The sequence below is a fragment of the Micropterus salmoides genome, unplaced genomic scaffold, assembly GCF_014851395.1.
Source record: "Micropterus salmoides isolate LMB-PRFRI ecotype aquatic unplaced genomic scaffold, ASM1485139v1 Ms_hic_scaffold_1, whole genome shotgun sequence".
Classification (NCBI taxonomy): domain Eukaryota; kingdom Metazoa; phylum Chordata; class Actinopteri; order Centrarchiformes; family Centrarchidae; genus Micropterus; species Micropterus salmoides.
In genome coordinates this window covers 31,352,982-31,425,070 of record NW_024040040.1, presented here as the reverse complement: position 1 = coordinate 31,425,070, position 72,089 = coordinate 31,352,982, and positions in this window count along the sequence as shown.

Genomic DNA, 72,089 nt, shown 5'->3' with positions numbered 1-72,089 from the left:
GAATCCATCACAAAAATGGTAAAATGGAACTATTTTTCTTTCCCCTCTTATGACAAATTAGATTCCTTTTACTGTTGACTTGGCTGTAGTGAGTACACTGGTACGCTGACTTAACAAGACTTACCTCGACTTGTGGCAACAGTGGCCAATGTTAACAAACATTACATACTCTACCTTTAACTGTTGAAATGGCAGAACAGGGAGAGATTACACTTGGAGGAAGATTTGCTTCAACTACTGACATGGGTACACAGACTGCCTTAAGTTATGATGATAAATGTTTATGGCAAGCATGTCAGGTATGTTGCTAGACATTTACCGTTATTTGGAAAAACTAGTATAGTATAAGAGTGATTTTATGCCTCATTCTCCTGAGATGGAACACTGTAACCTTGAACCAGAGATGTTTTCATTTATGACCACACTCACAGTGGCCCAGCTATCATCACCCTAGTAAAAAAAAACATCAAATGGAATAAAACATTATATAAAACTGACAGACGTTAGTAGGGCTGTCCCCAACTAAGGATTTACATAGTCGAATCAGAATCATCAAGTCCTGCCTATAGTCGACTGATAGTCGAATCGTGTGTTTTTTTTGTGCGCCGCGATTGCGAGCGGGGGTTTACACACAGTAGCTCCGCTTTAATCTTGAGAAGCTCTTTTCATTCAACTTACACTGTAAATTTCCAGCTAAACTGAGGCGCTCTCTCTCTCCTGTCATTCACCGCTGCAGATTTTTACGTGCATTGTCGTGATTCCTCGCGGGTCTATTTCAAGTAGCCGGCTATTTAAAAACGATAAAATATTCTTTATGTGGTTCATCAACGGTGAAAAATTTTCTGAAAGTCGCGCGAGGTGCGGACAACTCGACACAACTCCAGTGAAGCTGGAGCTCCGTCTCTTCAGCAAGTGTTCCTCCACTGCCACTGCACACATACACGCTACGCTTACACATGCGCACTGACAACCCAGGGTTAGGGTTACAATTTTGAATTTATTCACGAACTTCAAAAACATTTATTGAAAGTTTTATTCTTTTTACATGTTTATTTACAGCATTAAACGTTGAGATCTATATTGTAATACGCTGTATATTAACTTATTGGGAGAAAACTGGTAGTATTATGTAAAATCAGATGCACCCCCATATAGCCAAAATGGCATGATCCTTGTTTCGCTGCGAAGCTTCGACTGTGAGATTGACAGTTGAATCAGGCTCCGCCCATCGAAGCATCGAATCTTCGACTATTCGGGGTCAGCCCTAGACGTTACTGTATTATATGTTAGCTAGTTCACACACGATAACATCTTTTGTAGATCTGTTCTTTTTCCATTGCTAGTTAGTAGCTCCCTTGTTACTTAAATGCTGTCCAAGGTGAAATGTTCCTCTTTGTAATAATATTTTGATTATGGTCAACTTAGTTCACGCTGCAGGCCTTAATGCTCAATTGCGATTTTCTTCCCAGATCCGATTATTTTGATTGACAGTTCACGTTATTGTTTAATTTCATTGCCCTCTCCAGGTTTCATCAAGGGGTCACATTTCTCATTAGCATTAGGACTATTAGCACTGGCTAATAGGGGTGTGTTTATTCCAGCATCCTTTGCACTATGCTTCATTGCACTGTGTACATATATCTGTATATCACATCCACCTCCGACATGTACATACTCCTGCATCCTTTGTCCATCCATTGTCAACTGCTTATCCTGTCACCCGGAGAGAACATGCAAACTCCACACAGAAAGGCCGGGGCAACCGGGGTTTGAACCCATGACCTTCTTGCTGGGAGGCGACAGTACTAACCACTGCACCACCACATATTGTGATTTTGTACTTTTTTATGAGTAAGCACATCGTGAGCAATGTACTATCCAGAGTCAAATTCCTCGTATGTGTACAGATTCCTGGCAATAAAAAAAGCTGATTCTGGTTCTCCTGAATTATGATTAGGGTTTACAGCTTTCTTTCCTTTTCACTATAGTCATTAGGCTTACTGTTTATGGCGCTGTACAAGGCATAAGCTCCACAACTCGTTCTCTCTCTCTCTCTCTACTGTTTCCACTCGAACAACTAGCATGCACTTAACTCAGAAGAGATCTCGCAATCTGGTGGATTAGGTCAGAATTAACTGGTCTAGAGCGACTGAGGTGACATTTAAAAAAACCCGACCTATATCAGACTGGGACCACATATGAAAGTGGCTCAAATCCGAACTGGAAAAGATCAAATTCCACGTGACCTGGGCTGTTCACACTGATCTGAGTAGGCTAACCCTACCTCCTAGCTGTAGTAGCCGGTCGACATGCATAAAGTCAGTGACTTAGGTTTAGGTACATTTCTGATGGTTATGGTAAGTGTAGGGGGCTTCGGGGGGCTGTCAACATTTTTGACACGAATGTAGCTAGCTAGCGCTTCCGGTCTGTACGAGATGCCCCAGAGTGTCTCATACAGACGCATCCAGGATCATCTCCCACAGACGCTGAAGGGTACATTTAGCGTCAAATAACTGCGCTTTGTCACTTTTTCTGAAAACGTTGGTATTGGACGCCCTGAAATGAGAACGGACTGGAATGGATGTTGCTGAACAAAGTGACTTGTTAAGGGTGAACTAAACATAGCAGTTTGGGTTGACTTTACCCTTGGACTTCAAATAAAAGTTATCAAGGCAAGCGTCAACCATTAAAATTAGAAAAAGAGGTAGCAAAATGTGCAGATGTCACAGACACCTTGCATCACCCAGCAACAGAGGCCCATTGACGTCTGGGTGACAGCCTGAAGCCTGTTTGTCTATGGAAGCAGCATTCACATTGTTTTCTCCAAATTGGCATTTCTATGAACACAATGGTGGAAAAAGTACCTTCATGATAATATTAACAATGGGCAAAGAAGATGAAAGAGTAGATTACCCAGAAATTACCCAGGGTGTGTCTGGAGATTATCAATGGCAATCAAATTTGTGTTTGCAGGTGTATTTTCACTTTTCATTTATTGTTGTCAACTTTACATTAGAGTTGAATAATCACTTCCTGAGATGCCATGAAAAATGTCTGACACATCACAAAAAGGGGTTAAGGGGATTTAACATCCACTACCTGCCTGGTGATAATGCAGTTTCCATTTTATAATTGATGTGTGCCACCTAAACATACACAAATCCCGCTGACCATTACAAACAAACCTTTTTTGGGTGTGACTGCGACTTGAGAACTGTATTTTTCAAGGGAGGTCAAGCTGTTTTAACGTCAGCAACAAACAAACACACCTTGCAAAGCCTCCCTTGCTACTTGTGCAGCCCTAGCCACATCAGCATTGTGCTGCTGAATGGCTGCTGTGGATAATAAACTGTTCAGGTTACTGAAGGAGAAAAGCTCTTAAGTCAAGAGAAAGGCCAACAAAGGGAGTTGCTGTCAAAAGGCTTTCGGCTGTGGAGCTGCTGCCGCTCTGCTCTGTGTTTTACATCAGTGACAGATTCACTGTTGGCACACACATACCTCCTACATAGGTGCTAACACGTTTATGTGTATACCCCTATGATAAAACTACATAAGAACACATTCACAGCCTCTTTATGTGTACAAGTAAACTAACACACAACCACAAAGATGCTCTGACACAAACACACAAAACACACACACACAAGAATATGTTAAGTGTGTGTGTGTGTGGGGGGGGCTTCAATCAGACAAGTATGCAGCTGACCATGGAATGGAATCAACTACTGCTGACAGACCTGCCCAACACCGGCACAGACAGACAGAGAATAAGATCAGAGGAATGGGAGAGACATAGAATATTATGGAGGAGAATGAAAAGGTAAAAAAGGGAGGAAGGAAGACTGAAAGAGATAAAGAGAGACAGAGTGAATGGGTACGGGGCGATCCAGGCTGAGACAGTGGAATTAGCAGATTGTGAGAAGCCAGAGAGGCCCCTGCAGGTTGTTCTGTGTGTTTTTGACAGCCATTATGGCCCATTAGGGCTGTGTGTGGCTCTAGTTTCTGGCTGAGATTAAAGTCTTAGCTGAGGGATACCTGAGAGACAGCTCTAATCTCTCCCTAGACAGAGAGCCATCACATCACAGAAAGGGCTGGCTGGGGTTGGGGTGGGGTGGCTGACTGTATGAAGGGGTGTGTTCTGTCAAGAGAAGTCTTTCTTTACATTTTATGTCAATATTTTAGGCTTCATCCACACTACTACGTTTTTGTTTTAAAACAAAAAAAGGAGTCCCTCTTCCCAAACTGCTATTTGAGTGTTTTGTATCCAGGCAATATTGTACATCTAAATCACGCAAATTACAGAATTCTAACATGGGTAATGTTAGGCTGTTTGTCATTCTAAAAGGTAGTATACACCAATGGTGGCTAGCTTTAGCTCCTGGATATGTAGAGCAGGATTAGCTTTTTTCTGTGGATAACACAAGCTAACTGGATAGCTATAACTGTGTGTGTTACACCCTAACACTAAACCTTACAGCTGATGTGCGCAGCAGTAGGGTTAACGTCCTTTGTGTTGCGAACAGTGTGAAATCACTCACAAAAATGCATTGACGTGGCACACGAAATTACCTTAAAAGTGGCGTGCTATTTATATGCCATCCCATCATGTCACGTTGCAGCAAACATTGTGTCTGGTGAAATTGGAGTAAAGGTCTATATGTTGAGGTAGTCTAGACGGCTTGTTAGTGGTCATTAGATGTGGCTGAGTGTTCAGCATATACAGATGGCAGTGGCAGCGCCTCTCTCTCTCTCTCAGACCAGGTTGAGTGAGTGAGTGAGTAAGTGAGTGAATGAGTGAGAGAGAAACAGAGAGATTGCAATAGCTGATAGCCTGGTGAATAAAATAAACATGTACGTAAAACCTTCATACACACGTAGTCTGCCACACAGACAGAAAAATACACATAATGCTTTCAGTTCACTCCTGGAAAGAAGGCAGTGGAATTTCCACACACACATACAGTCACATGCATGCTTAGATGCAAAAGCACATAAACACACATCAAAACAGTACATAAAACAAAGGTTCATCTGATCTAACTGACTTCATCTTCACCTTTCTCACACCTACACACACACATACAAAGAAGCCCAGGCGTGGACTGGGATAATAATTCAAGCTGTTTGATAAAAAAAAACATCCAAAATACTGTTTCAGAGTTTTCCAGATTATTTCCATACATACACATCTCTTGCTTCCCTAGATAGCATGATTAAGTTTTTTGAACAAAGAATGAACTGGGGAAAGGTAATTGTGATATGTGCCTCTACTTGCTCTCCTTGGAGTTGGTGGGCATGTTCTCTTGCTCCCCTGGATGGCTGTGGCACACCTGACCCTGGCTGCTTAGTCTCTTAATTGCATCCACGTTTCCCTCACTTGCGTCTTTTCCTTGCGTCTTAGTCCCGTGCTCCAGGGATGCATAGAGAGAAACCAAGCGAAGAGAGAAGGGACGAGGAAATATGTTTTTAGACACATGAGACGTCCTTTCCTCTGAGGCGTCACATGAAGCGGCGTCCGTTTCTGATGACAGCTGGATCAGCTGTCAGTCGGCTCTAACAGCTGTACACACTTTTGATGGAGTTTGTGTCTACACACATGTGCACTGTGTTGGTACTAATAAAGTCTCATTTATCAGTGCAGAGCAGCATGATTCTTTCTGTAGCTGTTACGGTTTAACACCTGCACATCAATAATTACAGGTTTCTGTGTCCTGCTCAGAGGCACATGATCATTTCTACTGGCACAACGCTTCTATTATCTGCATTTATATTTATTGATTCTGATGAATTTGTTATTAAATAACCCAGAATATGTTCATGGTGTCTTAGGATTTATTAGGCTAAATGTTTTAGGGAAATTGAAATGACGTAACTCATATCAAAGTCGACACTCAGTTTTAGGCTTTCAGTTAATTTCCTCTTCTGATATCCTTTAACTCTTCTGCATGCAGTTTATTTGCAAGTCACATCACTCGTCACCAATCGATCACTGCGTTTAGCGCAGCGGTTATCATTCATTTTCATCAGCTGATTTTACTCGGAGCCGCCGGCTGCTTTCATCAGACGCAGAAGGTGAGATCGGCTGGATGAGCGGCTTTATGTTCCTTTGCTTGCTTCATTAGAGACTTTAGTGCAGTTTAGTTACAAGCCCGACTCCTTAGGCTACGTGTTTAGGCCTACAGTGTTTTATTATTGTCCATTTGGACTAAACACAGGAATGATCAGCCTCTGTGACTGAATAGAAATGAGGATAAATTAATTTCTTGCTGACAGACTCTTCTAATCTCTCTGACTTTAATTGTCTCCATAATAAAAGTTGATAGGAGAAATAAAAGAAAAAGGAAATCTTTCTAATAGACCTAAATGATAAAGGTTGTGTGTGGGGCATTTGTTGTAAAGTGTAGTGAAAGTGAATCATAAAACAAACAAAATATAGCCTAACTCCTTGCAGTGATGCACATGAGTTTTATGTTATCTGTCATGATGCATCAGATCAGTCCGATCAGCTGCAACGTCCAATCAATATAACGGCAACCCAATTAGGGGGCGTGTCAGTCAGTAAAAGACTTCGGCGAAGGATGCACTGGTGTATCCTCGCTCACAACTCCTCAGAAATCGCTCCTTGGAGCGCAAATAAGAGCTTTGCGATGTCTGCAAGATGGCGAAGCACATGCCAGCCAACTTAACCGTATAGTGTCTAGTTCTGTTAGTCTTGTTACAATTTGCCTGCCTGCCCATTTAACTCAGATTTTCAGAAAACACCCTCAGTTCTGTGGACACCGGCCTGCTCTGCCTGCCAACATTCCCATTTGGATTCCCATGCTCACCCAGCTTTCCAGTGTGCCTCCTCTTGATGCGTTTTCCATGCCTGCCATTTCCCCACCAACTTCAAGTGGAACCCGGACTCAGCTAACTCCCTTTCCCCCATCAATTATGCCTGCCTGTTGCATTTTCCGTAGTTTTTAATAAATCTCTGTCTTTTACCTTCTGCACTAGTCTGCTTCTGGGTACTGTTCAAACCTCTCAGCCACACACTCCATGCACTGACTCATGTGTGATGACAGACATTGGCCATTTACACCTGGCATTGAAGTGTTTTGGGTGATTGGATTGTAATTGGATAGTGCTTGACCAGATGAAAGTACAGTGCATTCAACAACTACGTGGGCGTACATGAAGTTGTGCTGTTGAGTTAAATTCAACGTAAACCACTATAATAACAGAAAGGAGTACACATTATGAGGAAAGGTAGCGCAAGGAAATGATGCCAGACGGAACTTAAGGTTCACTTTCAGCTGAGCTTTGAAGAGAGAGAAAATCATTGGTTGTATAGTACATGGTGGGAAAACAAATTTATGATACAGTCTATAGCAGTCAAAGAGCATTTTTTGGACCTGCTCACATGAGAGGAAGATATGAGGTTCAGTTGTTTGAGCTGGACCACACGATGAGATCTTGATCAGATCTCAATGAATCGTGTAAATTAAATCAGGTTTAAATTCAGATACAATCTGGATACGAGACAAATTTAATGGTGTAAATGGCCTCACAGAGATCATACTATCAGGGTAAAAGCAGGCAGAGGGGCTAACAGACTATAGTTCTAAATGACTGTAGCTGTCCTGTGTTGTGTTCTCTTTGATTTACCCATTTAATTTAGCATTTATAAGACTGGCTTGATACTTCATGCCAATCAGCTTCTGGATCTGAAGAAGCCCTTCATCTGTATTAACCCTACAGTAAGACGGTAGCATGGTGTGGTGCAGAGCTGTAATTAGTCTGTCTGCCTGCACTCCCCCATGAGAAAGAGAGGCTAGACTGAGACCTCCCCTCTAACTCTGTCATTATGTCTGTGTGTCTGAGTAGACAATACTGACATTTTGTGTTAGTACATGTCATTTATACTAAAGAAATTACAGAAATACCCCTTTGCTTTTTTCTGGTAACCCCACTAAGCACCTCCACTCTACCACCCCACCGCCATGCAGACTGCCATACCCTATCTATCATCCACCATGGGTGTAGGGGTACCAGGGCTCATCACTGGCAGCTCCTTTGTCTTTTGCGACCAGGTGAAAGCTGACTCTCTCTGGCTACTGCACGGTAATCTTCCACAATCCCACTCCTGCAGTTTTCACCCTCCAGCTCTCCAACCTTTTGCTGACTCCCTCCTGATCCTCCTTTTTTCAATGGCTCACTGTGTTTGTCTTTCTGTCTATCTCTCTCCCTTTTTTAAAATAAATTACAAGGGGCCCGTACATATTTAGTAATTTTTAGGGCAAGGCCAGTTACATTGTATGAAGACAAAACAGTATATCATCAACAATTAGGAGTCAGTATATTAAAAAACAGTACTGAGTTTATTACTGTACACTGAATATTTGACTTTTCTACAAAATGATGATAATATATTTTTTAGAGGAGGTCATATTATACAGAGAAATATTAGCCTTTTCTAGCCGGACTTCAAGGATGAGACTTCATATCCGGAGAAAATCAACAATCTTGCTGAGTGGTGCTCAAAGAACAACCTACTGCCCAACATCAGCAAAACCAAAGAACTGATAGTTGATTTTAGGAAAAAGGAGGAAAGGACGCACCCCCATCTGCGTCTCTGAAGCTTAGCTGGAGCAAGTGAACAGTTTTAGGTTCTTTTGAGTCAGTATCACGAGAACTTGTTATGGTCATCTCACATCTCCAGGCTGGTGAAGAATGGCTGTATTTCTTAAGGAAACTCAAGAAGTAAACTAAATTCCCTAAACCTTTAAAGAGGAGTAATAGAAAGTATCCTAACTGGAAACATCACCAACTGGCATGGGGCAGGAGGGCTCTGCAGCAGGTGATTAAAACTTCTCAGAAGATCATTGGTACCCATCTCTTGAGCATCAGTGATATCAGTGAGGTGAGGTTCCTGCGTAGAGCCTCAGAGTGCCCACAATGCTGCCATCTGGCAAAAGATACAGAAGTATCTGCTGTCGCATTACCAGGCTTCAGAGTCAGCCAACCTTGGAGACGTCAGCCAACCGTAGAGATCAATAGCAGAGAGGTTTGAGGAAGGTTGGAATTTTCCTCTCTGCTGTGTATCACTGAATGCCAAGCATGTCATTCTCAAAGCCCCTGCTAATGCAGGATCCCAGTTCTTCAACTACATGGGAACATTCGCTTTAGAACTTTTGGCAGTTGTGGATGCCCAATATTTCTGGCAAACTCAGTTTTTGGTCAAGCGCAGAATCCATACTTTTTAGCTGGCCCTGCTACTGATCCACTTTTTCCTGTCTTGTTTTTTCTTCTCCTTGAGATATGTGGCCCTAAGGGCATATGTCCTCTGGACTAATAGTTATAATAGCTAGTTAATAGCTAGTCCTAACTTGGTTCATAGGAAAGTAAGAAATAAGAGACACATTTGCTAAACTTATAAGGTAGTTCACCTTCCTCGCTGACTTTCCTCCATGCGATCTCCTTTTTTGTTAGATCTCTGTATATGTACAACATTGTATCATACAACTCTGCCCACACAATAATTTTATGCTCCATTTCTTCTGTTACAACATCAGGATTTCAGAGACAATCTCAAATCTGATCGCCACACAGCTTCACAGCATTGAAGTTTTTTCAACTCGAGGCATTTAGTGTGCTCCAAGTGTCTAAAATGCGAGGTTCCCAGGTGCTTTAGCAGCACACAAAACTCTTACTGCCTGTAGAAAACAACTGGAAACTTTGATAGCTACTTAAGAAACCAAACAAAATGATGTATTCTATCTGTTTGTGTGAATCACTTTTTTATTGCCTGTGTGTGAAGGGGTCCTCATATAAAAACAATCCTCTTGCCGGGGTTTTCTGGTACCTCTGATGGCCAGTATGCCTAATCCTATGCGAAGACTATGGGTCAGATTTTCCGGCATGCGTACTCCCGACCCTCTTGCCGTCTGATTCTGTACCATACACACAGCAATAACACTGCAGCTAACAAGATGGAGTCCGTCAAAACCAGAAAAACCACTGGTTCCCAGCACAACACAGACTCCAACACAAACTTTGCATATATATATTATATTGTGATTCTTTGATTTGGTTGGCTCAAGTTAGGATGAGGTGATTTATTGTTGTTTTACCAATACTCAGGTATACAGCTTCTCCACCGTTTAGTTTTTATTACCTTAGAATGAGCCATTTCTGCTTCTACATACACTGCGGGTCCCCTTCGCTATGTTGCGCCGCCATTTCTCTACAGTAGAAAAAACAATGACAAATGGCTGTACAGAGCGCGTTTTGCCACGACATTGAATATGTACAAAGAAGAAGAAAGAGTAGTAGTAGTAATAGTAGTAATAGCAGTAGAAGTTATCTGGTTTATTAGAAGTAATAAAGAAGAGAAATTTGAACAAATGGCAGCCCTACATGTAGCACAAGAGCCGACAGAGCGTGTCAGCCACCATAGTTTCTCCTGGAATTGGCGTGTGGCTGGAAAGGCTGGAGATGCGCAGAAGCACGTGGCAGTGGAGGTCATCAGCCAACAGAGCAAACAAAATCAGTTAGCATGAGAATCCATGGTGGTAAACACAAGATAACGAGAAAAGCTTGTCAGCCTACAAATGTTACCACGGACGGCGATAAACAATCTGGTGCCGAAACACATACAAAGTTACCTCCAAACCATGACACATCTTCTACAACTAACACTACCTGTGGTGTACTGCAAGGTTCAAGTTTAGGTCCAATTCTATTTTCTACGTACAGATGACACACAGATACACATTCCTCTGAAACCTGGTGACCCAAACATTCTAGCGGCTGTTCTAAATTGTCTCAGCAATGTCAACTGTTGGAAATCACAAAATCCTAAAAACTCAATAACTCAAAATAAGAAATCATTTTGTTCAGTCTGTCAAACCCAATTGATAGTGGCCTTGGTCTTTTGTCTGTGTGAAGCCTGTTGCCAGAAATCTGGGAGTGGCCCAGAGAGGGCCCTTCTGGCTGTTGCAAAGTTGGGGCTTAAATCTAAAGTTGACCTTGCTCATGCTATCAGGCATTGGAACCACCTGCCTGAGGAGATAAGACTCGCAGAATCAGACTTCTTTTAAATCACTTATCAAAACTCATTTTATATAGACTTTTTTTTTACGCGATGTCTTTTAATTGATTTTATTTATTTATTTATTTGACATTTTGTGTTTTGCATTTTTGAATCTTTTGTCTTGTTTTAACTTCATCTTAGCTTTAACTTTGTCTTGCTTTTGATTGGCCTATCTGGGTTTCTGTTGTTATACTGCCTTCTGAGTATCCTGCTTTTGCGTTGCCTGTCACTTTGTAAACCCTGTTTTAAAGGTGCTATATAGACAAAGTTATTATTATTATTATTATATTATTTTTTGGTGTCTTGTAAGGCAAGGCCATTGTCAGCATAAGTCAAGGTGTGCAGTCTATTTTTGTGTACATTCCTATATTCTTTTCTTCATAAAATGAATGCTCACAATTTTTCTTTCTCTCTCTCGCTCTCTCTCACTCTCTGTCGTTCCCTCTCCCTCTCTCATCATCTAATCCCCTCTTATCTGGGGCCCCATGGGATCTGTGCAACATTACCAATGGAACAGGTATGAAAATTACCCACACTACCCAATTATGAAGCCCTTTCTTTTATTTCACACACACACACACACACACACACACACACACACACATACAGGGTAGGGCACGGTTGTTTAGAACTAATGCATATTGATCAAAATGAAATCCACTTTTGCTGTAGTTTGGGGGCATGAACTTTTTTTGGCTTCTGAAGGGGGGTGTGTTAGAACCATTGTTATAAATACACACAATACTGTAAAAAAAAAAAGCTGTACATATCCGTGTACAGCATGCATATGTGCTACATGTACACATGGGACAAAAAACACATTGCTTCACACTGTCGCTTACACATACATGCACAAACAGAGGCCTTGATGTATGCCTCCTACTCCTTCTATTAAAGGAAAACATTCCCCTGTTAACCAAGAGGCCAAGATTTTGTTTTTCCACCAAATGATCTTTAGCGATGGATGCCATTACTGCTTTAATTGGACTCCCACTTTGACTTGCTGTTTGATGGCTTATGTAAGAAGAGCCGTGGAGAACTCATGTTGACATGTTCAAGGAACACTTGAGGTGGTGAAACATCTACTTGGGAAAAACACAGGATGGAAAATTATAGCTTCATCTTCCAGTATTAGATAAACAAACTAAGAACAACACGACTGATAAATAATTGTACTCATTTTGAAATTATTATTATTTTGATTGTTTGATATTTTATTAATTGTTTTGTTTCTAAATTTCAGATTTGATACAGATTTTTTTTAATTAATTAATATTTTTTTTGTCTATTAATACACACACACACACACACACTCACACGTTTGCAGTTTTATCTATTTATTTTAATTTTTAATATATTATAATAACACACACGTTACTTTCATTTATTTATTTTATTTTTAATATATTTAAAAAAATTTAACACACACACGCTTACTGTTTTATTTATTTACTTTTCTTTTTATATATTTTTTTATTATTATTATTTTATTTTTTATTATCACACACAAACACAACTTTTACTGTTTTATTTGCTTATTTAATGAAATATATTAAATGAATTGTTCTTATGTAATTTATATGTAGCTTTGGCAATACTGCTGTTATACATTCATGCCAATAAAGCTGATTTGAATTGAATTAAATGATTTTAGGAACTTTAATAAGGAAAAAGGATACAATTACCTGCCTGTACTTGAATGAATGAATGAATGAATTATGATGAGTTTTGTGATTTAGACCAGATGAAGGTCTAATAGTGAGAAGAAAAAAACAAGATGGTGCCATGTGGGCCAAAATGGAAAGATGTTCTTCAGCCTGGATAAAAACCTGTCCTGCTGAAGCATCATTAAAGGAGTATTCCAGCATTTATCAGTTTGTTTAACTTGACTTGGGAGAGACAGATGAAAAAAGAATAAAATAGTTCCAGCCGAGGCTACATTATCCTTACCTTTTGTCTCAAGTATGGCTTAATATTTGAAATATGGCCGTCTGTCATTTTGACAGATTAATAGTTAGGGCCATTTACTGTAGGGTAAAGTAATTCACATGGAACACTGTCAATAACCACATGTAGACTACCTGTCCAGTTGCTGGCAAGTGTGCATATTGATTGCTATTGTCTAGGAGCCTTGTCTTTGATCTCACATGTATGACCTCGCTGCTTGCTAGAAAATTGTGTTTAAGAGCTGGGGGTGGGATGAAATTTGACTGAGGCAGTCATAATTCTCTATGCAGGAAAATCCCTGTCTTATTATCATGAAAACATTTTTATTAAAATGACGGACAATAATAGATTATGATGGAATTTTTACGCCCCTGTCTGTCAAAATGACGGACAACTACAAAGTCTTATGCAGCCTCTGAGACTGAGTAGTACATTTACTTTGACAAGCAAAATTGGTGGAGTGCCCCTTTAAGCAAAATGATAACAAACGCTGTAGTTTAGCATATAGAGGGTATCTTCAGTTTGTATGTGAAGGTTATTCGCTTCAAGCAATAATTACCAAGAGTCTACAGGCACAGACTAACTGTTGGAACAACCAACCGACTGAAATTACGTTGACATTCCTAGAGCCATGCATAATAGCGCCGCAGTTACATTAACATTAACTAAACAATACAAAAAAATTAACCAAACGGAACAAACTAACTAATTTAGGTGTCTGGTAAAGGTTTATAATTTAGTTTAGAGTTTGAGATTTCAAATGAGTGTCATGTAGAAATTTGTTTTCTGTTGGAGTCCGCGGTGAGGCCTTGTGTGTGTATTGTCCATAGACAATAGAACTGTATGGAGGCCTGTATGGAGCTGTACTGGCCACTGTGACCTGAAGCTGTGGCACGTCAGACTGTGAGCCAAGAAATTGCTGCCACTGTTGGCAGAAGCCCACAGTACATCTACTCTGCTCCAGTGCTGAGAGAGTGAACCAGACAGATTTCTCAGCATTATCATGGTTGTCAATTTAGAGGACTTTGCTCCCTTTTAATTAGCCAAAACAAATAAAGTGCAGATACCATTAGCTGTTTCCTTGTTGTGTTAATAAATCAGCAACATCTGCTCCTTCTCCGCTCCTTCGTTTGAAGTGCACAGAGCTTTAAAGCGGCGGCTAATAGACCCAGTCTGCACCACATTAATCTCTGGCATTAAAAAAACTAGCTCCATACATGTATACATTTATTTTTTGCTGTAACTTGGTTTACGGGGAAGGGAATCTATGTTATAAGAATTTCTTTTTTTAAATGTAATGTCTTTTATTTTTTGGGCTATTTTGCTTTATTTAGGCATGAAGGTCAGGCCACGATGAGGTCTCAGCCTTGATATGTGGTACACGTCCTATCCAGTGAGCTGCCGGGGTGTCCCATTAATTTTAAACCGACAATGGGGTTAGGGCTACCTAATGATCCTGAGGAATTTAGTGAGGATTTGCCAGTACGTTACTCCAGTAGACTGTATATATATATACTCCATGCATAACTAGATGTGAATTTGATGGTGCTGGCGTTGCACTGGGAGAGTTTTTTGTTATTGTGTATATGAGTGTTCCTTGATGGTGCGTATGTGAGTGTTCCTTGATGTCAGATTAAGTCAGTAGCTGGGAAGTAGATTACTTTCAGATGTTGTTGAGTACATCACTTTTTTGTGGTCTACTACCACTCAAAATTGTCAGACTTTAAGATGTCATCCTACTGCGTAATCTCTGTGCAGATAGTTTGAAAGTACCTCCTACTTTTATTATCAGTTGTTTGCTGTCCTAATCAGCAAATGCTGGAGGAGTTGGACATCAGCCACTTTTTATATTGTCCTATGAAGTAAACGTATTACAGCCAGACTATCTGTTAATTTACATTCAACAAATCCATGTGTTTTAACAGCATGGCTCCAAGGTTTGCAATATTGGCTTGCCAGATAGATAGACTGCAATGCAATTTGGTACATATATTGAAGATATGAATTCTCATGACTTTATTAAGTTTCATGGGGTTGACAGTGACAGTAAAATAGTTTTTTGTTTTGGTACAGATACTCAAGGTCCTCAGAGGATGATTCCTAATGATCCTATCCCAGATGCTGAACATCTACTTGATTGTTACAAAATTTAGACCCTGGTCCCTGCGGTAGAAATGCAGTGAGTTACTCCAAAGGTTCCTAGTTCCAGGGTATAGTTCTTGCGCTGGAAACGCGCATTAGTGTCTTAATTCTGAGTGTAAAATGGATACACTAGTGCCCTCAAATATTCCCACATGGCATGTACACTACTTTCTACAAACAATCTCACAATGCAATTTGTTGCATTTTATACATGCGAGCAAGGGCATCATTTTGTATTGAAAAGTGGTGGGGACATAGGGGCTCTTATTAGGGGTGTGAATAGACACTTTGCTCACGAGACATCACGATATGCTATATTAGGTTCATCAGAACAAGACGAAAAGATCCTTAAACAGTGTTTTAAAGTCTCAATGCCAAGATATATGAGCAGGGGGTCTGGGGGGAACTCCCCCAGGAAATGTTGATTTTTAACCCCTTAATTTCCTGCGTTCTGGTGAACGTTTCTGCACGAATTTATGGTGGAAATGGTTTTATTTATGTAAAAGGAAACACAAAATTCTGGTGGCAGGTGACTATATAAATATAACAGAATCTAATGCAGTGCAGCTCTCAGGCATTCTGTGTTGCTTTCAGATCTGGTTTTCCTGCAGATCAACTTTTCTTTTCATGAAATAGTCTTCCCTGTTCTTTTGTCATGTTCAAAGGGAGAGAACTGAAAACTTGACCAAAAAGAAACTGTGTCAAGAAGTTGTTAAAGTTACTGACTGGTGCATGCATGTTTTAGATCATTTTATAACCAGTAGCTTGTTTTCTTTAATTTACTAACTTACTTTTTTAGGACAATGCACATTTGTTTCTTCTATAATTTAATTAAATTTTCTTACTGTGCAAATAAACCTTTCTAAAGGCCTTTTCATTTGTTATTTAACTGCAAGCTATATTTCATAACATTTTTTTTAAACAAATTATGCTTTAAAAAGCATACCCAGAGTAAATTACACCTATGCATGCGAGCATTACTTTGTGACTCTACACTCAGTGATGATGCAAAATGCAGATGATTAGTAATATTTACTGCTCACTATACAGTAAACTACTGTGTGTCTATTATATAGGGAGTATAGGGGTGATTGTGGTAATGTCATGGCAATGTAATTGTCAGTGACCTTTTTGATATAAAGAAATCCGGCTCAAATCCCAAATCTTAAAAGCGTTTATATTTACTGTTCTAAAAATCCCTGAAGGACTTTCCAGCCTGTTCAGAATAACAACAGAAGAACTGGGTAGTTAACATGAGCAGCACAAAACTAGATGAGAAGGACATCACAGCACTCAAGCTATCAACACAGTGCCGAAGATCTCGCACAAAAAACTTACACAGTACATTTAACAAGAGCTGACACATGTCCTCCACCTAGAGAGACCCCGTAATTAATGGAACCTTATCAGCACTGGTGATGCTGTCTAATGGAGGTGGACTTGGATCAGAAGGCCCCATTTTATTCTTGATTAGATCAAACCTACATATCTGTCTCTTTAAACTCTTCTATTTTCTGCCTTATCTCACCCTCTTCACCACACATTAATCAAACTACACCCGTATCTTTAGCCATAAATGATAATGCCAGTTAACAACAGTGGCCTCTGTTTTCACTACACAGACATACCTAGAGTTTCCTATCCATACCTTCCTGTCAATGCAGCATTCCTTTCCCAGACTTTTGGCCTTGCCAGGTATTCCAGCCTGCACGTCCCACATTCCCAGCTGTATGTCTGCCCACTGTGAAGCCATAACACTGCTGTCTCCACAGCCAGTTAGTGGTGGGAATACTGCCTGTGTGTGTGTCTGGGTGAAATTCTGTGTGTGTGTGTGTGTGTGTGTGTGTGTGTGTGTGCGCATTCGTATCCAAACTCTTGCGTGTGTGTTGATGACTTCATCCTCACCCCAGTCCCAGGCGTCAGGGCATATTTTTAACAACGTGCGCATGTGAGTGTAAGACTTGTGAATGAGAATTGCTGTTATGGAGCCCAATGCTGTTTCACATTACAGAGAAGCTGGGGTTAATTTCCTGTTGATGGACACGGCTGGCTTGCAGATAGAAACAGGTTTAACGGGGGGGGGGGGATTAGGGAAGTCGCTGTAGCACTCAGCTGTTTAGGAGGTGAGACTGGTAGGTGAAGTGTAGCATTAAATCTGAGGTATTAAGCCAATACATACAGGTAGTGCAGGGAAAGGGTTGAGAGGAATTTTATATTGTAACATTGTGGTTTAGGAGCCAAGTTTGTCTAAAGCAAAGCTACTTTACTTTTCTCAGGTCATGAGTTAAAAGAGAAAGTCAGTTTTGTCATTCTTAGACCAAGGCTAATAAAAAAATAATGATTACCCAATGTTGGGAGCTACAGGAAAGAGACCCAAGATGTATGTACTTATTAATTTTCTTCTGAAATGGTCGAAATAGAAATGTCTCAGTTTAAGGCTCAGTATTTTTAAATGCATACAAGAAATCAAGTTCCTTGGGGAACTAAGGTTATGTAGAAAGCCTGATTACATGTTTACACGCACTGTTGTAAATCCCAGTAATCAGGCATCTCCCCTAGCCTGACCTTAATTTATTGTTTGTCCCTTTAGGTGGAAGTATTATCACCTAATGTAGTTAATATGGCTAACAGTTTAACAAACAGTTACTTATTTACACATCCAGTGGACACAGGGCAACATTAGCATTCAGTTGGTGTCAGGTTTCTGGACACTAATTTAGCAGCTAAATGCTCCACTGTATGTTCATATGCTAGTCGCTAACCTTGTCTGTTTGCTGTTTGGTGCTGCGCAGTGGTGAATAATTGTTTAATCTATGGGCCGCAAAACCAAAGCCATAAGATAAAAGACACTTAAACACTGTGGGGGCGGCTGTGGCTCAGGAGGTAGAGCGGGTTGGCTGTTAATCGGAAGGTCGGCGGTTTGATCCCTGGCTCCCCCTGGTTGCGTGTCGAAGTGTCCTTGGGCAAGATATTGAACCCCGATTTGTGTGAATGTTAGTTTCTGTTTGAGCACTTAGGATGAATGTGTATGACTGGTGTAGTGTAAAAGCGCTTTGAGTGGTCGAAAAGACTAGAAAGGCGCTATACAAGTACGGAGCATTTACATTTGTATAGCACCGAGAGGAACTACAGAGTTGGGTAATAATTCTCTCTGAGTAATACATATTAATTTGACTTATTGAAACATTGATTAGGCCAGCTTTAAAACTAGGGTAGGCAACTTTGGAGGAACCAGACGAGGAGAGCTAGATTTTGAAAGTATCCAACTGAAAAAATCCCACCCTCTCCCCTTGAACCTGGATCTTCTTGATGTTTAAGGCTAGGCATTCAGGATGCCCTGGAAGTCTTCTGCTGCGTTTGCTGTGATGGCGTCGTCCGTGTACTGAAGCTCCATGATGGTGGTGTCACTGACTTGACCGACTTGGCCTTAACCTATTAAGGCTGAGGAGCATGGCATGGCTCTCATGCCATGGCAACAAAGGTTTCATAATAGTTTATTTACAACAGTTACCTTTAACACAGTCTTTTACTTGAACCATGACCTGTTACCTTTTCTATTTGTCTAATACAAAACACTTATGACTCTTGCACTGTAGGTTAGAAAAAGTTATCTCCTTCATATGTACATGAAGGAGATAACATACATTTTTACATAATTGTCATTTGAGTTCATTTGAGTTTTGTACGGCTGGTTATACAAATAAAGCCAATGTGAAATCATCTGCTTTGCACTAAAATGTTTCAATATTAGATAGTAATAAAGATGTATAGTTTTCTGGTATAGGGATAGTAGGGGAGCAAAAAAAGCCTAATTACACTGTGGTCAGTGACTGTCTCAGTCCAAAGTGGAGGTTTGCCACTAATCTCAGCTCACTTTTGCGAGCCTAGAATAACTCTGAACTCATGTGGGTCTTGCTCAGTGGCTGCTTCAGCGAAGGGTAATTCAAAAGCAAACACTACCAAATCAGCAAACAACACACATGTGCCTGCGGTTTGTCTTTGCACATCATTCATGGTAGATTTCAAGTCTTCCCCAAGAGAGAGGCCCAAGGGACAGCTTGATAGATACACAGCGGAAGTACTGTATGTATTATTTAGCATTTCCACTCCATACCACCACAACCCATCAAGCCCCTCAAGGGACCCTATAAAAAGCCCATCCCTCATTTTCCCCTCTTAATAAGGGGCAGCATTTTATAGGGCTGTGCCAGAAGCTTTGTGTTAGCGTTGTTAGCAATAGCCAAAGTCCCAACTACCCCCACCACAACCACCCTACCCCTTCTCTGAGGGACACTTGGGACTTATTCTGACCCAGCAGGCCACGCCTTTGCTGGGTTGTACCTGGCCAAAGACGGGGGCCCCACTCTGTTGCTCTGAAAACTCCTCCACAAAGCTGTGGCTTACACCCCTCCACAGATTCAAAGTGGCTGAGTGGGAAAATAGGCAGTAACCACTGTGTTTGAATGCTGACTCATGTGTTTACATGTTGGAGGCTCCTGCAATATGGAAGGATGCCTGATTGGATTTAGATGGATGGTTTCGTCCACTGGGATGCAGGAGAAAAAAGTTGGAGGAGGAAGTGGGATGGCAACAGAAGTCTGAGGGAAAGTTCAAATATCATGTGGGAAATGAATGTGTAATGTATTCAATGTGTGCAGTATAATCATAATATAAAATCATACACACGCAAACACACATACACATACACAGAAAGAGAAGCTTTCACAGTGGCTGAGTGATCCGGTTTTCTTTAGTGTGCTCCAGTAACCATAAATCTTCTGTGTCAGATAATTAATACATCCCTCTTTAAGAGGTTTTTTTTTACTGGTATGTGTATATATGTATTTTCCTATTCAAATATGTGTCTGTGCATAGTTACACAGAAGTTCTTTTTCATTATTTGGGTGGCCATTAGCTTCCATAATAGTTGCTAGTCTTCCTGTGGTCCACATAAAATAATTATAACATAAGACAACAGAAAATAAGTGAAATGATTTTGCAAATTTAAGTGTAAACAATAATAATTCTAAAACAAAAAACTAATAATGATACCACTTTTTAATAAGGCCCTTGCTATAAAAGCTTTATAAGGTGTAACTAGTAGCTTTGTTAATGGTTAATAAATCATTTACTAAAGGTTGTATATTGATCAGTCATTAATAAGAACAATCCCTTAGACTGTTAGGACCAGATGAACTCTTAACCTACCGATAAAGGCCTGCAGATGATCTACAATGATCTATTCTCTGTATAATTTATCAGAAATAAAAAAATAAAAAAATAAAAAAATCAGTCCATCAGTGTGTGCTACCTCGCCTCTCCTCCCAACAGGATGCATTTCAATCACCTAACTATTTCAAGTCATCATATTTCAACTATTTCAAAAAATGCAACCATATCACACAATATGTCATTGGAACCACAGACCTTGCTATTCATTTACAGGAAGAAACAGTCTTGACAGTAACGCATCAGTTAGTGGACTGTTAAAGTCATGTGCAGTGTGAAGGATAACAATTGGAAATTCAGTATTACAGTTATTAATCCTCCGTATAATAATAATCGTTAGATTATTAAAAATTAAAAATGTACTGTTGAATGAGTTTTTTCATATCTTAAGTATATTCCTATTACATCATTGTATCTAGATTCCCAATTGCTTGATCAGGATAAACAGACACTTTGACTTCACAGTATGTTACTGCCTTTCTGTCTGCATTCATGACTTTGATGGTCCACAAAGGACGTGCATGCATTCATGTGGCTGCGTGTAAGTGTGCGTGTGTGTCTTTATATGACAGAGTATGTGTGAAGGCCCTGTCTCCATCCCCCTTGTAATGTCAGCCCACAGTCTCCACCGCATTGGCCCGAAGTCTACCAGCCCCCTCCTCATATTTATTCCATGATCACACCCCCTCCCCGCTACTTCCCTATCCATCAGCCTTCTCCTCTTCCTCCACTTCCCCCTACATTCCTGAATTTCACTGCCATAAACAACTATTAACTTAATGGTTACAAAAATCATTAAAGAAGAAACATCTGTGCACCCGCCGCAGCCAATCAGGGGTGGCAAAGAACAGTCGAGCCTGGGAAGAAAGACTGTGGTTGGCTTTCTGAAGTGCTTGCACCTTGTTGAGTCCCTCCCGCTACCATGCATGCTCTTTATAGTCTGTTTAGCGAGGGGAAGAAGCAGCGGGACATGGCTGAAAAAAAAGCGCAGGCGGGTTGGGGGATTTAGCAAAGACACACAGGCACATGGAAATGGTTAGCAACTCAGTGGTGGCAGGCAGCAGCCCGCTCTCTTTCCCTCTCTGTTCTTTTTCTTTTTCATTTTCGATCTTTCACATCCCAAAATAGGAACCAGATTGCCACAGCGGCCGCTTAATTTGAGCTCCTTTACCGTTTAAGGATGTAACTGGAAATTGAGGTGGAAAAATTTTAACTAAATAAAAAAAAAAGGAATAGGTAGCGGTGGGGGTATAAATCTCATAATTACAGGCGTAAAAGCAGCTTGAGCTTTCTGAATTAAGTCTTGGCCTGCACAGCTACCACTTTAATAATGCCATTTTGAGCTATGATGGCATGGTGGAAGAAAGTTGTGTGGCAGACCATCAAAATCATATTAATCAAGCAGATGCAAGCGCTTTTAGATCTAAATTAAGTGATAAAATATAAATAAGCCAACACACTACTACACAACTCTAATGCACGTGGAAAGTTCTCAGTGTATGGTATGCAAATGCTCCTTTAACCTCATGGCCACCCTCGAGCTCTGTGAGAACAGTGAATAAAAAAAGAGAGGAAACATAAAATAAATTAATGGAAAGCTCGGGCAGAGCTTGCCCGTTCTGAGTGCCTTCAGGCCACCGCTGCTCTCCCTCAGCCCAGATTGAGTGTGACTTGTGTGAGGCGCAGACCCTCTTCTCCACTCTGCGCGTCTCCGCAGCCGAGAGGGCAGCGCCAGTGTGAAGCCCTTCCTTGAGATGAAAGCATTTTCCACCGTGCATAATGTGCATGAAAATAATACGCGCATTGTGTAATCACAGCACCGAAAGGCCAGAAATACATGCAGCATATACAAAGAAGCTGTTATGCTGTTTGGTTTACTGTGTGGGCCCCAGAGCCAAGTGCAAGAGACATGGTGAAAGCTGGAATGGACAGAGTCTGAATAAAACATTGGCAAGGTGTTTCTTGCACGCTACCTCAGGCCAAGGTGAATGTGGAAATGGTGTTCATTTTAGCGTCTGTTTTTTTATGATGTGACAAAATTATTGCTGCAGGTGAGGACAGCACTAGGGGATATTGACAGAAGAGTGGTGGTGAGTATTTGTGTCTGACTGCATGAATGTGGGTGCAACCATGTATGTGTGTAAAGTCAGGCGGACACCCCTGGCGGGTTTCTATGTTCCCACGCTGCTGAATTCAGAGGGGGTACAGAAGACCAAACTGAAGGAGTGCTGGAAAATGGCCACTGCTTTGACTAACATAAACAGATCATAAAAAGGCTCTTCAGTCTGGCTGTGGGAGCCTAGTGGAGCTCCAAACTCCCAGTTAATAGATTGGGTTTGGAGCAGGCATCACTTGTGTCCTCTCTTATTTGCGTCACATCCAAAGGTTGGAGAGCCATGTTTCAGTCTGTTTAGACGTTACAGATCTGGATTCACTTTATAAAAACTACATTCACTCACATTTGATATACCGTGCAAAAACCGCAGCACAAGTTAATTGAATGTGAGGAAATTCACCGGGTCACTGCAACAAGGAGGCCTTCCAGGACATATTTCATCAGCTCTGGACTCACAGTTCTCTGTGTTTAGGTCGAAGTCTTACATGTCGAGTTACAAATGTTGGCGGTTCTCAGAAAGTTACCACACCCAGCATGGCAGAAGTGTTGGCACCTATGCCGTGAGCTCGGCCACAGGTCTCCAGCTGACCTTGATTTTGCCTTGCATAAATATTGTGAAGGTCTGACTTCTTAATAAACTAATTCTTCAGAAATGTTGCTGTGAGTTCACAGTGTGCATCCTGGAAGTGAGTGCAGTGTGGTTTGGAGGACTCAACTATTGATGCTGGCACTGCAAGGTGTAAAAGTTATGCAGTCACACCACAAAATTGTATTCACTTGTAACTTTCATAGAACTTCCTTGTTCAGTGTGCCACCGTTTCCTGAGGTTGTGTGTGAAATATGGCAATTTGGCAATGTGTGGGTACTTATGGGAATTACAGGGGGTAGACTAAATAACATGAACACTGAAAAGGAGTTCAAGGTGAGACAATGTAGCTTTTGAAAGAAGAAACAACACAGTCTTCTCGCAAATGAAAAGGTGAATTTATGAGCAATATTCAAACGCACCCCATGCTCCATTAGATATACTCAGGATTTTAGTGTTACGGCCTTACTTGGTCTGGTATGACCATTAGCTTATGGTGGCCGTTAGCAAATGGTAACTAGCTTTAATAAGATATTGCTGTATGATCAGCGTTATTGGGTTACTTTGCTGACTTTATGACTGCTTCTGTTATAATTTTAGTTACCCTTTTTCACTCTAGTACAAAAAATGATCATTGCATATCCTGTTTTAAAAATCCTCTTAGATTGCAAGCCATTTAGCATTATTTGTCAAACCACTAACGTTACACTGTCTTAACCTTTTTGTCCATGTTGGTGAGTTTTAACTTATGACTGCTGTTCTTCGGTTGATTATTTGGGATATTTACGCAGTATTTTTGACAGATCCACCTGTAGTGAACTGTAGTGCACAAATAATATGAATCTTTTGAGCTTGGATAATTGTTATATTTTGCTATGAAAATTACACCTCTGTGCTGATCCATTTTCATAGCAGTGTTTGTAATTGTGCACAAGTTACTTAAGAGTTAAGTCTTTTATTACTTTGCCTATCCACAATATATATTCTATATGGTCCACCGCCACTGTTTTAGCTTTGCGTATTATCTGAGGAAGTGGCTGTCTGATAAACAGACAGAGCAGGCTGGTTTATAATTATTAGTTTAAGCCCCCGGCCCACCATGTTCTGCCATCTCTTCTCGGCAGTGAGGGTCAGAGGAGCAATAAAACATGATTAAGTGAGGGAGCTGTGGCTGTAAAGTTCGTTCCAGCCGCTCATGGATGAAAAATGACAGTGAAATCAGTCGCAGCATGGGAACATGTCTTGGCTCTCTGTAATGATTAAACCCCTGCTTTGGATGACCGGTAGCAGACAGACACATATGCATAGCCATGATAACAAGAAGAGCACATACATCTGCAGTACATTCTGTATCACATAATAGGCATCAAAATGGATGATTTAGGGAATGTAACATAAAGCAGAATGAGAGTTAAACGCCAGTTATCAACACTGCTACACTGTACTAATGTAATATTACAGGACATGGAACTCAGTTATAAGATCACAAGATCACCTTTACATTTTTTTACTCACAAAAACATTATTTGGTATCACATTTGAATAAGGCACCATTTATAAAGCATTTATAAGCTGTAATTAATGGTATGCCTTGATTCTATACCTAAAAATGCAACAAGTAATTTTTTAAGAGGAACGCTCAAAAAGTGTTACATCTGACATAATAATATGTGTAATCCCTGTATTCATAGAAATTTGATTGAGAAAATAAGTTTAAGGGTCAACAAATAATTTATTAAAGCTTTATGGATATCTGATAAGAACTTAATAAGAACAAATTTTGGGTTTGGGTTGTGGAAAATTCTCCTCCAGCATGATGCCTCTTTTTTTAGGGCTTCAACTAAAACCTATTTTCACAAACTTTTATTTTCATTAATCTGCAGATTGTTTTCTCACTTAATAAAGTTTTGTTATTTTGTTGAAGCAACAGTCTGAGATCCATATGAATTTACTGATCACGCAAGGCTAAGAACAGCAACAAATCCTCACAAATGACATGGTAAAACTAGGGACAGTTCTGCTTTTTTTTAAACTTTGAAAGCGACTTAAAAAGATTAATCAACTGTCAACATAGCCGGTCGATTGACTAATCGAGACTTATCATTGTAGCTCTAGTATATTTATTAACTCTTTAATTTATTAAGAAGACGCCAATGGACCGTTTGCCCACTTATCTTCTGGAAAAAGTGCTGCCTGGCATCTGGACCAAAATCCACTTATTTAAAAACAACTTATTTACAAATGCACAGATTTGATTTAAATGACTATTAACGTTTTTAATTGCAGATGACTAGCATTTGTGATGTTTTTTCTTACTGTCCTTTAGTAATGTAGGACCGCAAAGGTCTTGAATGAAACACATAGGATGGCCCAGTATAGACTGGAGATGCTAATGTATTGTATGTTGACTTTTCTGTTTTATGCTTTTCTGTCATGAATGCAGTCTTGAAGTTTTACTAAGGCTTATGAGCACTGACCTTTAAAACAGATTTTTTGCATGTCCTTCCTTTCTGTGACTTTCCACACAAGACTGTAACATCCTCAGCTTCCCTGATCAAAAAATCAGGAAGGTAGCGTCTTTTGTTAGCGTTGCTGAATGGTGCTGACGCTGCCAGGAGTAATTATGGGTAATTGGTGGGACAATAAGGCGATGACAGCTGTGTAACCGTTGCAACATAAGGGCAAGGCTTGGCCCAACCAGCGACTGGGGCAGCACCCTCACCTCACTCTCCACCACTGTCACAATCCACTGAATGCAATTAAGCCACACAATAACCTTTTTGTGGAACCCTGTCCGGCACATATCAACATCACATCTAGAGCAGGGAGTTGATTTTTCCTCTGTGTCTTGCCCTAGAGAGGCATTTATTTTAGTCACTGAAAATAAACGTGGGAGAGGGAGGGCTCATACTTCTGCATGAAACTATATCTAAATAAACCTTTCAGAGGTATAAAAAAATAATAAAAGGATAGAGTTCTAGCTATGATGATAATAGCCACAAGGAAGTATTGCATGTAATGTTCAGAGAAACAGCTACCTACGGTGACTCAGTGAACCTGCAGGAGCACACAGACTGCTAACTTAGCAAATGTGTAGGACATTACTGTCAGCAAGACTGTTAGCATTCGTGCAGCACATAAGCCATGGAGCTTGCACCTCTGCAGTGAAAGCCAGGGACTCTGCCTTCAGTCGGGAGACAGTGGGGCTGTCAGCTCAGCCAGAGCCAATCTATCTAGGGCCATCAAAGAGGGAAAACGCACCCATGCAGAGCAAATACACAGCCACTTCAAGGACCGCAGAGACACATGTGGCAGGGAATCCAAGCTATCACTGACTACAACCAAACACCCCAGAGCATAGCATAGAAGTCTCCCTGCCTGATGCGCTGATGCACACTTTGAGGCGCAGGACAAAGACCTTCGAGGAAGACCATCCCTTCTGGTGGCAGAAGGACGCTATGCAGAGTAAACCCAAGCAAAGCTGCTGGACCAGACAACATATCTGCCCATGCTGTGCACAGAGAATGTGCTGACCAGCTAGCGGACATTGTAACAGACATCTTCAACAGACCCCTGAGCACAGACAGTGTTCCCACCTGCCTCGAAGCAACCAGGATCACCCCAGTGCCAAAGAAATTAAATGTTTCCTGTCTCAATGACTACTAGTGCTTCAAGAGCTGGTACAGAGACACATGAAGTCCCAAATCCCGGAACAACTTGACCCACTGCAATTTGACTACTGCCCCAACTGGACAACTGGCCATACAATCTTCACCTGATTCGCTCCCAAATGGACAATTTCATCAGAATACTTACAAGACTTAAGCTCAGTATTTAACACAATCTGAGCCTGCTGGACATAAACACCTCACTCAGCAACTGGATCCTGGACTTCCTTACAGGCCTCAGTCTGTTAGTATAGGAAACACCACCTCCAGGGTCACCAAACTGAGCACTGGAACCCCCCAAGGCTGCATGCTCAGTCCACTGCTCTTTACTTTGTTGACCCATGACTTTGCTGCATGGTTCAGCTCAAACTGTATCATCAAGTTTGCAGAGGACATGACAAGATGAGTCTGCACATCGGTAGACTGGTGGCAAAACAACAACCTGTCTCTAAATGTTGACAAAACTGAGGAACTCCATCACTCACACTCCACTGAACATTGATCCATTGATCTGCCCACCACCATCACTGTAGCAAAAGTTTAATAATCTTTTTTGGAGCGCTGTTTTGCATTTATTGTCCTAGGAAAGCCAAAGAGAGACAGGAAATATAGGAAAAAGAGAAGGGACGACATGCGGCAAATGAGCCATGGGTCAGATTTGTACCCGGGCCACTGCAGTAAGAACTCATAGCCTTTGTATATGGTGTGCATGCTGTACTAGCTGAGCTAAGCGACGCCCCCAATGATAAATTTTAATCTGAAAAAAATATTAGTAGACTGTGACATATTCTATAGACATTCAAACTGTAGTAAAAGGCGCATTCATGCATTTCAGCCAGTTCACACGCTCACACGCCACACCTTGTATTTCTCATGCTGAGAAGTTAAGAGATAACGCCCTCGAAGTTATCCTACTATATTCAATTAATGGACGATCATTTTTTTGCCGAGTTTATAGCGTTCTCTGTAACCTACTAAATGCCAGAGGCATTAAGTCGATCAGAAATTAAATTTCGTGATCCCGCTGCTTCGTTAGGCAACATGGATGCGCATGCACACATGGAGTGGAAGTTGGAAGTGCAAGACCCAATGTATGCGGTAACTGTAGGTTTTTTTTTCAGCATTTTGATTTTATGATTCCTGGACGAAATCACTTGCCTGTGATCAAAGATAGTGAGAGCAGCTGATGTAGGGGAGTACAGACACATGCGTGCTAAATTATTATTGATGCAGTCAAAAACTCTCCAACCTCTTTGCAACCAGAAACTTTGGCTTTTTTAGCCAGTGGTGAGCAAAGTAACATAGGCCTATTCAGATCCTTTAAAAAAATTAATGAAAGTACCAATACCTCAATGTAAAAATACTCTGCAAGTACTGCATTGAAAAAGTTAAGTAAAAGTATGTAAGTAGGCTATAAGCTAGAAAATGTAGAAGTAGCCAATTAAAAATAAAAGTAGTCTACACAAAGACAGTATACTATTATATCATCATTTGATTATTATTCCTCATGCATTAATGTAGTTGGTTGAGGTTGAACTACAAATCTTCACGTTTGTGAAGGTGGAACAATGAAATGTTTTTACATGAAATATGACTATACCGAAACAGCTGACAATTAAATTTCTGTAATTAGCCTAAGTGATGTATTTCTACTAGCTGGACTTGTATAAACAGATAAGTAATTTACTTTAAAAGCTTATTTATTTATATTTTTTAAGTAACTAGTAACTGAAGCTGTCAGATAAAGTAAAAAGTATAATATTTCCCTTTGAGATGTGGTGGAGTAGAAAGTGGCATGAAAAGAAAATACTCAAGTTCAGTACAAATACCTCGTGTACTTAAGTACAGTACTACTTTGTTACTGTCCACCACTAGGCATATCTTTGGCTAGCTGAAACTAAGGAAAGGACTAGAGAAGTTTTTCTATATTTTGGCTCTGGACGGAAAGCTATCATCCATCTTGATGGTGAAAATGGCTGGCTAACCCGTCATCAAGGCATTAAAATGTGCAACAAACAATTACAACACAAAACACCATTCATAAGCTGAAATGTGTAGCCTACTCACACACACAGCTTGACATAAATGCGTAGGGCAAGGTCTGCCATCCTACTGTAGGTGTACAGCACTGCTGTTCAGTGGGCTTGTTTGGGGCCAAACTTCTTTTTAGTTTTGATACATTTGATTTTTTGAAATATAAGTATATATGTAAATAGTATTTTTATCAGATCTACCTAGTGTTATACTTTCTATTTGTTCGGGTCAGTTATTAACTATAGGTAAAATCTAACTGCTAGTAAAAACTTGAGTGAATTGGCTGGGGCAGAGGGGCCGCTGCTGCAAATATTTGAGTGGCTCCTCCTCTAACACGCGTTATCTCACTCCAAACATTTGATAAAACTTGTAGCCCTGTGCTACGCCATGTTAGCTAACCTTTAAAATAAACAGTAAAACAACACAAAACACGACAGCCCTGCAGCTTCCAAGTTTGAAGTCAGGTCACGTACAGCCAATGGTGGTCCATCATTCAACAGAGCGTTACAGAGCTCGTTATGGTTGTGGAACTTTTGAAGCACTAATTTATTAATTTAACATGCACTGAAGTGTAAAGTATGAACAATGCAGTTGTTGCGGTGCTTGCCATCCTCCGCGGTAGGCTTGACCAATGGTATGGTATTTCAATTTTGCGGTTATCGTGACAGCCCTAATGTCATGTCATTATTGCTAGGAACGTGCAAAAAAAATAGCCAATACACTGACATGAAGCTTGCTGCAGTCGCACTCATGCGCGCTGTGTGGCTGCTCTAACATGTTAAAATGGGTCAGTCTTTGTAGAGCTACATCAGACTAGCATATCTGTGTTTTGGTGCAACAGTTCAACAGTAATCAGAGTCAATCATTGTCCACTGTTATTGTGCTAAAGTTTTACTTCATTAAATCATTATTAGCAGTATTAACAGTATCAACATGGATTTATCTGATTAGTGATTTAAAAAAATCACTAATGTCACAATTTCAATATATATATATATATATATATATATAAAATTTGATGAATTGTACTGACAATCATTAATCAGAAAATTCATCACAATGTCCCATGACAATATTGAGTGTTCAGTAAAAATAAAAAAGTAGTAATACTACCAACACAACCGATTGGTTGAGAAAGTTATTTTTTTAAATACTACTTTTTAGGCAGTATTTATTGACATCAGTTTGCTCAATAAGCCCACTGAAGCTATTAAAAAAAATAAGATTTCCTTTGAAAACTCCCCTATGAGCATGACACATGCCAAGAGGGATTTCCTACCACTAACTTTGTGGAAGGAAACCACCTGAAAAGATCTGATTCTAAAAGCTGCAGGGCTCCCTGCCACCCAACATACTTCAACTTAAAGATAAATTTAAGGGATACAATGCAGCTCAAAGTGCTTCACATTAAGCTGCTTTTCAAAAAGCCTTACTGAAGGGCCCTTTGACAGGATGTGACCCTATGACCTTTCATTTGAAAGACAGTTGCTCTAAACTCAAGGTTTTGCACCACTTGAAAACACTTTTAACCCATTGAATTACCTGTAAAACGTCAGCGTAACTAACAATAAACCCAAATGGTGTGAACACGCTGAACAACCGCCAACCCAGATGGGACTGGCTATGGATCACTGCAGCCATGGAGACAGGCAGACATAGAGACATCGCTCCCATCAGTGTTTGCTCTTTAGTGTCCTACATAAACACACACACACACACACACACACACACACACACAGAGCTGTATCTCTACTATCAGTGCTGGCCCTGCAGCGTGCGTCCCCTCAGTGCAGGACATGGAGCTGGAAGGTCACAGTGTGTTGCTGCTGTCGCCAGTGAAATGTCACCAGGCCACTTCTGCTCTGTCCAGCCAGTCTGTCTCTCATGTTAAGTCTCTCTGAACAATAAGCTACAGTTTTGCTGCTGAGGTGCATGACAACATCAAACATCCTACAGACAGAAGTGAACACATCCTGGACAATGCTCCTGTTTATGTAATAAGTCATACATTGCACCATGTGAGGAGAATAAAAAGCACTGTAACCGACCTCTTTTATTGCCAAGCTTTGTTTACTGAAGTCGGCGCCTGAATATGACACAAAAAGCTCTCTTGTTTGAGTCCTCTTTTTTCAGTCAATACGCATTTTTGGGGTGAAGGAGAATGAAAACAGGGAATGAATGGGGAGCCTGTGGAGAGTTGTGTCAGAATGTGCTGATGATAAGCTTGGCATGGCTCATATTGAACACATTGAGACAGAGCATGGCTATCTGCTCTGCGCATTTGGAGTCGTCTGTGGGAAAGAGACAGGCCTCAGTGTGGGAAACGGCCTTCTTTTGATACGGAGCTGAAGATCAACAGCCTGCTATCATCTGCCATGGAAAGGTTCAGCCTGGTTTAAAGAGGGCAAATGCAGAAAGAGGGTTTTTGTCCATTGCTCTGACCCCATGTCATCCCCATGGGCTCAGCTAATGAGCAGCGCCTTTGAGGATGCTTGATAAATTGTGCAGATAAGTGGTTTGATACAAATCTTCAGCCACCAAATTTGACTCTATTAGATTGAAAATTAAATTGATAAATGTGAATAATGTTGCCACTCATGAAATCAAGCCTCTCTCTGTCTGTCTCTCCCCTCTCTCTCCCCTCCCCTCAGTATGTCTCTGGTCCGCTTGGCTCCAGGCCTGAGTCATATGGTTGAGTGATCAAGTCGGGGTGTTGAGGCGAGCTCAGTGGGTGAGGCACAGGAGCTCCGATGAGTTGCTGAGACTGAAATCAGTCTAAGTAGGCCAGGCCTAACACAAACACACCTCGCCTCCCCTCCCTACCTCCCCTCTCTCTGTCCTTCCAACATCCTCTCATTTTCCTTTGACCTCCATCCTGGCTTGACTCGGCCAAAGGATTCACTGCGTTCACAGGCTCACTACTCACACTTTCAGAATGGGTGGATGGACAGAGAAGGGGATGGACAAATAGAAAACACATACAGGGCTAGTGTCATTCTCAGAATTAAGTTTGTCTTTGCCTAAGATGTAAGAACTCATTTTACTGGATTTACACATGATCCTCTAAAGTCAAACTGAAATTAAAATTTATTTTTGCTATCTCTGGCATTTGTGTACTTCTGTAATCATTTGGTCAAAGTTATGACCAAATTACCGAAATTGAAGTTTCATTTATTTTACTCCATGACTCTGCAGGTTATTAATACGTACTGTAATTAGAATTAAATGGTAAAGTACATGGTACTGAAGTTACAGGACTCCCTGCTGCTGTGAATTTTGACAGTTTGGTTATTTGCCTTTTTGTAATGTGGGACAAACATATTATTGAGTATACAGGAGCTGCCCATGCCTTAGTAGGTGAAGATATAGAAAGATGAATCTGGGCTGACCTCTGTTCCACTAGCTTCTGTAACTCAGCACAAACTCTAATTCATTATTTCTTTCATCTGTCTTTCTGAAAAAATTAAGTGTGTTTCTGAGGTTTTCTTTACAGTTTCTTAGTCCCGCTGTTGTTACAGACATAGACATGTCTTAACTGCCCAACAACTTGACTCGCCCATGCGCTTGCCTCAGATTCAGTGCCAACAAATATATTACAAATTATTTTATCCTGTTTTGAAAATCCTATTTTGCACAATAGCAGCAGTATCATTACAGTTTATATTGCCTTACACAAAAAGGGAAAATTGTAGTTTTCGGTTCATCTTTACACATGATCTTATCTATTTACTCACTATATTGATTTTCTGTAAACTTGCCCTTGCTCTGAAAGAGGTCAGAGGTCAGGAAGAGTTACAGTAAAGCAGCCAAAAAGCTCTTGAATCTGTGTCAAAGTACATCACTTTACAATCACTTCTGGAGAATCTGACACTTTCTTCTTTTAACAACAGGAATCCATCACTGAGAATCAACACATTTTTGAAACACCTGCTGGAGATTTTCTTTCACCAGAGAAGGGAGAGAGGAAGGGTAGAGGAAGGAAAGGGTGAATTCTTAGGCTGCCTCTAACCCATCCACCCCCACCACAATCCAGGCTCATTAACTCAATTCATAATTGTCCCTTTTTGCCCCCTCCTTTCACCCCTACTGGCTGGGTAGGTAGGTGGGGGGAGGTAGCTGAGCTCATTAGGCCAAGGACCATTGCTCACTTCACTCAAATAACCACAACTACAAAATAAAAACCTCATGGCTTTGAGCATATTCAAGTTTCCACAGTTTTGTGTAGAGAAAAATGGTTTGGTGGCTGACGGACAGTTTTCTCTCCTGTCTATTTCTCGTCTTTCTTTTGACGTCTTTCATTTTTCCTTTGCTTCCTCATTTTTCCCTTTTCCCCCGTCCAGGCAGCTTGAAGCAGAACCACTAAATGGGGATAATTGGGGGGAAAGTGGCTGGCCCTTGTCTGACCAATCTTCTCACACAACAATCGGCAGATTGTTCCTGGGACCCGGTGACACAACAACCTCCTAGTGTAGATTTGGGCCATAATTAGCAAGCAGCCACCGACATGCATGTCAGATGTGGTTATATGTAGCAAATCAATTGAAAATTCCCTCCCATGCTTATTTCTCAACAACCCGGCCCTTTCATTCCTCTGGCCCAAATGTTTGGAGCTACAGCGGGTCTTCTCTTGGAGCACTGGATTGATGCTGAGGTTTGTTTGCTGTCCCTGGAGATGAGATGGATGGTCAGTTGGAGGGGCCCGTTTTTTGTCTGCCTGACTGGACACTGGTTAACCATCTAATGAGGGCAGAGGGAACATGTCCACAGAGCCAGAGCAGCACGACCTCTTTCTCTTTGTGTCTCCCTTCTCACATACTGTCTTCTCACACACAAGGATGAACTTGTTTTGACACTTGCTTCGTGTATACTCAAACATACACAGCATCAGAGAACGCTTGTCTTCCTTTTAAATTCTTATTCATCTTCTTTTGTTTACTTACATGTGCGTAATCTTCCACATGATCTGATTACACACACACACACACACAGCCTGAAGGGTTCACAGAGTACTCACAGTTGCTGGTTGCTGTGTTTGTTTGCTTTACAGGCAACATCCAGCATGATGGACCAGATAAAAAGTCACCCTTTCTCTACTTGCTATTTGCATGGACTAAAGTTTTCACATAACAATTGATGGTGAGTGATATAGCGAGCTTTATGCATAAAAAAACAAATACGTTCCAGACCAGCACAGGATTGGACCACATGCTCTCTGTGATCACCTGAACTATATTTTAATACAGCCAGTCTCATAATTTAGTTGATGTCATTTGCAACTGTTTCTCTTGTGAGAACAACAAAACAAAACAAGTATAACTGCAGGCACATAACATCTGCACTGTGTGATCAGCTATATAGATCTTTAAGATTAATGAAAGACATGTTGACATGTCACAGAATGTTAAGCCCAGGTGTTAATGATTAAGTTTCAGAATGGCTAAATTTCATTTAGCTGCTTCAGTTTCATGGTCCTGGGGCCTGTACCACCAGGGTACAGGTCAATCCCACAACGGTGGTTCACTTCTTACCGGGGTAAATCACTATGGTAACTTATGCTGAACGGCTAACCTGCTGGTTGTGTTCTAGGTAAGACTGAGTTAAGTAGGCTACTTAAGCCTTGTAGCCTACTACTTGTTGTAGACTTTTAAGATATAACAATAAAGCAAGTGTTAAACATTCCGCTAGTAGGTGACGGACCTCTAGGGTCCGTGTGACGAAAAAATCGTCATCAGAGGGTGTACGCATAGGCTCTTTGCGGTCAACCACGTGCCTTCCATTTTTTGTGACCACTACACTACCAGGACCCCAACCGATCTAGTGCGCATGTGTGGAACGAGTCCGCCAAGCTGACTCCAGAAAGTAGTATAAACACATGTAGTCAGTATCTGTGGTGTTCGCAGCTGGTTCATTTTTCTTATGTGAGGCTGAATATTAAGAGCATATAGTTTGGAAGGCCAATTGATATTAAGTTTAATGTGAATGTGTTTATTTTAGGTTATTGGCTATCTTGTATTATAGAGATTGGTCACGTACCACTCCACCTTTTGCTGTGTGGGCACAGATAACGGGGGGGAGTTTTCAGTAGCCTAAATGGTCTTACAATCACTATTGAACCACTTTTGCACCCTTTATGGCATGAATTACTTTGATTGATTTGTTGCTTTATGAAATTAACTTAGAAAATTGTTTGGAAGACATTTGAGTGTATTAAATAAATTAATTTGATTGTTGAAGTGAGTTGGAATGACTCTTATTCAGTAACGGAGGCTTTTAATGCAGAAACTCCGACATACAGCCAATTTAAAAGAAAAAGGCTAAAATTTAAATACATATAAGAATGCATCAAATCATTCATATTATAGGCTACGCCTGTTCATTCAGGCATTCACACTGTTGGCAATTTCCTGTCTTCCTGCATGTGTCAGCTGCAGCTGTGTTACAATGTCCGTTTGTCTAATATGACGCTCCGCTGCCAGTGGTCATCTGCTGCTAACGCTGCCCCTTTTATGTGACTCACTCACGGCTGGATTTGGGAAACCCTGTCTTGACTTATCGTTTTGATAAGCAGCTTCGTGTGACTGCTTATCACAATAGTTAGGGTTAGTGAAGCCAGATAATGAAAAGAGATCCTGGGTACGTTGAACTGGCTTTGTGGCCCCAGGTCTTAGAAGAAGAGGAAGTTATGCTTTATTATGCTTCAGTGTTTTCACTCTGTTATTATTGTTAGTATTTACACACAGGTCCAAAACACACACACAAACAGGACCCATAGCAACACACGGAGAGATGTCAGAGTGAGGGGGCTGCCACTCAGTGCGGCACCCCAAGCAGTTAGGGGTTCAGGAACTTGCTCAAGGCCTCCTTCAGCAGTGCCCAGGAGGTGAAGTGGCACCTCTCCAGCTACCAGTCCACACTCCGCAACTCTGGTCCAAGCTGGATTTGAACCGGTTCCCAGCCTAACAGACTGAGCTACTGCCACCCCAGCATTAGGCATGCTGGCTCACTATCATGAGTTACTGGGACACTTGAGTAGGACAGAGTCATTGTTAATGTTATTAGTAACACCTGTGATTTTCTACTATGGTAAGAGTCTGCTGTGAAAAAGATCTGTTACATAGAAATTTACATCATCTTTTTGCAAATCTCCTTTTCCTGTAAACACAAAGGCACCTTTTCCACTTTGTGTCAGGATTCAGAGGGGAACCCAAAAGCAGATCGGACAAGTGATAGTCCTTTTAACAGTTTATTTGACAAGGAGCTAATTGTGCAAAAGGGATGCTGGCAGGCAAGAGTGGGGTCCAGAGGTGGGGGAAGATCCAGAGGGTGGCTGGCTGACAGGCTTGGAAAGTGGAGGTCTACACACCGTCGTACGGGAGGCGTGAGCAGAGTGAGTTGAGTTCTGGGACTGAGTTTCCAGGGCTGATCTCCAGAAATGATTCCTGAGACAGAGAGACACGGTTAGCTGTGGGCAACAACAGACAAGAAGCAAATAGCTCAGGCAGGCAGAAACGGGTAACTAAGTTCCATAACAGACTGGAAAGCAGTAGCATACAAAATACTTCACAACAATCCAGCAGTGACTGGATGTGTGGCTGCTCCTTAAATACTGCTGGTGACGACCTCAGCCAGGTGTGTGAGTAGCCAGAGACACCCCCCGAACACTGCCAGGAAAGTGACCCAAAACACCACTAGACAAGAAGAAAACACAACAAGCACCCAGAAATCAAATATTTTGGATGACTAATGACTAAACTGTTTAAAACTGATGTTTTTTATCTGTTTTTGCAAATGAACTCTTTGTATATAATACGTGAGAGGTAATATTTCAGTTTGTTTTACACAGTGGTATCAATTTCAAACCATTTCTCAAGTTTCATCCTTCTGCCATCTGAGTCGCAGTTTCTACAAATTATGTGCAAATGCTAAATTCTCCCGTCAAGTTTGTTTTTTATAAATCCCAAAGTTTACTTAGAGTTACGTACATCTTCTTTTGTGCCTATGCAACATTTTTAAGTAAGGCCCTTGGTCTGCAGAGGAATCGTCCCAACCTTGCTGTACGGACTGGGGATCAGTGGGGAGGACAGACGCACCAACATCAGCATTCTGGAGGAAGCCAACAGCACTCCGATGGACACACGTCTACCCAAAAAGATCCTGTACTCCCAGCCAAAGGAAGGTCACCGAGCTCCCAGTTGGCAAAATAAATGTTTTAAGGACGAACTTCAGGACCAGTCTGACGAAGTTCCACATCACACTGAGCAACTGGGAACACATTGCTGACAGGTGCTCCTGAAATGCCGCAGAGACAAAGTGACAGCACCGCAAGGAGAGAGAGAAAAAGGGTCAACAACCACCACTCAGCCCACACTGCACCAAAGTATGTGGATTGTGGATTAGCCTCTACAGCCGTCTGAAGACCCAAAGTAGAGGGCGCGCGTGTGTGTGTGTTGTCTGGAAGCTCTGGTTCCCTGTAGGGAAAAGGCTGTGAAAAATCAGGTGTGTGTGTCTGTGTCTTCATTTGCTGGAAAGCACAATAGTGTTACCCATTGCACCACCAATTTAACCTGGGACGACCACGGATGCCATAAATTTGAATAAAACACCCATAATTCAATCAAAGTAGTCACAATTAATTTTATTAGCAAAGAGCGTAGTATGGAACCATAATACAAGAAACCCATATTTCTGATGGAATTAATTTCTTTGACATTGTGCCCAACAACAAAGTTTAAGGAATATGAGAAGGATCTTTGGCAAATAGACCCCATCGTGACATAATCTTTTTTTTTAAGGGGTTAGCGACATTGTGAGCTTTATAGGAATATCCTCCTGATGGACTCTGGACACTGGTGGTGGTGAAGGGATGAAAAGCAATCAATGGCTGAAGATCTGGGTGCATGTGAGGTGGAGCGGGACTTGTGGAGCTCAGTGGAAGGACCCATGGCCGATGGTTTTGATGAAAACTGTGGATGAATGGGGTAAGTTGACAGCAGAAGAGAAAAGAACAGTTTCTAAGTTTAACAACAACGTCTCAGAGTGGTTGTGGCAAAATCTGATCAGTTTAACTTAAACAAGTGCAACTGACTTGTAAGAGAGAAAAGCAAGAGAGAGATACAGAAAGAGTAAATAAATGAGTAAATCTCCAACCGAACTGATTGTGAATGAGTTGGATTGTGGGTAATGTAGGTCCCAGGTCTGCAACACCATGAGGTGAAAATTACTCACAGTCCATCATAGTATTTCATGTTTACAATCCATTTCCAAATAACATTGAGTGTGTGCTGTCATTATGTTGCTGTCATTATGTTTTTTGGGATAGACATTATGTTGCTGGTGCTGCCATTCATGCTAACTCATTTTTATGACAAATAGGGGCCATTCTAACAGAGCTTAAGACATAAATAGTGTTTTTACCTGTGTGCTTACCTAATGAGTGACATGGACAAAAGACTGGGTATGTCAAAAAGGTCACACAAGGCCATAACCTGGAGTCATCACTTCATGAGAATTAGAAGACGTCTTTTTTCATCATATGTCACAGAGATAGAAAGCAGACATGGATGGCTCCTAGATAGCCATCGCTTGGTGTAAGCGATACTGCTGAGCAGAGAGTAGGTCGTCCTCATGGCTTGCAAGTGATGACAAACAAGATGACTGATGTTCTTAGAGCGAGACCTTTCCCCACTATTTTAGTATTTCATTTAAGTAGTTACACACTTTAATGGGAAACTATGGACATAATTGGCCTAGCTGATGACCACTGTGTATGTTTTGGCTCAGTCCTCTGTGCTTATGGTTGAGTAAATTAAATTAGTATCGTGTGTTGCAGGTGATATGAGGTCAGTGTTGTGTTTGTGTATTTATATATGTGTGAATATGTGTGTGTTTGTTTTGAGTTTGGAGTAAGGAGTAGGGGAAGTCAAAATATCAAAGGGCTAAATGTTGGCATTGGCGGTGCAGGAAGCCTGACGTGAAAATCAAACATCCCATTAAGTTGTCAGAGGCAGCCAAGTGCAATAACACAGCAGCTGGGCCTTGTCTGACCACAGACAGGCAGATAGACAGGCAGACACAGGGCATGCAAACACAGCACTGCTTATAGGGCTGTCTGTGCAAGTCCAGATCCCCTAAACATGTGTCAATGTCCAATATTACCAGTTAAACCAGGCTTATTTTCAGGAAATTTTGTTTTATAAGGGAGGTTTAAATAAGAATGACTTACGTTATCATGAATACCTATACGTATACTGACCCCTCTAGGGGGTCATAGAGCCACTGCAGGGGGGGCATGGATGACCAGGGGAAAATATGTGTAACTAATGCCAAGTGCAGACTACATGACTTTCAACATCTGCATTTGCTCTGCAGTCAGTTTAAATTGCGTTGCCTTCAACTCCCTGTTGTGTACGCAAGTGCACTGCACTTTATTGCCTTTTTAATACGGCAGTTTTTGTATACGCGTTGCTGCTGTTTGAGGAACACCTCCGACACACCCACCAAGACACACCCACCAAACAGGAGTAAACGTACCTTGAAGCCCATTGCGCAACGTTGCACACCGTCATTCAATCCAGAAACCGTAGCAAACCCGTGCAAAATGTTTTGAGATTGAACTTGTCCCAGGTCTCCAAACCCCATTTGTCATGAAAACACATGTGAGAAGTGACATGAGAAATGACGTGAAACCACGTGTGACATGAACTTTTTTTTCAGCTTCTAAAAGGGGGCATGATAGAAAAAGTTTGAGAACCACACTGTTCCAAACTAACCTGGTCCAGTCAGGCTAGCTCCCTGATTTTTACTGCTGTATCAAGAACAGCAGATGTCATATTATTTTGGTTTTCAAAAAAGAGGACAGTTTGCTGTAGCACTATCTTAACCTTTTTTAATGTCCCTCCCCATCCAGGCTGTGATTGGTCGGTTCACGAAAAGTGACAATGACGAGCAATTTTATGCACATGGATAAGCACCCTACTCCACTAGTGGAGAGGGCAGGATTTAGGAAAGAGTAACATTACCGGCAGCTTGTGAGAAGTGCCGGTACATGAGAAAAGTACGCCAAAGAGTAAAATGTAATAGTGCCGGTACTTGTCAAAGCAATGCCAAAACACACGCAATGAATGCTGATTGTAGAAAGCAAAAGCCAAATCATGGACATTTTGGACGATTTAGAAGTCCTGGCCGGACATATGTTTTAGGTCCCAAAAAGAGGGCGTGTGGTCACCCTACCTAATTGCATACTTAAAATCTAAACTTTTCAGCTTATCTGCACAGTATTACAATCAACATGTTTGCAAAATAGACTGCAATAAAAAAATGTAATTAATATCTCTGACCCATGGCTGTAGCCTCATAGTAAGCAGCATTTTCACTGTTTGTTCACTCTATACATGTCACTTAAACCTGAAGTACGGAACTTTTGTTTCCTCCTGGCAGTGAGAGTAATTACACAAACGCTGTTGATGCGTCTTTATGATGTATGCCTACACATACACTTTTTGCGCCCACAGGTGAGCTCGCCCCAGCCTCGTGTTCAGAAATGGTTAAAATAAATACTAAAAAATGTCAGTTCTAAGAAAATAATTGTTTATTTATGTAGAATAAATGTAATAGCTATGTAGCTTACTCCAAATATTTAATATATAACACCAACCTGTCCAAGAGCAATAACACAAAATCCATGTCTTCCGTGAGTCCCTTCTCTTCTTTCAGTGCTCCAACCAACGAGGAAAGCTACACCAATGGTTATCCCTGTTTGTCCTCACGGTTGATTGCTTTTCTTTCTTGACTGCAATTCTATCTGGGGCATCAGAAACTTTTCTTGGATGCTTCTTAGGTTTTTCCACCATAGGCTCTGCCATACTCCTAGTTGCTGTAGCCTACTCCGTCACTCTGGTTGCTCCAGAGCCATGTAGAGAGAGAACTGCATCATCTCCGTTAAATTTCAATTAAAGTGGCTTTATTGGCATGACTGCATGCAATATTACATTGCCAAAGCATATTAACACAAACTACTTGAACCCATAATGCCGAGCCTGGTATCATCCCAGGGTGTCAAATACCAATGCTTTAATAAGAAATCCTTTCTCAAGTGTAATGCCACAAATGGAGCTAACTGAGGAGTTTAGCAGGAGAGTTCGTCTCTAACCCGACTGCTGGTCTACAACATGCTGCTCAGTGGCTGCAAACCATTCTGTTTTTACATGTCAGTTTTCTTTATTGTAACTTGATGTGATCTGTGCTTGATGTTTTGGGTGTGTGTATCCATGTCATAAACAAGCACTTCTTACAGGCATGCCTCAGTCCAACCACATTAGCTCAGAGATGGCTTTATGAAACAGGTTAATCCTGATTCAGTTTGTTGGGATGATTCAAGACAAACTATTTACAATAGGCCCTGCTTTTCTGAGCCTTTGTGAAAGTCCCCTCAATCTGGCAAAGTGACTGCTCGTAATTGATCAGTTCACATACAATCTATTCATTTCAATTTTTAAAAGACATAAAAAAATGTCACACATACCTAAAAATGTTGGCACTTGGCATTCAGTTTTAACTGGAGATCATGAAAGTGAGCATGATTTGCTTTGTCTGGTATAGAGGATATTTGTTTGATTGTGGTAAACTGGTGATAATGGGCGATCCCATTAAAATCCATTAAATCCTTCATTGAAAAAAAAATCCAATCTCCTCCCCTCTCCATACCTAACACCTCTGGGGCTTCGGTCACTTCCTTCCAGGAGGGCTGATGAGAGTCAAGTCTGGTGGATGGACACTGTGAGCCAAAACACCTGTGGGGTCAATTCCGCATGTGACCATGTGTTTTGTATTTAATGAGAGCTGCTGTCACTTCAACTCAGGGCAGTCAGCGGTAAGAGAGAGAGAGGAGAGGAGGAGAAGGAAAGAGAATAAAGGGCAAATAAGTGTAATGTGAGAGACAGAGTTTGGGAGAAGAATCCAAGAGAACATTAATATGTTCTAAGTTAAGGGCATGAACTATTCCTTTTGGACACCACACAATACAAAACTGTCCTCACAAGTTTAGAACAAACAGAAAAGTGACATAACGCCTATAATCCTACCCCTTCCACTATGCACCTCTCTCTGCCTCCTCCTACCTACCCATCCACCCCTATTCCCCTGATCCTCCAAACCCCCCCCTCCCCTCCGAGGCCTTGCCCACACTGGACCCTCATTAGCTCATGTGTACTCAATCCTGTTGTTCCGGCGTCCCTTAATTTCCACTGTTATGGGGACAAAGGGAGGCACAAAGCGCATCGCAGCCACAGGTCCTTGCACTCGAACTCATTCTCTCATTACTGTTGCCAATAAAACTCGCTCCCCTCATCACCTCTAGGTGACCCCTCCCACAGTGTGTAGATGAAAGTAATTTTTTTTAGCAGTTTAGAAGTGATGGGAGTGATAGGTAGGTGTGTGTCTGTCAGTGTCTGTGGGCTGAATCTTCAGATAACAGGAACTACAATGTGACTGCTTGTGGCCAGCAGCCGCCTCTGTGTGTGCGCTTCTGTGTGAAATTAAGTGTGACGTTCCAAGACGTTTTCATCTCTGAACTCTTGGGAACAGGTCATTTCTTGCGGACGCAGAAATGCGAGGGTGTGGATCAAGTTTCTTGACTCTGGAACAGCTCCAGACGGCAAAACTGGAGCAAAAAAAGATCTTTATGAAGTAATAAAAGCCTGACTCAGTGGATCAGCAAACACAGCAAGTCCATTACTTTTGATTAATCTGGCCACTGGTATTTGCTATGTCAAAGACTTGTGATGAGTGTGTATGTTTTACATATTAAGCGCATGGTTGGCCAAAAGTTCCTTCTTTGGAGTGTCTGGGAGAGATATTCTCAGGCATAACTGTGGTTCAGGTTTTTGAAAAGGGAATCATAGTCATGAAGCTGTGTCTCCTGTAAGCTGTGATTTCTGTTTTTGTCCTACTCTGGATCCCCGCAGGTGGTTTTTCAAAATGTTTGAAGATTAAAAATAGTGAAAATGTGAAAGAAGAAGGTGGATCCTCTGTACAGAGTCAAGGTTTCCTAAGAAATTCAGTGACGACTGCATACAGGCAACACCATTTTCCCTGAACACACCCTCAGCTGTAAGCTGTCTATAGTCACATGTACAGTATGGATGGATGCGCACATAGACACATGCACGGAAGAAAGGGCTCCATCTGCTGAGCCCAAAGTCCAAAGCTCCCTTCAACCCCCCTCCTCTCCTCTGCCTGACCATCTTATCAACACTCACCTGAAATTACTGCCTGTGTTAAGTTGGTTTTGTTGCACTGTCATTTCCATTTGTAGTCAAGGATTAGTTCATTTCCACTGCTTTTTTCTTCTTGCAGAATTCACAAACAGCATAGATAAAATATGTATCACAAGTTTTGTACTGCAGTTCTGTCAATTTGCCATTTTACCACATGCTATTTCCAAGCATTTGGCAGGCACACATTATGGTGGAGAAATACTGGATATTTTTATTTGTTTGCCTTAAAAGTAGTCAAATTTTAATATTTAAATGGAGTCTTAAAAAACAGGAATGAGCTAATAAAATATCCACCATGTTTAGGTTTTTCATTGTAGAATGTAAACTCCCCAGGAAACGATGTCTACAGCCCTAAAGAACAAAACTCAGAGACAAGGTTGTGCAAGCTAATGAAAAGGCAAATGGTAAATGGTAAATGTTACACGGAATACTGTACTTTCTAATGAGTAGGAGCTCCAATTTACCATATATAAAAAAAACATAACATCATAATACATAGCACAGCAGGGAAGGCATTTGGATTGTTAAATGTTGGCAATTGTTAGATGTTGATTTAAGAAATTCATCAGTACCGCTTAGAACTGGAAAAGCAAAAGAGGAACCCCCACATTTTTGTCTGAGTCATAACAGGCTTACCTGGAGCACAGGGGATAAAGGTGGGATTAGAGCAGAGCTCAGGTTGTTTTTTTTCTCCCTTCATTCAAACATCTTATACAATGAGAGCACAGATCCTCCAGGCTAGTGCACTTTTTCCATTTAATAGTACAACAGTAGACAGTAGAGAACTTACATGAAAACATATTTTAAAGACTTTCATCACACCTGTTACTTAATCTACTAACAATAGAGGGCAAGTTGGTTAATTACTATAGCTGCATTTGTGAATATTATTTGCTGCACAAACAGGTTGCGTGGTGGTGCAGTGGTTAACACTGTCGCCTCACAGTAAGAAGGTCATGGGTTTGAACCCTGTGTGGAATTTGCATGTTCTTCCTGTGTCTGCATGGGTGCTCTGGCTTCCTCCCACCATCCAAAGACATGCAGGCTATGTTAACTGGTATGGATGTGAGTGGTTGTCTGTCTATTTGTGGCCCTGCGATGGACTGGCGACCTGTCCAGGGTGTACCCCGCCTTTTGCCCAATGTCAGCTGGTATTGGCTTCAGCCCCCCGCGACCCCGTACGCAGGATAAGCATTTGACGATGGATGGATGCGTGCACAAACCTGACATTAGGACATATTTGTTGGTTGTTGTTGTTCTACATTTTTATATTTGGTCAATTTATATATTTATGTACACAACATTCTCTTCCGTTGTAATACGTCTGCACAACACAAATCAGAGTACATGCTAGTGCTAGTCAGTTACAGCTTTTCAAACGTATTTCTATTTTCTCTGTGCTGGGATGTTTACTCCCCCATGTACATTTTTGTTCTCAAAATATACATCATTTCATTCAATGAAAATTATTAAGTTAAGTAATGATTAAGTTAGGTAACTGTTTACAGTTTATTTAGAAGATGTGTTGTCCAAACTCCAAACTGCAAACTGTTTGCAAACCATTCCCCTTTTGTGGAATGAGTTTAAACTTCGACTCTGACACATACGTTACCACAGCTTCCTCCATATTGGACTCTTTGGCTCTATATTCCCTCAGAGGTGTACACTGTCTGGACGGCTTGTTATAAATTATGTAAGTTGCGTCTCAAAGTTTGCCAGAGTTCAACTTACTCATACATTCATCCGGATTTATTTCACCCTAGCAAGCAAATCCAGTAATTGGATGAATCCACTGCAATTAACACATTTTCACATGAAATTCTATCATTTTAAATGCTGCTGTGTCCAGGCAGTTAGAATGAGAGAGAGCCACTACAGAATAAGTGAGGCAGTCCATACAGTAAATTACTGTATGCGTGCAACAGGGAGAGCAGGCCAGGCAGGCTGGGTATCAGCACATCACACAGTGAGGTTGGTCTCCCTGCATGCTGTCTGCTGTGATAGTGACAGGCCTGTACAGACTTGCCCTGCAGTCCCCTGGTGAGCCAGCCTGCCTCAGCTCAGCTATACTCATTATTATCTCCAAGAGGAGTGCCACCCAAGTCAGATGGAGAAACTGCAATTGGAACAAGAATGCAGAAAAACATCCAAATAAGTGTAGTGCATTGGATGACAAGAGGCAAGCAAGAGGGCTGTTAAAGTGCATCCTTTCTGGGAGCCTTTCTCATCCGTCAGGTTTAAAAACTCCTTGTTGTCAATGTAAATTACATATATATAAAAAAAGAAATATTATAAATTTAAAGACCTATATGAAAAACAGGTAGTGTAGCTGCAGAAAGAAAAATCTGCACATGCACAAGACAAAAAGAGAAGGTGCACACTGATTCACATTTCGAGATCTGCTCTTTTATTCCTCATCATGAAACAGCAGAATAGGAGAAGGGAGGTGAGACAGTGAAAGTAAATGAAAAGAGTAAAAGAGATCAATGTAATTTGGATGTGATGTATTTTTAATGAGGCTCCAGTCATGGAGGGGTTAGAGAGCAGGCTAAACTGAGGAGTAGCGAATGGGGGAAGCAGAGACAAGGCAGTCGGGCCGCTATTGATCAAAGGACTGGCGGAGGTAGGCTGGCACCATGAGTGGGCCAGGGTGACCTGCACTGCTGTAGCGTTCAGAGGCTCAGACAGGGAAGCAAGACGTATGAGTTAGACTGAGGCTTCACCTCAGGCTTCCTTTGTGAGACCCAGATAAATAAGGAATAGGCCTTTTTCACAGCAGACATTTTGAGCACAATAATATATAACAAGTTTCCTGTGCGCGACAGTGAGCCAGCATTCACAACCTATGTTCTTCTTGCTCTTTATTAATATACTTCCATTTTGTTTTTTTAGCAACTTAACATTGACATTATTGCTATAGTTTTTTCCCAAAATATTCAACATTTTGAGGGAAATTTTCCTCATTCAAATGAATGGACAGAATGTTCAAAATTGACAGGTTTTCACACTTTTTCATTTCAATTATACTCATTTTTGTTTAAGTTTCACGCAATTTTCAGGGCTTCTAAGATTTTTGCATGAATGTGGACAGAATGTTCAGATTGGGTGTCATCACATGAGTACAGAGGAACTGGAAACTCTTCTTAAATGTTTCTTCAGCTTGATTTTATTGCCACAATTTTACACTCTGCATACATTATTTTTGCCTCAAAATGTAGGGAAATTTGTGCTCTTTCACGCAATGTACAGTCCCCTCCAAAGGTATTGGAGGCAAATTCCTTTGTTTTTGTTGTTCACTGAAGACATTTGGGTTTAAGATCAAAAGATGAGTATGAGACAATTTAGTGTTCAGAGTTCAGAATTTCAGCTTTCATTTCCTGGTATTCACATCTCGATGTGCTAAACAACTTAGGACATATGACCGTTTTTGTTAGACCACAGCATTCTTAGGTGAGCAAAAGTAATGGAACAAATAATATTAAAGTAAATAACATTTAATATTTGGTGGCATAACCCTTGCTTGCAGCTTCTTTCAGTTCTTGTTTCGGGGCATTTCTCCCTTCAGTCTCATCTTTAGGAGGTGAAATGCATGCTCTATTGGGTTAAGGTCAGGTGATTGACTTGGCCAGTCTAAAACCTTCCACTTTTCCCCCTGTTGAAGTCCTTTGTTTTGTTGGCAGTGTGCTTTGGGTCATTGTCCTGCTGCATGATAAACTTCCTCCCAATTAGTTTCAATGCATTTCTCCGTAATTTGGCAGACCAAATGTTTCTGTCCACTTCTGAATTGATTCTGCTGCTACCATCATCAGTTACATCATCAATAAATATTAATGAGCCTGTTCCAGAAGCAGCCATGCACGCCCAAGCCATGACATTACCTCCACCATGCTTCACAGATGAGCTTGCGTGCTTCGGATCATAAACAGCTCCTTTCTTTCTCCACACTTTGGCCATTCCATCACTTTGGTAGACATTAATCTCGGTCTCATCAGTCCATAAGATTGTGTTCCTGAACTTTTGCGGCTCATCTCTGTACTTCTTTGCAAATTTCAATCTGGCCTTCCGATTCTTCCTGCTGATGAGTGGTTTGCATCTTGTGGTGTGGCCTCTATATTTCTGCTCTCTGAGTCTTCTTCTAACAGTGGATTGTGATACCTTCACCCCTGCACTGTGGAGGTCATTGGTGATGTGACTTACTGATGTTTTGGGGGTTTTGTTCACAGCTCTAACAATATTTCTGTCATCAACTACTGGTGTTTTCCTTGGCCGACCTGTTCGACGTTTGTTGCTTAGTACACCAGTAGTTTCTTTCTTTTTCAGGACTTTCCAAATTGTTGTGCTTGCTATGCCCAATGTTTGTCCAATGGCTCTGGTCAATTTTCCTTCTTTTCTCAGCTTGACAATGGGCTTGCTTTTCTCCCATAGACAGCTCTCTGGTCTTCATGTTGGTTTATCCTCTTTAACAGGAAATGCAGTCTTTATAGGTTTGTCATGCAGAGCTATTTAATGTTTGGAAAATCAACCTAAAAGGCAACACCTGGGCAACAAGAAACATCTGTCAGTCACATGTTCCAATAGTTTTGCTCACTTGAAAAATGGGTGGGTTCAAACAAACAGTGGTACGTCCTAAGTTGTTTAGCACATCTAGATGTGAATACCATGAAATGAGAGCTGAAATTCTGAACTCTTGTCTCATACTCATCTTTTGATCTTAAACCCAAATGTCTTCCGTGAACAACAAAAACAAAGGAATTTGCCTCACCGTTTCAATAATTTTGGGGGGAACTGTAACTATGGAAGCAGACATACACATTTGTTGCTTTGAGCCTCAAAGTGACAGGAGTGCCAAGCAACTGCTGCATAGAGTCCAGTGTTAACTAAAAAGAGAATTTTGCGCTCTCTCTGTCTTAATTCAAGTCGTTTCAAATTCACTCTATTGGCATGAATGGTAATAGAACGGCATTGCCAAAGCTTCAAGGAAAATACAAAAGAACAATTCAATTCATACAGCTAAATGAATAAAATAAAACATTAAACATGTGTGTGTTTAAATACAAATAGATAAATGAATAAAAAAGATAAATAAATAAACTGTAAACGTCTCTCTCTCGCTCTCTCTTTTGGTATCAAAATGTATGTTTGAATTATAAAGAGGAGGTGAACCTCAGCTTAATCCCTATGAAATTAACTCTCTGAGCAAGGAGTCACTTGGTAGTTACCATCCTACCAACCTTTTTTTGGTTGCACCTGGAGACACAGGTGATTGAGATGTGCTAATTAGTGCAGTTTGACACACACATTCACACACACACATGCACTTACAACACTCTGACATTTTCAAACTTTTTAAAGCATTTTTAAAGTCTTATCTGCCTATATGTTTACCCCATTAAAACCTTAAAATGTTCCGCATCTTTCCTACATAATTAGTTGTTATTAATTAATCATTTCCCACTTATCCAACTCTTTATACTCCTTCAGCTACTTCTTCATACAAATTAAAGAATTGACACACAATAAGCACACGTCTCTAGTTATACCGTTGCTTTTACTTCTTAAAATTTTTTCACTGAAATGAAGGCCTATAGCAGGAGAGAATCTAAGGGTGTGTATTCACACCTGTCTTCTTTGGTTTGATTGAATCAAAATCAGGTTTGTTTCAACCCTTGGTGCAGATCTTTTGGGCAGATGTGGACAAAACAGCCATACTGAGACTGAAGAGGTGGTCTCAGTCCAAACGAACCCTGGTCCGTCTTTTGTGCAGTGCCACGGTCAGCATGCCATGGTAGGCGCACATAAGGGCATGCTCTCTGCACCAGAGCTTATATGGAATAGTTCGGTTTGTGAATTGAAATCTTCCTGCATTTCCCCACTTAATTTCTGTCCAATGAATGGATGAGCTTAGCACACGTGTTTTTTTTCACAAATTGTAGTCCACTTGCAAAAAGGGCAGCATGAAAGTGAACCACACCAAACATAAAAAATTCAATATCGTATTTAATCTGAACCAAACCAACTGAACTAGCAGACCATACAGGTTTCAGGGGCCTCAGTAAAAAGCCAAGGCTGTGATGCCTGGGACAGTTTGAGCTAGAGCTAGCTAAGTGTCTCTCCACGTGTGACAAGACTTTCATCAAGGCTCTAGCAAAGAAGTCTAACAGCATATCAGCACAGTGACAACAGTTGGTGTAACAAGGACAGTAGCAGTAAAGCACCTCAGGGTGGATTCTTGGCTTGTGTGACTCCAGGGAGGGTGTCACATCCTCCTTTAATCATTAAACAAGCAGGAAGACCCCCACCTACCAACCACCATTATCAATTAAACCCCTAGGCCCTATCTCTGTAGCCCCCAGCCACAGAAGCTCCTCAGCAAACCAGCCCAGCCTTCCTCCCGCCAGTGGAGACAGACCAGTGGCTCCACAGCGCCTGATAATCAATGTCTGCCCCTCAGCACCCTGAGGCTCAGGCCTGCCTCTTCAGTTCCTATAAAGATGCCTGATACACACAGTATGCATTCATGTGTATGCACACTCGAGTATGCATAGAATAAGTACATTCAGACACACAGAATGGTTCCTTGACCAAAGTAGGAGGGGTGCATTAATGCTGCCTGCTCCTTACGTGTCTCCATCCTTCCCTCCGCCGTGCAGACACGGCATTGACTGCTGGATCACAAACCCTTTACCTGAGTCAATAAAGTCCCTGCATAGAATTGATTTGGCACAGGGAAGAGAGTGGAAGTGGGGACAGGAGGGGCCTAGCAACAGGACTCTGAAATCCATAGATGGATTTTTGACTCTCTGGGGCCGGCGTTGTCAGTCATCCTCTATTGTGTGCAGAGAAACCAGAGGGAAAAACAGATTTGTAGGGAGACGGAGCAGACAGCATAATCTTTTGCAGACTGATTATGCAGAATGTCTGGCTTCTGTGTATTAAAAGTATAGATGAAGGAGAAACAGTACAACAATTTTAAGATTTTTCTCTATTAGACATAAACTAAATAAAATAAACCAAATAAATGTATTCCTGTTTTTCCTTGCTTATCTAAAAAATGTTATACTTTGCTGTAATTTAAATGCCATCTGATCCACAGTGAAGTTTTCTTAGACTGTTCATAAACATTACAGCAGATGAATAATGAATGAATAGAACAAGGTAAGGGAAAGTTAGTCATCAGATGTAAACCACCTCTTCCTCAGTGGCCTTTATCTCTTTTACAGCTCTGAAAACATTGTTGGAGTATCTTAGGGAATAACTGAGTGGTGGTTTCCACAGAAACCAAAACTAACATAACTTCTAAATTGCTGTTGATGAATGCTTTGAACACTTTGTTCCGCTTATGCATTTTGTGCAAGCGGGAAGCTTCCGGTCAGCAAACTGATGCGAATGCGGAAGTCCCTTAAACCTGCTTTCTATCGAACGGCCTTCTGGTTGCAAAAAGAAGTCCAGCTCCATTGGAAATAATGATAAAATTACACTACTTCTCAGCTGATTTATTTCCTCAGTCTCAGTCGCTAGTTTCATGTCTTCTTCAGTACAACACGATGTTCATTTAGTAAGTTATGGTCCCATTTAGAAGAAAATAGACCAAAAAAGCAGAGTATGCTTCAGGGCGGGATTTCTATGATTGACAAGTTGTTACCATGGCGATCTGTCAATCAGCCTAGAGTGACTTGTACCCACGGCACTGTGTAAATTTAACCAGCTCCGTTGAAAAAGCTTATTAGGATTTGGCTTAAGACTGGTGTTCGCTAGATAAAATTGTCAGCCCTGTTAAAATGAAAGTTAACGTGAATTACAGATGCACCTATCTAAGCAAGCTAGCTAGCTCCACACACGGCCGTTAGCTCCACCGTCTCGTCCAAATATGGTCACCTCAGTAACTTTCCTGATGAGTGTATGGTCTCATTCACTCGGTTAAAGTCGTCTTCAACACAGTATGATGTTCATGATGTTCATTTAGTAAATTATGGTCCCATTTAGAGTCAAAGAGACTATATATGCTTTAGGGCGTGGCTACCTTGTGATTGATAAGTCACTACCACAGCGACCTGTCACTCAGGATAGAGGTGAAGAGGATCCACTGCACTGTGTCTATTTAACTCGCCATGAACTTGTTTTTGGGTGTGTTTTCGTCTGAGAACTTTAACCCTTTCACAGTGTGTTTTCAGTTGATGAAAGTTAATTGTAACAGTCTGGACACCTGAAAATGTCTTGTTCAGCGGTCTTGTTCTACTAGACATCCTAAGGAGTCACTTGTTCATTTTTTCGGGTAAGTACATTTTGTTTTGAGCCTGTTTTAATATTACAGTTAACGTGAATTACGGATGCACCTTCCTAATTAGGCTAGCTAGCTCCACCCACTTGTGCAAATACGGTCACTTCTGGTTCCAAAAAACCCAAGATGGTGATGGACAAAATGCTATGCTTCAAAATGTCACGGTTGCTGTTCTTTCATACAGTCTATTGTTCAAACAGACAGAGTTTGGAAATGAGAATGAGTCCATTGTATTACATCAAACAAAATAGACCAGACTTAACCTTTAACCTTGTGTGTGAATAACTGAGTGAGTAACTATTAACACAGTACACCACCTGCTACTACTCGCGTCAAGGTCTTGTTTTATTAGTGTCAACATTATAGCTCATTGTATGCACGGCCCACATAGACAGGCTCTTTCCCCACACTCCCAGCATGTAACCTATAAAATGACTTCATGAGTGGCGACAGCTTATCTCTCCCTGCGGATGGGATCAATAGACTGGCGCTCTCGTGTTCCTAGTTTACTTGCAGGGAGACCGGCTATCATATGCACTGCAGTTCGCCTGCTTTGGGTAAACATGGGCCATCTCTCAAGTTCCCCACCTCAACCCCACGTCAGGGAGGTTACAATATGTGGCTGCTTCTGTTTATTACCCTTACATAACTCGGTTTTATGCATAGAAATGTTGTCATGTAGTGGGAGTGTAGTGAGAACTGGGGAGACGGGAGGACATGAAGTCTCTGCTATCAGTCAATCTCAGAGGCAACCTATTGTGTAAACAGCAGGAACAACCTGTTGGCTGCAGGGGGCTTGTTCTCTTGTAGTAACCGGACCAGCAGCTCATATAGGTGTCAACAAGTTGTGGGATCTTAGTGATAATATCATTTTGGTTTTCTGTAGGGAAAAATGTTTTACAATGATGTCAGTTTGCAAGCTAGAGACTCTGATAACAGTGCATGAAGACATATACACAAAGACCTGCTGTATTTTTAGAACAACACTTGTGATATTTATTTCAATGCAACATTGACACAACTGAACGGGTAACAGCCTCAGCCAGGTGAGCCACTTTGTTTCAGAGACTGTTCGAAAATTATTTGGCTGAGGTGGGGGCTATTTACTTGGTACAACTCCCTTAACCATAAACAACTAAGAAAAGAATTAAGATAATGTACTACAATTTAAATATTTGATAACTTATCAGAACATACATTTTTACCGTGTGTGCCAACATTACAATCCTGATGAAGACCTTGTAGGTCAGCTCTTAAGCTCTTATTAATTTTTTTCACAACCCTCAGATTACAAATAATAAATAGAATGGGCATTTCCTTAAGAAAATGTGTGCGAGAGCTGCCATCTATTTTTTGCGATTACTATTGCTGTCGGTGCAATGTGCGTCTCCATCAGCTAAGAGACTCAGTGATGTGCTGCACACTTGTTCAGCAAACATATATGTTAAGTTTGGCCCCCTTATCATTAACATGCTGTGAGCAGGGTTTTATCCATCAATCTCTGGATCCGGAGCAAGAGCAAAACCTCAACCACCGGACTACTCAGATACACTGTGAAGGGAAGGCTTTCAACTTTCTTTGTCAATCATGTCTTATTCTGACAAAAATGGCTCCTAAGCACCAATAGAAGGCATGTTTTGCTTAGAAACATATTTTCTGTGATGGCTACTCCGCTGTTGAAGAATAAAATAAAAGAACAGCCAAAGAATTGTGCTGTGAAAGACTTAATATCATGTTAACAATGATTGCATTTAGAAAGACAAACAGAATTTTTACAGTAACCACTGAAAGTCAGTAAGGACTCCACATTTTGTTAGTATTAAGTTCAAACAACAAACTGCTCCGTAAATTCACAAGCATTACTATATTAACATCGTGATTCAAATCAAAGTCAAGCACAAGACATAGTACTCTGAGGACTCTCTTTATGTATCTATTAATGCAGCTGTTCTTATCAAATGAAACAGGCACTTCACTCCTGGTTTCAATAGTAAACCACCACAAGAATGACAATTACCAACAAAAAACATTTTTTTTCTAAGCAGACACGTTTAACAAATACATAAATCACAAAGTAGTTGTTTTGTTTTTCAAACAAATAGGTGACTTATTAGCAAATTTTAGCAAAACTTTCTTCACTGCCATGCATCATGGGAGTCTAGCTCTGCCCCCGCTAGGTTGGAAGAGGATGCTGTGCTATCCATAAGTTCTGGAGTTATGCACAAATTGATATGCAGAATGTAAACAAAGGTTTAGGTGTCTTGGTTATAGCTCGGTTAACTGTGGAAAATGGATGATTAGGTGTTGCATTGAGATCACCCGTGACTTTGCTGTAATTAACTATAGTAATGTAGTGACTGTATAGGATAGTTAAAAAGTATTCAAAGGTTTTATTTGTCACATGCTCATTCAAAATGTGTAGTGAATGCAGGGTGCCATACTCTTTAAGCTATTTTAAAAAGGCTAGCATGCAATCAAGAATTATAATAAGAAAACGGTTAAAATAAGATTTCAAAACTAAATAAAAAGGACAAAAATAAACAATCTAAGTATTCAAATATAAATATTTAAGTATAAAATTGTTAAAAGTTGTATTGGCCCAGTGTGTGACTGTGGATTTGTTTCAGTATATAAAAGCCCCTTTTACACGGGAAAGAAAAACACACGCTAACATCTGGCTTTTGTCTTCAGTGTGAAAGGGTACAACCTGCATTCACTCCTGGGACAAATAACTCTGCAGTAGTCACAGGTAGCCTCCATACTGCTTTCTACTGTTTACTAACTGTGTTGGTGACGTTGAAAGCGACACATAGCCCAAGACAAACCCATCTGCTGATAATGTGAAAGGGATCAATTACCGAATTTTAGTGGGTTTACCCACATTTAAAAAACCTGCACATATGCACTAACTTGTGTAAAATGGTATAAATGTACATACATGTATGTCACAACCGTAAGGCAAACTATACAATAAAATGTGGTGGTGGAAAGGATTCACAGAGAACATTTAAGCACTCTTTATTCTAAAGATAACAAAAATAAACACTGACCATTACGATCCACATGTAGTGTGTTTCCTCAAAATGAACATTAGCCACTTGTTTGATTGTGATGATGGAAAATAAGATAACTGTATCAGAATACACTGACTGGCAAAACTGTGTTCAAACGCAGAGCATAAAACTGCACAAAAATTCCCAGAAGGGGGTTTTGGAAAGCTGTTGTGAAATCTTGACACCCTCTAGCATTGGCGCTTTCACCACCTAACTCCAGCCCAATTCCAGGCCCTTTACGTAAAGTGAGAAGACTTGCTGAAATCCTGAAGAAAAATTATATCATAATTACTCTGGCCGCATTGAGGAGAGAGGCTTGCCTCAGATCCTGTATGCTCGCCTCTCACAATAGGTGGCCACTTTGCCCGTCTGAGAGGGATCCATATCACACAGACCATTGTAAGAGTCCGCTCAAAAGCCGTGGCGAGAGATACTTCATTACTTGAGTGCTCACAGATCAGTTTCTTTTGTCGACTTTTGCCAGTCACAATTTTACACCATAGGAAAAAAAGTCTTTCACTGTTGACAGGTGAATTTGGTTGTAACCCCTTGACCTGACTGAATGTACACTGAGGCAGTCATGTCTGTTTACATAGATGCACATATGCTAACACCCTGCGTAGACACATAGAAAGAGAAAAGCTCTTCTGTCTATATGCAGAGCATTTAAAGACGCTCACAGATGTCAACCAGAGTTTAACAGTTTGGGTGAGTGCTTACTAATTTATACAAGCACTCTGTGATTATGTTAGGTTGTGCTTTCTTTACTGTGGATTTGAATGAGGGATAGGTTTGGACTGAAGACAAACTCCAGGATGTTTTCGACTGTTTATCTTTTGGATGGCTTTCTTGGCTCTTTCATGTCAAAACAGCCTCTCTGTCTCTCGCAGTCTTTAAATCTTTCTCTGTTTCTTGCTGAAACAAGAATTTGGGTCGAGTTGAGGGAAATATATGTCTCTCTCTGTTGGTTTTGTTGAACTGAGATATGGCAAACAGAGGTGTGCACTACTTATTCACAATAAAACTGTCTGAAACACTGCTTATCACTGGGAGGAGAGAGCTACTAATTTCATCAGTTCACCAAAACATTTTATATGACATCAGTGAACTGCATGCCTCAGAGATTTCAAGAGGTGTGACAAAGGTGTGTCATTGTTTTGAAAGTCACGAATAATTTCAGACCAAGTCAGGTTCCAAGGCAAGGCCGGTAAGTCCCACGTCAAGTCCTAGAAATGTCAGTATGCACACTTAACCAAATGTAGTGCCATTTCACATTTTTAATCAGGATAACAGAATAGTAAACTTACAGAAGAATTGATATACATGACTTCCAAACAAACTTCATTAAAAAGCATACCACGGTGTGTCCTCGTATGTTATTCCTGGGACACAGTGATAATCATTTGTTATTTCTGAGCCTAATGTTTTGCATGTTGTGATCCATTTTCTGCAGCGCATTTTTGACACCTGACTGTTATCACCCGAGGTATCAACTCATATCTGTCTGCTCAACACACAATACATTGTTTGTCCATGCCCTCTACAATGACACATAAAAGCATTTTCTGATTTGACGTCCCAACGGGGTCTGTGCCTGAAGTATAATTCATCTGCAGTTGTTAACAGTGTATTAAAGTGTTGTTAAATGCCACTTTAGGGGTTATTACCTAATCTCATTGTCCTACTTGCGCTAATGCAAATACATGTTGACCCATGTGAGTTCATTTCTCCAGAGCCAACGCTGCCTAAACTATGTTAGCACTATGCTGTGTTATTGTCGCATTGAATGAAGACAATTAAATTTTACACAACAAAGTGTCCGCTTGTATCATTATCCAACTTGTACAATGAAAATTGAACAAGAAAATCTAAAACCGGAAACAGGGCCCGCTCACCTTCAAAGTAAAAAGCCATCGTTTTTAAAGGTCAATTAAAGGATAGCTTAACTTAATAAACAAACAAATAGCTAAGCCTTAATATTCAACAAAATTCATAATTGTCGTATTCCTGCCACTTAGCCATACATTATTTTTATGGTAGGCCTACTTATTATAAAGTGCTGTAATTCATGTCTATGTAATGTTAATGATGTATGAATTTAATTAATTGATTAAAGAGGTGGTATTATGCTTTTTGGCTTTTCCCCTCTCCTTTATTGAGTTATCTCTCTTTTTTGTTCATGTAATAGGTTTGCAGAGTGAAATAGCCCTGCACTGCTCTGAACTGCTTGAAAACAGCTCGTTTGTAGTCCAGCCGTTTCCCTTCCTTTACTTGTGACGTCACAATGAAAACACGTCATAAAGCTTGACAAGCGGCTAGCAGGGTCAGGCACGCCCTCAAACCAAGCTAGTCTGAGTGGAGGCCCTATGATTTTAGTTAACTCGACTTGGCTCGACTTTGTTTGGTTTTCCATTGTAGAAATGTTGTACCTGTACCTGCTTCCAGGTACTTTTTTTGTATCACCTCACCTCTGTCGAGGTTCCGAGCGAGCTGAGGGATACTAAAATGTAACGTGAAAACACGACAGACTGCTGATTGGCCAGAGAGAATATACACTATTCACTGCATCATCATTGCGTGCACCAGACAGAGGCCAGACAACAGAAAGTTTTATATTTTACAGTTTTCGTATGTTATTTCATCACTAAATCCACTTCTGAGAAGTTTTGAGGTGAGAAATCAGCTGTGTAGATTTTAAATAGACAGTTTTACGAGAAGTGATGGCGGAACAAAAATGTGATTTCGGAGTTGAGGAGCTCCGCAAGTGGTTGCGGGGGAAGCCTGTGCTAACCCGCGGGAGGAGCGTGTGAGGCCGGCCAGCCGCCCACTCACAGAGCCCTCTGCTGTGTGGATAGCTGGTGTGTGTGTCGCATTGAACATTACGTCGTGGCAGTTGTGTGTGGCGTCGCTATGATGACAAGCTATGTACTATCTCCAATGGAAAACGAGTCGAGTCTATCGATTTGCGCTATGGTAGCATTTTTCGGCAAGCCAGCATAGATCGTCAGAACACCAGCAACAGTTCAACGACGATGCAACTCCGACTCTGTTTGGGCCTGGAAATTCATAATCACAACCTGTAAGTATGCTTTATTGGTTGTAAATTATATTTAAAATAAACACAGCAATGTAACTTCAGACTGTTCAAGTGCGGAGTTGCTGTAAACGTTGGCCAACACAGCTAAAGTTAAGACTATAATGCTAGTGTTATGCCTGATGTGAAAGCTATAGAGCAAACGTTCAAATTGTTTGGCCAATTTTTATGTAAAATTTAGTTGAAATATGGTGATTTTTGTAGTGTTTTATGGTAAGATGTGGAACAATGATGTTGTGTGGTTGTGGACTTGTGTGTAACTTACACCATCTGCTAGGTTACAGTCGCAGTCTGAAGCGGCTTTGATTTGGATCACACTACCTTGTTTCTTACGACCCGCCCTTCTCTGCTTCTGATTGGCTAGTTGTCCTTACCTGGGAACTGCGCATGTGCAACTCCCAACAAAGATTTTGTACAAGTAAGATGAATCACTCTGTAGCTCAAGAGTGAATCGTACAACACATAGGGTTGAAAAGAGGAGCTGCAGTAATGTGCAGTTTGAGAAAAATATGGTGTTTTGAAAATTAAACCATCTAAACCTGTTCTAGTACAACCACTAATGATTTTGAACCTGAAAATGAGCATAATACCACCTCTTTAAGGCTACTTAATCTGTAACTTTGGGTGAACGACTACATCCTCATGCAGGAACAAGATTAACAGAAACAGACACTCAGACCAAACACCAAATATGCTTATAAAATTTAACATAATACCTGTGGGCCACCCAGGTGCTTTGACACCACCACTCACACCGGTGTACAGCGACCTAGACACAGCAAGATACACAAATGTCACACTAAAACTAAGTAAAGCATGCACACACAGCTGTCATACCCACCACCACATGCATTGAAGGGGAAAGGGGTTCCCACAATCCACCACCCTGGCTGTCCGGCAGAACACTAAAAGAAAAAAACAAAACAAAAATAAACGGCTAAGAAGCTGAGGAAAATCGTACAGCCAAAAACAGGGACAACCGCCACACCCCTAGCAGACCCCGGCAGTTTGCAACCACATTCACAGGGGCCCATCCACCTGTAACAATTCTCATAAAATAGACATAATTCAAACACAAATAGCAGCAGTTGATCAGGCAGGCAAAACAGCAGTGGCTAAACAACCCTCACACAATGTAGTAAGTAGTCAACCCAGCTATGACTCCACCTTGCTTATGGATCGGATGTTTAGGCCCCCTGCAATGTGAATCATGTTATCAAAAGGCACACAAATTAGTAAACTTGCATAACTACTAGACAACATCTTTGTACCTCAGCATTAATCACTGCCTTCTCTGTGGTGAACCTTTAGCACGACAGGCTATTCAGCTGACGAGGTCTGGACAACAGGTGACTTAAAAAACCTGTGATTAAAACAAATTAAAACATGTTCACAAGTTAAAAACATTGTCAGCCTTAACTCATAACTCCTACAAAACATACCTGCTCTCTAGCCACACTGGACCACAATGCCTACAGAGAGATCCTGGGTGCTCTCTATAAATCAACTCCTAAAGCGGCACAGGTGTGTGCCTGCTTCTAGAGAGACAGGGGGTGGAGCTTCATTGAGAGGCTATAGCCGCCCATGGCCTTACTAGGCCAAAAGCCTGCCTATCACATATATATATAACATAATAACTATGTTTATATTTATATTTAACGTGACTAGCCTTAATTTATATAGCATTTTTCAACAGCAGTTGTTCCTGCATTACAAGCCCAGTAGTGTTATTGCCATGAAAACAGACCTGTAGCAATGAAGTCAAAGTTGGAGATAAATCAACTCTTTTATCAGTCAGACTCATCGCAAGTCGTAACACTATTTTATAGCCTTTAATGTTCACCCAAAGTAACAGATTAACTAGCCTTAATCAAATAAATAAATTGATGAATGGGCTATACAAATGAATTATTACACTGGCATGAATCACAGCACTCTATAATAGACTAATTTCAGTGTTCGAACAAATAGACAATTTAATTAAAATAATGTGGTATAGCCTAATAATAATAACTAATATGACAGTTATAAATTATTTTCTAAATTTAGGCATGGCTACTAGTTTATTTATGAAGTTTAACTATCCTTAAAATGACAGTTGAAAACGCAGACATTTTATTTTGAAGGTGAGCGGTCTTTGGTTTCCGGTTTTACACTTTCTTGTTCAATTTTCATTGTACAAGTTGAATAATGATACAAGCTGACGCTTTGGTGCACTAAATTACATTGCATGTCCTCATTCAATGCGACAATAACACAGCATAGCTCTAACAAAGTTTAGGCAGAATTGGCTCTGGAAAAATGAACTCACATGGGTCAACATACATTTGCATTAGCGCAAGTAGGACAATGAAATTAGGTAATAACTCCTAGTGGCATTTTTCATCAAACAATGTTAACAACTGCAGATGAATTATACTTCATGCACGGCCCCAACAGGACATAATTTTTTATCATTTTTATGTGCTAAAAAGTAATCAGTTTCATGATGTGACAATGCTATGGTTAAGTTTTGGTTAGTTTTAGGTACAAATCATGATCATGGTTTAGGTTAAAATAACTACTTTGCTATGGTTTTGGGGAGGTCATAGTCATGGTTACAGTTATGAACACATAGGTTAGGAAAAGATCATGCTTTAAAAAAAAAAGAAAAGGAAACCAACAGGGATCTCCGATGTTAAATAAAATTTTCTACCCCGACCTCCTCCCTCTGAAGACTGTATCACTCTAAAACACTGTCACTTGACTTTCTCTGTCATGGCTACTTATGGTCACTAAAAGGCTTTTTCACTTCTGTCACAAAGTTGTCTGGATCTAGTTCTGTTGTCAGTAAAATAAAGAGTTGATCTGCTGCGCTCCTTTTTCTTGTTTTAACTGAGGGTGGATTTCAGGTCACCGTGTGTCAAAGGGCTACAGTCTAAGTGACCTCATGAGTTGAAGTCATTTGGAATGTTTAAATTCCAGTATGAAGTCATCACCTCTGTAAATATCCTCAGTAACTTATGGTGTCAATATGGTGAAGAACCTCAGTCACTATTGACATTGGATCAACTGTAACTGTTGTTTAAGAGAGTGTTATTGTAGATATAGTTTTAACCCAACACTTGCTATGTTAATATTTGGGTAATCTAATTTAGCTAAATAAGGAAAATATGTAAGGTCTCACTTATGCCCCATTCATACCAGTGATAGTACTGTTGGTTTAACATATTTTAAGTCTTGGTGCAAGTTTTCCCAATATTTCAGAATTTTTAGAAACCTGAATTAAATTCAAATCACAGTAAATTGCCTCTACACACCTCAGACCTGCTGTCTATCTCCTCATCCTGATGAGTGCTGTACATTCCTGCACAGTTCAGCCTCTCATCCTGCTCCCACATCCTCCTTGGGAAATCCACCGAAAAGGAGAGAGACAGAGCAGAAAAAGCGGATCCTATTGTCAATTATTTCTGTGCGGCTGGCTCCAGGCAAATTAGATTGAACGGGCTGGAAAACAAGTTACATCAATCCAATTAGGTTATGATCAGTTGCTGCTATTGGGCAGCGGAGGCCACAGCGTGAGCATCTTTGTACTGTTCAGCAGATAGAGACGCACCGTGAGGAGACTGAGTCTAAGGCGAGAGACAGGCCTGGTGCTAATGTCAGCTCTAACTCAATAGAGAGGATGCTTTGCTGCTTTGGCTGACTGCTTTCACTCGGTCTGATTGAACACTATTAAAACTGCACTGACATGACCACAGTGTGTGTGTGTGTGTGTGTGTGTGTGTGTGTGGGAGGGTTATCGGTTAGAGATCAGAAAGACCCAAATTAATTTTGCAGCTGGACCTCACATCAATCTATCTTAATCATTTGAATCCCACATTAAACAATCATAAACTGAAAAGACATTTTCATCAGCTTTGATTGAACGTGTGTGTGTGTGTGTGTGTGTGTCGCAGCATACTCGGGAATGCATGGTTTGCATGTCTGACATTCTACGCTGAATTCCCTGTACTCTGGGTAAAACCCGGGCGCCCTCTGCCCTACTGTCTCTCTCCACCAGTGGGATGTGAATAATGAAGTAATTACAGGAAGCAAGGCCCAACCACTAAACATTTTCCTAACCAGAGGATCTGGGAGAGGGATTCTCCATTTGGAGAGAGGGAAGAAAAATGAAAGAAAGAGCCAGCCGGAAAAGGAGTCTGCCTCTAATTTTCAGTATCTGGATTAAAGATTAGCTTCTTCTCCAACAGTTTGTATTGTATCAGATTGATGGACTGTGGGTTTGTGTGCGCACAGTCAAAGTGTGATTACATAAAGAAAAAAACTGTGGCAGAGATGGAGGTCTTGTCTTACCAAGGTCACTTTAATTCCCTGGATTTCAGTCCTGACATGTGCAGGTCTCTGAAATCAAAGGGAATCATTACATGTAATCACCGCCACAGCAGGGTATGGAACCACAGGAGGATGCCTTCACTGAGACCTGATCTGGAGGAAATGTTGATTCATAGGAGTACATGGCAAAGATAAATGAGGTGGAAGACACAAAGGCATGCAGTGACCCATTTCTCATGCTGCTTAATGAGAGTGTCTGCTGGAAATTAACAGTGCGCTAAGATTATGTGGAAATGTATTCAACTCAAACAGAAACATAACATTTTACATTTAACCCCTTAATGCAGATTGTTGCAAATTCGCATCACACCTCTTCCTTTCAGACTGCAGCCAAGATATCGTTTGTATTCCATTTGCTCAAGTACTGTACTTATTAAATTACAGAATTAAATTAATAAGGGCCATGTCAATTTTTTATTGGGCCCAAGTAGGGCTGGAAAATAAAACAATAGCAATAATTATCACATTGTAATTTTTTCAATAACAATATAACAAAGGTTCAATAAATAGTCAATTAGTGTTTGACTTTATTCACTTGAATTAAACACGAATTAGGACTTAATTTTTTTATTAAGATATTCATTTTGTTGAGGAAAAAGGACTGAAAAAGCTTTTACTTAATTTTACTCGTGCATATTTGTTGACAAAGATTTTATCATAATTGTTTTGAATGTTCTACCTCTGATTTGTGAAGTGATCCACTGTTTGGCATCAAGTGTTAACCATAAACCATAAAGAAGAGTTTAAACCGAAAAAATGATTTAATACTTACCGTGATAATTATTGATATCAAAAGATATGAAACTTTTTATCGTGATAACATTTTTGGCCATCTCGTCCAGCCCTCCAGTCCAGCTTCCCTTCAAAATTAGTCTTCATACCAAATTTTGGACCACAAATCTGTCAGTAATTAATAAATGTGAGAGAAATGCTAAATTAATCTTTGAGAGAAGGGAGAGCGTATTCTTTTAACACTAACAGACTCTAACACCACGTTTTAGCCCCCTGACAAAAGCTCACCCAGGGCCCTAAGATGTAAACTGTAACTCCAACTCTGCCTATACTTCATCGTTCACATACACACACTGAAAGCTTGTGCTCTCTGACCCTGGCTGTGGCATCCCACAGGGCCTGGGGTTGGCCCTAGTTATCCCTGCCGGTGTGCCTCCAGATGGGTCAGGAAATACTGGACTGGTCCCGAACGACCCCTGAGGACCCCAAGGTGACATTTCCCCTCCGATTAAAGCTAAAAATACTGAGGCTGTACCGAGAGAGGCGGCCCCTGGGTGATCATGATGGAGGGGGGAAGGAAGCAGCTTTTCCTGCCCTCCATTCTCCTCATAAGTCATTTGTCATTCCTCTCTCTCTTTCGTTCTCTCTCATTCTGTCTCTCAACTTATTTCCCTATGATTTTTTCTCTGATGGAAAACTTTTCCAGACAAGCAAAAAACCACGACCACTTCACCTCTCCAAGGACAGGAACACCCATGGAAAACTCTTTGAAACCAACAGTGCAACAAATGTCAGTTGAACTGACAGTAAACAAGACCATAAAAAGCAGGGAAGTGGATGGGGGGGGGGGCTGCTTTAACCTCTGGATCTGACTTGAGCTAGTGTGCCATTAATGCCCAGACACACTCACAGTCCAAAAAGTGCTGAAAAAAAGTTGCATTAGCATGAGACTAATTATTCATTACACTGAGTAAATACTGAGTCCTGAATTAAAAGATTTCCCTCCTCAAACAGGATGGCACAGTGTAGTCCATGTGACACAGCTTAAAGAGAGAAAACTAAATTGCAATAGGTAAGAAAAAACGTGATTATAATTACTTGTGCATACTTTTCAACATTCAGCGTTGAAATAAAGGTTACAAAATAACAAAGTATATTTTATTAAGGCTATTTATCTCACTGGCACACACACTCAAATCCTCCCATAAAGAAAGCCCTCTGCCAAGAAATATTAATGGACATCTTAGTAATTTTGTTGACTGTGAGCTTTATTCTGAAGCCATGCGCACAAGAGCTGTTGAAGTGTGTGTAATGCAGGGATTAGCAGCATGTTTTGATTGACATATTTACAATAGAGCAGGTGCATCAAATGATAATTCTGTGATTTATTTAATGCAGGGCCCACGCCCGTCCCAGTGTAACCACTTTGATCCACCTTTTCCAAAATGTCAGGACGATGGGCACTTTGAGCTGTGCAGCATATGGGAATAATGCAGGGAAGGATACCACCCAATCAGAAAGGGCTGTTTATGTTTGTTACATACTTTAGGAACATGTTGTATCATTCAGTAATGACACACTTTATTTATTTAGCATCTTTCAAAACAAAAATCAGACAGAATATTTAACAGATTATAAATACTCAAAAAATTAAAGCTGGACATTGACTGGAAGGTGGTTTATCAGGTAGTTGCGCCTGATTGGCACATGAGCGTTTGTGGGCAGGTCATTAGTAAAGCCTACAATCCCAGTAGCCATCCCTCTGTGTAGAATCACTGCCGTGTTGGTAACGAATGCACTAGTCAAGTTTTTCACTACCTTTAGTTTACCCAAAATAGTACAAACCGATCAGGGAACCACGCAGTGTCAGGCTCAACACACAGATACCCACCTGCAAAAAGAGAGACAGAGGCACCCACAGCAACTCATAGACCTCACGGGTCGCAACACCCCCACCCATAAGAACAACCCTATCATATAGTTTGTACACTACTGTAAGTGTTTAACAACATTTATAGGTCTCCATCACAGGCTTGCCCAACACAGGTCCAACGGTTGGTGATGTAGTAACTTCTGACTGACTATGTGCTCCTGTTCCTGGGAGTTTGCACTCCCGAGCCGAACTTGCCAAGTCCGAGCTTTATAGTACAGAAGTCCAAACTTGGCGAACTCGGTATTGAGAAACACTCTATGTCTTGGGGGAAGCATGTGAACAGGCAACAGAAGAGGACCAAGGATGGAGCCTTGGGGAAAAACAAGTTGGGCAACCAAAGAGGAGGCATCAGCAACAGCTACTGAAAAAGTTACATTTGATGATTTAAACCTGTCTAATGCAGTTTCCCTGATGCCAACCCATTAAAGCTATTGATGGTTCAGTGTTTGTGGTCAGGCAGGTATATTTCACTTAAATGCTAAACAAAATCTGACTAAAAGCACACGTTTATGACATAAAAACATAAAAGTCCTGCAATATGCCAAAGTACTGCGCAAACAGTCATGTTCCTACTGCTTAGTGTTTGAATATAAAAACCTCACAGTGATCATAATAATTATGGTTTTGGTTATGCTAAGCTGCTCTGTGACTCATTTTCACACATGTGATATTTCTCCTTTAAGACCTTGTTAATACACATGAGTCATATTTCCAGTTCTTCAACAAACTGAAAGCTTGCTTTGTCAGAAATTGAAAGTTGAATATATGGTAGGCTCCTTTGTCGATTGATTTGTGACTGAAGAGCTGCCTTGACAGGCCAAATCCAGGCAAAAGGGATTAAGAGAGCGTTATTTTTTAAGTGAAAACTTTAACATAATGGTGGCTCCTATTATTGCTGAGAATGGAGTGGAAAGAAAAATAAAATGACTGAATCTACTACTTGGAATATAAAGTAACATTTACCATTTGGCTATCTTTCCATACAAGCTTGCTGTCTCTCTCTCTCTCTCTCTTTCTGCTGCTGTCTCAGCTGCAGTCCATATGATCTCTGGGCCTGTGTGATAAGTCGATTTTGTAATTTGCTGTGTTTTCAAAAGCAATTATTATAGCTTATTTATATTTTGAGGCAGACTCCTGGCCTGGCCATGTTAGAAGACAATTACTAGGAAGCCCATTTTGTGGAGTCCTGTCTGGTTCTGTTAGGACAGAATAATAAATCATGGTGGAGGAAGACCAAGTGGATAATAGCTGGACTCCACACACACACATTATCTATTTCTCTGTCTTCTCGCAAACACACTGTAGTAGCTGCGGATTTTAGTAGTGAATTCAATACGTTCTTCTTATCCATTATATGATGTGATTTTAGTCATTTCTCATCAAATACTGAGTGAACCAAATAAATCCTGTATTTTGTAAAGTGATAATAATATTTGAGAGAGTTAAAATATTCAGTATATCAGCCCATTTTTAACATAAATACAACATTTTTCAAGCATTCTGGAAAGTGGTTATTAAAGAAATGTAACTAAAATATGTATTGATTGAGCTTTTAACTCATTAGTGCTCTCTGTTGGGCAAACTATGTATTGACAACAATGTTTCTAAATTATCTTAAACTTATTTTTTGGCATAATTTTTATTTTCTTAGACTATCAAATTAAAATCATGAACAATATGTTTTTTAATATTTTAAAACATCAGTCTTCTCATTTACTCTAACCAAACAGGGCACCAAAAGGCATCACATGGATGATTGTGGTGTATATGACCTAATCAGTGAACATGTAAACTGACCAACTGTCCCATCTCTTAAACCCTTGCTGTATTCCTTTCACATATCTGTCCTGTCATCTCCCCAAAGCGGCAGTGTTCGTCTATGAACAGTGGCTGTTTTTTCTCCTTCGGGACAGGCTGGTGCCAGAGAGAGCGCTGTGGGTAAACCTCTCGCCCCCCCACCACCTCGGCAAACAAACCACAAACAAACCCGCTGGGGCCCCAGGCACCAACACAACCGCCGGCCCCAGCCCCTTAGTCTGCCTCAGTCAGCTGGCTGTGTCTCTGTGTGTAATTGTTTGGGGTGAGTTAAAAAAAAACAACAACCAAAAACACATGTCTGTAAAAGGATTTTCATTAAAATATTAGGAGGACACACGCTTTAATAGTCAGTTTAACCTATAGTACAGTCTGTTTAATAAAGCATTATTTTGGTGTCTCATAGGTGTTTCCTGGTACAGATTTTGTAGAAGTGAAGTATGATTTTTCCCAACTTGATTGGAATAAATGGAATGCAGGAACAAGACCAAGTGTCTACAACCATGCTAGCTGCTCTGGGGCTGTCCTTTACCAAAGCAGAGTTTTGTGGTAAATGCTAATGCTAGTATGACAACATGATCACAAGGACAATCACAGGTATAGTGTTTTCACTATTTTAGTTAAGTGTGTTAGTATGCTAATGTAGCAGATTAAGTTTTCTCCTGTCTTCCTGACCACAAAATTGTTACTGGGCCAGATTCTGTGTTTCACTGTCGCCCTAATTACTGGGAGGTGACGTTCCAGTGCTATATCTAGGCGGGGGGAATGCTATTCAGATGTATGTTTCCTACTTCTATGTGCTATGCAGTTTGATGTGGCTGGTTTAGATGCTGTGTAGATTTGCAATCGGGTTTCTAAGTGATCATAAGGTATGTCATCTTACAGTTTTCCTGTACAGCACGTTCATAGCGTGTGTCACTGCCGTTATCTGCCTCTACTCCCTTGCTTATATCGTAGCTGGCTCGTCTCATGGCTGCAGATCCAGACTGATACAGTCCCACTCTGAGCCTTTTCTTAATGCAGCTTCACTTTGTTGATGTAGGCTCATTTTATTTAGCAAATTTCAGGCAGCTTCTATTTGGCCTCCAGCCTAATGTAACTCTTTTTAATGGTCTCTGGTCTGTTGTCGATATTGATTGTGCCGTGGCCTTGCTGCTCTCACCCTTCAGCTGTCTGGGAAGCTGCGCCTCTTCTCTCCGCTATGTACTGTATATGCAAGTTTAGGCACTCGTGGTTCAGGCTGGGCACCATGTTGGGTGGCCCTTTCCAAATTCCCGGCCTCCATTCCCCTGGCCCAACTGCTGTTTTGTTTCTATGTCTCTATTCTACAGTCATTGGCACTACTTTAATTGGTTGTACTTGTATTGTGTTTTTTTTTCTTTTTGTTTTTGCAACTGGTTCAGCGCCACGGCTCTGTCCAGTCTCGCTTCAGCCTAGATCTTATATTTTCCAATATAATTGTAACGTATGAAAGAAATTTGGCCCGATGCCAGACTTATTTGCCCCCTAGTGTATGGTGTTAACATGTAGTGTGTAGCATCAGGATACTTCCCCTTCAGCTAGTCCATTCTGATGAAGTACCCAGCTTTGCTCCATACGTCCTCTGCTTTCATTAGCAAGCTAATCAGCCTAGGGTATTGTGCAATACCTATATTTAATGTGCAGCAAACTTGTTCTAGTTCTAGTTTATATTTTAAAGTTAGTGTTACCTGTTTGTCATTTAAAAATGAAACACTGTAAATAAAATTTATTTTATATCTATAAAATACATTTTTGGAATCTCTGGTTAAGCCTATATGGACTATGTGGTTAAACTTCCTAAGAATTTCCTTGGGGTGAAATTCCCCTAGGTGGCGGTCTTCAGGGTACCATGAATGTCTGTACAAAATGTCATTGCAATCCACCCAATAGTTGCTGAGATATTTTAGCATGGACCAAAATTGTGCATCCACCAACATTGCAACTGTAGGACCCATGCCACTAGCTAATTAAAAATAATGTATTTTCATGTTCCTGTAAACTCCCCAACTTACAGCTAAAGAGCATCTTGCTCAGCTCTCTGGTTAAATAAAAGCTGAACTACATTAGGTATTGAGTTAACGCTCTGCTGTATGCCAATAAAATTAGAAATCCCATTAAAAGCTTACATGCTTTTCATGAGTATTTTAATCCACTGCATGGATATGTAAAGCGGTTTGATTTAAATCATGTAAGCTTGATGACATGCCCTCTGTTACCAAAATGTAGGGAAGAAGTTTGTTAAGTCTGACTGGTTTCTCATCACTATTTCAGGGTGGGTCTAAATAGCGTCTTTATTTTATATTACAGAGGGCAAATAAAGTGTAATTATGCATCTCAGTTTAAAGGCCACCAACAGTGTTGCCAACACACAGTAAATATGTTTTGCTTACGTGGTTTCTTGGTTCTTAATTTAAACTCCCCCCCAAAAATTGCAAACGGTTTTCAACTTTGATATTTCCTGCCATCTATTTTCATTGCTCAGCTTCCTGTTGAGTCAGCAAGGTTTAAAGAAGGATGCTTTTGCAGGGAAGCTATTTTTAAATCTGTTCTTGGTTTGGTTTGTAATAGGATGGCATCTTACACACTGTTGGCTTTCTTTACTATGTGTGAACTGTGAAATCTGAACATGTCACAACTGGCAAAGACATGCTACAAATGGTGATTAGCTCCAACAAGAGGGGAGGATAATTAATAGAAATTACTTCTGACAGTTGCTCAACACCATTTCTTGTCAAATCAGCGGTGAAAAACATTTCCAGGGTGGCACGCATCAGCAAAGAACAGCATAAAAATTAATGTATACAGTTGTAGTTGTAAAGTAAGTGCCTGAGGAGAATCTGGGGACATAGGAGTTCACATGACCTTTTAATAGTTTAAATACAAAATGTATAATTTTTTATCAAGATGGTCTTGACATTTAATCAAAAGAATAAACAATTAGACAGGTTTTTCTACACACACACACACCCAAACCCACACACACGCGCACACACACACACACACACACACACACACACACACACACACACACACACACACACACACACACACACACTTTGTCTGTTCATTTGACACAGGTGGGCATGCAGCCAGAAACAGACATCACACCCACACACCAGCGCCTGGTGGGAGAGAGGGCGAGGAGGGATTTTGGAAACTAATGTTCACTTGGCCTGTCTAATGAAGCATTTAATACACAGCCCTGGGAATGCAGAACAAGCATGAATCATGCAGCAATTAAACTGTGCTCCAACATCTACTGGAAAATTAAAAAATAATAATAATAAAATGCTTCTGCCGCAAGCTCAGACTGGACCTTAGAAAGAGTCAACAACGTGCAAAAATATATAGGCGTGTATATTTAGTGCGTTTCTGCTTACAGCATTTTTACAGGTGGAGTGCAATAGGTCAAAAATAATTGGTTTGTGTTTGTTTTAGCTTGTTAGATGGGAGTGACCATGCTGAAAACAAAGTGAGAGCCAGAAGGTTAGAGAACCATATGAAAATCATTTGAAAGCCAATTAATATATTTTCTGCACTTACCTAATGCTAATATGTCATTCGGTTGGAGAGAACGTAAAATAATTTTTTGACACTACTTTCTGACACCATCCTTTATTGTTTTTCATAATTTCGGTTTAAATGTTTTTTAAAGAAACAGTTGTAACATGGCAGCAAACAGGTATTTAAGGTTTACAGCATAAGACATGGTGTTAGAATTAAAAATTAAGTTAACTAAATAACAGCTAACTAACAGCTCGTGGACGTCCGCACAGACCCTACGCGTACCCCCTTTGATGAAGATTTTTTCGTCACGCGGACCCTAGCGGACCCTCGCGTACTGGGTGACATGGAAAGTATAATCCTTGCCTTTGGCACTGCAATGCTTTGAGCGAAACAGTCACATTAGTATGCTAACATGCTTACAGTGACATTAGTATGCTAAGATGCTTACAGTGACAATGCTAGCATGCTGATGTTATTATGTTTAGCTTTTTTTTTTCTTGAGTGTTAGCATGCTAACATTTACTGTTTAGCACTAAACACAAAGTACATCTGTAGTTGAAGGTGTCATAATAATAATTAATGTCATAAGTTTGGCAGATATTTGGTGGTAAACCAATTACCTATACTGGAGAAAGTAAAAGGTTGACCTGATGATGCTGCTAGATGAAAAGTCAGGGGAGCACAAAACTCATGACCATTCATTCTCTGACGACCATGAATGTGTGTACCAAATTTGATGGCAATCCATTCAGCAGTTAGCATTTTTTCAGTAAGGTGGTGGACCAACCAACAGACTGACCGATGTTGCAATCCCTAGAAATTAAAAATTAGCACATTCACAGTGAGAGACCCAGTCCACAATGAAATACATTTTAATTTACACACCATAGACTCATAGGATCTCTACCATTGTATTTACTTAATTTTTCCAGTTTGGAGCATTAGCTATTTTCCAACTTCTTCTGGAGGCTTGATATGTTTGGTATTTGAGATCTGTCCCTTAATAATTATAAATTATGACTCAAAGGGATTGCTGATCCAAGTCATCCACCCAGGACTGCATTCCCATATAGGGTGAAGGAAAGCTTCCATTTCCATTCTGCACTTCAGAATTATCCCTCATCTGTTTCATTCTACGGAGTCTGAGACGACTATGATAACATCTATGTAATCTTATACTGTGTGCAAACTTCATTTTTTCTTTACAAATGTACACTTGCGTGTTATATTTCCCATGTTCAAATTATTTTCCCAGATCTCTGCCATAGCAATTTAACATTAGATGAGTTGTTACTTTTAAAATAGTTGGGGAATTTATAAAATTGTGTAGCTATATGGCATTCCTACGGCCAGTTCCATTGACTCTCAATCACCACAACTTCAGCATGGTGGGAATTTCAAACCTAAATTTTTCAGCAAATCTGTTTTTAAAAAACAGAGATAGATCTATTTCCAGGGAGAAAACCCATAAGGCCAGATCAAGTCTAGCAATAATGAGGGGAGTTTTTCAAGTGTAGCAACAGCAGGACTCTTCTGAGAGAAAATATTATGATTGCATTAGATGAGCTGGCAGTCCAGAGTCAGCACTTCCCTGTGGTTTTTGTTGCTTTGTGACCAAGCCTGTATACGATGTCAATCCTGGCTTCAACTGCAAATCAGCAGCATGATATAAACATAAAGGTTCTGCAATTCAAACCGGCGTGGCGTTTATTCAGCCAACTCACTGTGTATTGTTCCCGAGCAATTACATGTCCATCCCGTGTAGGACACAATGGAACCAACACAAACAGAAACCTGATATCCCTCTGAGTAGTTGACGGTCCATTCAGCTTGAGGAGGAGAGGGGGAGGGTGCGTTCATGTGTGTGAGAAGGGTGTGTGTGAGTGCAGAACAAGCATTTATATTTTATTCCACAAATGATCCCTGTTTTCCTCCCCTTAAAGAGGAGCTCTGAGAGGAAAGGAATGCAGGACTCTTATCCAGCATCTATTGGTTGCTAAAGTTTCAGTATTATGGTGACATGGAGGGACATGGACGCCAATCCACTAGATTATTGATAATTCTGAAATATTTACAGCACTCCTTTGCGGCAATGGTCAGCTTTATTTACCTACTGATAAGGCTTTATTGCTTTTATAGCAGGGAACTAAAGCAATTACCAGTTGTTGGGCAAACAACCTGCAGGTCCCTCCCTGTGTGTGTTTGTGTGTGTG